Here is a 54,556-nt window from a genome sequence, read left to right on the forward strand (position 1 = left end):
CGGCATTGAAAGCACGACGCATCCAAAAGCACAAGGAATAGTTTTAAATAAAATAACGATATCACATATCACAGAATTCGGGAAAATGATTACGCACTAATTAGAACACTCAAAAGAAAGCCTCTAACAGGTAAGAATATCGAACCCTCACGCGCGTGATAAGAATCAAATAATCTTATCACTCCCTATGCAGATGCACAACATCGAAGTTAACTGTTTTGAAAGAACTGCGTGCCATCAAGGCGAAATTCGAGCCAAAATTGTTAATTTAATCATAAAAGGTACGTTGAGAACTATTGTATGCCTATTACTTGATTGCTTTCATGAGCAATGTTCTAAGTTTGGGCTTCATGCATGGATGGAGCTTCTTACCTCCGATCGCTGCGAAGAGTCGGCGCAGAGTGAGGGCGAGTTGTGAAAAAGTAGTGTCCTCACAAAAGAACAAATGACGTATGACGACGACGAAGAAACGTAATACAACGGGGGTAGGGGATGAACAAGTATTGTTCAAGTCAATCGTTCTGAAGCCGTTAGCAGTAAATTAAAAAAAAGGTCACGCTGCTAATCCTGTATACCACACCACACAAGATCTAATGCAGAGGTCTCCTCATTTAACTCGCGGGTTCGATGTCAAATGGGTCAGCTGGAGTGTTACCTAAAGCGAGAGGGAGCAGTTGACCGCGAATACCAGTTTAATTCCATGACTCATGAGATTGGCCGGTGGGCCTCACACACCGTGTGATAGGATTGGGGAGTTGGGATGGGAGGGGTTCTTGCTTTCGTTCCCTGCAAAGACCGGGGGGGGGGATTATGCAAGCGAGGCCATTGGGCAAGCGTAGTAGACCCATTTCCCCGGAGAAATATTAAATAAATGTGCCCGACTTGTGAAATGGTTAACCTTTCACACTTTCACTAGGCTCTTGTCCTTCTGTTCAGTCGCGATCGTTCAATGCGTCAACGGGTCGGGATAGACTTTGCGTCAAGTGGCCTTGTCAAGTGTTTTCTACACTGTGTACCAAGGATCCATTTTGGAGTTTGACTCAGGGAATCAGATATAACATTGGCCTGTTTACATACTGGAAGATATTACACAAATACCACTAATGAATAGTAAATACTTCACGATTTTCTCTTGATTCAATTTTGAAATTTACAAGTCAGGATGCGATGTCACTACTGTCTCAAAGTATGAAATTCCATTCCGTTCACTTACCCTTATATGAATCATATAATAATAACTTAACTTTAGAATTCATTCCTTTTTTGGTTCTCTAATTATGAGTCACCAGCAGAAATATGGAATAAGAAATGCCCTGCCTGTAACTGTTGTTATTACTTCACCTTGTCAAGGAAAGTCCATAAATTGTGAATTGGAACCGCCCATGTTTTGGAAATAAAGCTACATACCCATTAGGCTGGCATAAATGACCTCAAGAGCATGGACTGTGTATGAATGGAAATATTTAAGGAGGATTGATGGCCTGGTGAAATAGGGCGAAGATGTGGAATCTTGTTATAATGTAGTATTTAGATCCGGCTTAACACTTGAATTATAAAAATACAACAGTTGCAACAGAGACATGATTTAATCAGTCCGCATGCAACTTTCACCGAATAAGTTGAAGAGTAAATACGTTAGTGAGTTTTTAGGGAGAGTTTCATATTAAGATGTTCATTCATGCGCGTTCGCCTTGTAATCCGAGATCAGTAGCACAACATTCCCACTGAGCCGTGACGACGCTCTAATGCGAATAATTGTTATTAAATGGCGCACTAAAGAAAATTAAATGAAAAAAATAATTCGTATATTATAAATGCGTATCAATTATTTAGATAATTGTAGATCTTATATTACGTAGTTTGATTCCAAGGGCTTGTTGCCTGCAGCTCCTCCCAAGCTTTGTGATTTGGGAGGAATCAATGTTATTGTTACAATTAGCACTGAAAACTATGGGGGCAGATATGAGGAAGTATGTCTAATATTAAATTTTATTCTAAATTTGAGTAATGGGCAATGAGCGACTTGCAAAATAATTTTAAAATAATCATGGGGTACGGTAGTAACTATTTAAAGAGATTTAAATCAATATTAAAGAGCTTCACTGCCTGACGATTCTAAATTCAAGGCGAATCACTGTCATTCCTATTTCACAAATACCACCAAACATTTAAAAATGTCCACTGCATCAAATTTAATCGGAATTCAAATGACATGCTAGTAGATGCTCATCGATAAATTTAACAAGTGACATCAGGAAAAAGTAATTAAAAACGGAGAAAAAATTCAAACGATGTCAAGGCATTCCTATTAATCTGCAACAACGCTCGTATGCGAAATCATCATGCAATGATGCACTCATGAAAAGTAAGTCGAAAAAATATACACTTTTGAATAATAAGGTTAGACAAAAGAGATATGTTGACGTAATATTGCCTGGGTTACGTAAAATTGTTAGACAGCCTTTGTGGACAAATTATCTCAAATACTAAATGTTATCTAAATTAATATCAAAGAGCTAATTCACCTTCCGATTCTTACCTATGATGAATCATTCTTGTTTTACGTATACCACTGGAAATGTTTGAGGTTGGAAACTTTTCAAACTTGTCGACTCTTAATTAGGAAAAACCCTAACCTCAATGCCTAAAAGCTTCCACCTTGTAACCCGAGATGAATTTCCTATTTAGCCACGACAAAGACGTTCTTATGCAAAGAATGTTTATGGACTTCAAATGCATTCATGGAAACTAAACCGAAATGAATGACACAATAAATGACAATAAAAGACAATTAATGCGCATTACTTTAAAAAATCATTGATGACGTAAAATCATCTGGATTACCTAAAATTATGAGGAGGCGATTTTAGCGGGGAGAGACTAAAGTGTCTCTTATACTAAATTGAATCTAAATTCGAGGAACAGGCTAACAGCACCTCAAAGAATACTTAATTAAGTATTCTTGGATGTACGATGGTAATTATTAGATAAATAGGATTTCAATCGATATCAATGAATAACCTTGCCTTACGATTCTTAATCAAGGTGAATTTGAGGTATCATTTCTATTTTAAAAATATTGCTGTTATCTAATTAATATCTCCTTGGTAAATTTGATTGAAATGCAAATGACCGGCTAAGACGTTCACCTAATACTTTAACGAATTATGCCAGTAAATTTTTTTAAGTAGATGGTGTGAAAAGAATGTCAGTAATATTTTAATGTACGAATGAAAGTAAGTTATTAGGAAGAAATTAACTCAATCTCTATTTGCTTCCATCTTGCTCCGAAAGATATCTTGAGCTTTAAAAATAAATTTATATAAATTATGTCAGTAAGTTATTAGGACGGAATAAACAATTTATATAACCATCCTATTAACCGCGATAAGGTCACACCATCAATCAATAGTTTTTATAAATTGATGCAATCAGGTAATTCGAGTAGTAGAATTCGAGTAATAGACTTGTAGCGACTCGCAGAATAATTTAAAAGTAAGTAAGTAAGGATTCAACGTGAATTAATACCATTCTTATTAATCAAATACCACTTAACACTTACACGTGTCCACTACGTGAAATTTAATCGAAATTCTAACGACAGGCTAATAGACGTTCATCAAGAAATTACACAAGTGATGTCAGCAAAAATGCTGTAGTTATTAGGAAGATATTATTAAATTCTCTATGTGATTCTGTCTTGTAGATCATCCCTAGATCATCCATCCTATTTATCCGCGACAACCGCATTCCCCTGCGAATCTCGCGGATAGTCGTTTGGAATAATGCACTCGTGAAAAGTCAAAAAAATATTTTTTGAAATGCGAATTGACCGCATGCCCAGATTGTGGACATGCTGACGTAATATTTCCTTAAGTACGTAAATTTATAAGAGTGATTTTATCAGAGAGAAGAAATAACATCCACTAATCCAATACTATATGCAATCTAAACTCGATTATCGTTCTTACTACCAGTGGTATAGCATAGAAGTAATCTGAGGGAGTACGTAACTAAGTCGTCTTTATTAATTAGCTTCCGAATGAAAACCGAAGAGCTAAATCACCTTCCGATTCTTACCTAAAGTGAATCATTCTTATTTTACTAATGGCACTGGAAACTGTTGGAGTAATATTTTTATGCGTAGTAATACGTAATACGAAACTAATTTATTAAAAATTGAGATGATTTCACCTAATGTCTAAGGGCTTCCGTCTCGTAACCCAATAGGGTTTACGTGCCAAAACACTTGAACCACGACGACGCCGCTCCTATGCGAAGAATGGTTATGGGAATGGGCCACTCATGAAATGTACATCTGTGCCTTTTGAACTCGGAAAATTGATAAAATCCTTAGTTATCTACATATCACCCTGAATATGAAACGTTACCTACTTACCACGATTTCCACCAGCTCTCGATTTCGAACTCCTTGGCTGGGTTATTCCGTGGTCTTCCTACTATCACGACTTCCTCCCATCGAGTCAGAAGATTGAGTTCTTTCCGATCCATCCCGTTTGGAATTTCTCCCCAGTTCCTCATTCACCCCTTGAATTCCCTGGAACAAATTTCAAGAGTATCATCATCAGAGAAAACGAAAAGCAAGTTTCGAGTGGATTAGGGAAATAAATACCAGAACAGCTATAACTAAAAAAAGGATGTTTAGGTCTCAGTTCACGACTTCTTAGTTCGGCATTGAAAGCACGACGCATCCAAAAGCACAAGGAATAGTTTTAAATAAAATAACGATATCACATATCACAGAATTCGGGAAAATGATTACGCACTAATTAGAACACTCAAAAGAAAGCCTCTAACAGGTAAGAATATCGAACCCTCACGCGCGTGATAAGAATCAAATAATCTTATCACTCCCTATGCAGATGCACAACATCGAAGTTAACTGTTTTGAAAGAACTGCGTGCCATCAAGGCGAAATTCGAGCCAAAATTGTTAATTTAATCATAAAAGGTACGTTGAGAACTATTGTATGCCTATTACTTGATTGCTTTCATGAGCAATGTTCTAAGTTTGGGCTTCATGCATGGATGGAGCTTCTTACCTCCGATCGCTGCGAAGAGTCGGCGCAGAGTGAGGGCGAGTTGTGAAAAAGTAGTGTCCTCACAAAAGAACAAATGACGTATGACGACGACGAAGAAACGTAATACAACGGGGGTAGGGGATGAACAAGTATTGTTCAAGTCAATCGTTCTGAAGCCGTTAGCAGTAAATTAAAAAAAAGGTCACGCTGCTAATCCTGTATACCACACCACACAAGATCTAATGCAGAGGTCTCCTCATTTAACTCGCGGGTTCGATGTCAAATGGGTCAGCTGGAGTGTTACCTAAAGCGAGAGGGAGCAGTTGACCGCGAATACCAGTTTAATTCCATGACTCATGAGATTGGCCGGTGGGCCTCACACACCGTGTGATAGGATTGGGGAGTTGGGATGGGAGGGGTTCTTGCTTTCGTTCCCTGCAAAGACCGGGGGGGGGGGATTATGCAAGCGAGGCCATTGGGCAAGCGTAGTAGACCCATTTCCCCGGAGAAATATTAAATAAATGTGCCCGACTTGTGAAATGGTTAACCTTTCACACTTTCACTAGGCTCTTGTCCTTCTGTTCAGTCGCGATCGTTCAATGCGTCAACGGGTCGGGATAGACTTTGCGTCAAGTGGCCTTGTCAAGTGTTTTCTACACTGTGTACCAAGGATCCATTTTGGAGTTTGACTCAGGGAATCAGATATAACATTGGCCTGTTTACATACTGGAAGATATTACACAAATACCACTAATGAATAGTAAATACTTCACGATTTTCTCTTGATTCAATTTTGAAATTTACAAGTCAGGATGCGATGTCACTACTGTCTCAAAGTATGAAATTCCATTCCGTTCACTTACCCTTATATGAATCATATAATAATAACTTAACTTTAGAATTCATTCCTTTTTTGGTTCTCTAATTATGAGTCACCAGCAGAAATATGGAATAAGAAATGCCCTGCCTGTAACTGTTGTTATTACTTCACCTTGTCAAGGAAAGTCCATAAATTGTGAATTGGAACCGCCCATGTTTTGGAAATAAAGCTACATACCCATTAGGCTGGCATAAATGACCTCAAGAGCATGGACTGTGTATGAATGGAAATATTTAAGGAGGATTGATGGCCTGGTGAAATAGGGCGAAAGATGTGGAATCTTGTTATAATGTAGTATTTAGATCCGGCTTAACACTTGAATTATAAAAATACAACAGTTGCAACAGAGACATGATTTAATCAGTCCGCATGCAACTTTCACCGAATAAGTTGAAGAGTAAATACGTTAGTGAGTTTTTAGGGAGAGTTTCATATTAAGATGTTCATTCATGCGCGTTCACCTTGTAATCCGAGATCAGTAGCACAACATTCCCACTGAGCCGTGACGACGCTCTAATGCGAATAATTGTTATTAAATGGCGCACTAAAGAAAATTAAATGAAAAAAATAATTCGTATATTATAAATGCGTATCAATTATTTAGATAATTGTAGATCTTATATTACGTAGTTTGATTCCAAGGGCTTGTTGCCTGCAGCTCCTCCCAAGCTTTGTGATTTGGGAGGAATCAATGTTATTGTTACAATTAGCACTGAAAACTATGGGGGCAGATATGAGGAAGTATGTCTAATATTAAATTTTATTCTAAATTTGAGTAATGGGCAATGAGCGACTTGCAAAATAATTTTAAAATAATCATGGGGTACGGTAGTAACTATTTAAAGAGATTTAAATCAATATTAAAGAGCTTCACTGCCTGACGATTCTAAATTCAAGGCGAATCACTGTCATTCCTATTTCACAAATACCACCAAACATTTAAAAATGTCCACTGCATCAAATTTAATCGGAATTCAAATGACATGCTAGTAGATGCTCATCGATAAATTTAACAAGTGACATCAGGAAAAAGTAATTAAAAACGGAGAAAAAATTCAAACGATGTCAAGGCATTCCTATTAATCTGCAACAACGCTCGTATGCGAAATCATCATGCAATGATGCACTCATGAAAAGTAAGTCGAAAAAATATACACTTTTGAATAATAAGGTTAGACAAAAGAGATATGTTGACGTAATATTGCCTGGGTTACGTAAAATTGTTAGACAGCCTTTGTGGACAAATTATCTCAAATACTAAATGTTATCTAAATTAATATCAAAGAGCTAATTCACCTTCCGATTCTTACCTATGATGAATCATTCTTGTTTTACGTATACCACTGGAAATGTTTGAGGTTGGAAACTTTTCAAACTTGTCGACTCTTAATTAGGAAAAACCCTAACCTCAATGCCTAAAAGCTTCCACCTTGTAACCCGAGATGAATTTCCTATTTAGCCACGACAAAGACGTTCTTATGCAAAGAATGTTTATGGACTTCAAATGCATTCATGGAAACTAAACCGAAATGAATGACACAATAAATGACAATAAAAGACAATTAATGCGCATTACTTTAAAAAATCATTGATGACGTAAAATCATCTGGATTACCTAAAATTATGAGGAGGCGATTTTAGCGGGGAGAGACTAAAGTGTCTCTTATACTAAATTGAATCTAAATTCGAGGAACAGGCTAACAGCACCTCAAAGAATACTTAATTAAGTATTCTTGGGATGTACGATGGTAATTATTAGATAAATAGGATTTCAATCGATATCAATGAATAACCTTGCCTTACGATTCTTAATCAAGGTGAATTTGAGGTATCATTTCTATTTTAAAAATATTGCTGTTATCTAATTAATATCTCCTTGGTAAATTTGATTGAAATGCAAATGACCGGCTAAGACGTTCACCTAATACTTTAACGAATTATGCCAGTAAATTTTTTTAAGTAGATGGTGTGAAAAGAATGTCAGTAATATTTTAATGTACGAATGAAAGTAAGTTATTAGGAAGAAATTAACTCAATCTCTATTTGCTTCCATCTTGCTCCGAAAGATATCTTGAGCTTTAAAAATAAATTTATATAAATTATGTCAGTAAGTTATTAGGACGGAATAAACAATTTATATAACCATCCTATTAACCGCGATAAGGTCACACCATCAATCAATAGTTTTTATAAATTGATGCAATCAGGTAATTCGAGTAGTAGAATTCGAGTAATAGACTTGTAGCGACTCGCAGAATAATTTAAAAGTAAGTAAGTAAGGATTCAACGTGAATTAATACCATTCTTATTAATCAAATACCACTTAACACTTACACGTGTCCACTACGTGAAATTTAATCGAAATTCTAACGACAGGCTAATAGACGTTCATCAAGAAATTACACAAGTGATGTCAGCAAAAATGCTGTAGTTATTAGGAAGATATTATTAAATTCTCTATGTGATTCTGTCTTGTAGATCATCCCTAGATCATCCATCCTATTTATCCGCGACAACCGCATTCCCCTGCGAATCTCGCGGATAGTCGTTTGGAATAATGCACTCGTGAAAAGTCAAAAAAATATTTTTTGAAATGCGAATTGACCGCATGCCCAGATTGTGGACATGCTGACGTAATATTTCCTTAAGTACGTAAATTTATAAGAGTGATTTTATCAGAGAGAAGAAATAACATCCACTAATCCAATACTATATGCAATCTAAACTCGATTATCGTTCTTACTACCAGTGGTATAGCATAGAAGTAATCTGAGGGAGTACGTAACTAAGTCGTCTTTATTAATTAGCTTCCGAATGAAAACCGAAGAGCTAAATCACCTTCCGATTCTTACCTAAAGTGAATCATTCTTATTTTACTAATGGCACTGGAAACTGTTGGAGTAATATTTTTATGCGTAGTAATACGTAATACGAAACTAATTTATTAAAAATTGAGATGATTTCACCTAATGTCTAAGGGCTTCCGTCTCGTAACCCAATAGGGTTTACGTGCCAAAACACTTGAACCACGACGACGCCGCTCCTATGCGAAGAATGGTTATGGGAATGGGCCACTCATGAAATGTACATCTGTGCCTTTTGAACTCGGAAAATTGATAAAATCCTTAGTTATCTACATATCACCCTGAATATGAAACGTTACCTACTTACCACGATTTCCACCAGCTCTCGATTTCGAACTCCTTGGCTGGGTTATTCCGTGGTCTTCCTACTATCACGACTTCTTCCCATCGAGTCAGAAGATTGAGTTCTTTCCGATCCATCCCGTTTGGAATTTCTCCCCAGTTCCTCATTCACCCCTTGAATTCCCTGGAACAAATTTCAAGAGTATCATCATCAGAGAAAACGAAAAGCAAGTTTCGAGTGGATTAGGGAAATAAATACCAGAACAGCTATAACTAAAAAAAGGATGTTTAGGTCTCAGTTCACGACTTCTTAGTTCGGCATTGAAAGCACGACGCATCCAAAAGCACAAGGAATAGTTTTAAATAAAATAACGATATCACATATCACAGAATTCGGGAAAATGATTACGCACTAATTAGAACACTCAAAAGAAAGCCTCTAACAGGTAAGAATATCGAACCCTCACGCGCGTGATAAGAATCAAATAATCTTATCACTCCCTATGCAGATGCACAACATCGAAGTTAACTGTTTTGAAAGAACTGCGTGCCATCAAGGCGAAATTCGAGCCAAAATTGTTAATTTAATCATAAAAGGTACGTTGAGAACTATTGTATGCCTATTACTTGATTGCTTTCATGAGCAATGTTCTAAGTTTGGGCTTCTTGCATGGATGGAGCTTCTTACCTCCGATCGCTGCGAAGAGTCGGCGCAGAGTGAGGGCGAGTTGTGAAAAAGTAGTGTCCTCACAAAAGAACAAATGACGTATGACGACGACGAAGAAACGTAATACAACGGGGGTAGGGGATGAACAAGTATTGTTCAAGTCAATCGTTCTGAAGCCGTTAGCAGTAAATTAAAAAAAAGGTCACGCTGCTAATCCTGTATACCACACCACACAAGATCTAATGCAGAGGTCTCCTCATTTAACTCGCGGGTTCGATGTCAAATGGGTCAGCTGGAGTGTTACCTAAAGCGAGAGGGAGCAGTTGACCGCGAATACCAGTTTAATTCCATGACTCATGAGATTGGCCGGTGGGCCTCACACACCGTGTGATAGGATTGGGGAGTTGGGATGGGAGGGGTTCTTGCTTTCGTTCCCTGCAAAGACCGGGGGGGGGGATTATGCAAGCGAGGCCATTGGGCAAGCGTAGTAGACCCATTTCCCCGGAGAAATATTAAATAAATGTGCCCGACTTGTGAAATGGTTAACCTTTCACACTTTCACTAGGCTCTTGTCCTTCTGTTCAGTCGCGATCGTTCAATGCGTCAACGGGTCGGGATAGACTTTGCGTCAAGTGGCCTTGTCAAGTGTTTTCTACACTGTGTACCAAGGAGCCATTTTGGAGTTTGACTCAGGGAATCAGATATAACATTGGCCTGTTTACATACTGGAAGATATTACACAAATACCACTAATGAATAGTAAATACTTCACGATTTTCTCTTGATTCAATTTTGAAATTTACAAGTCAGGATGCGATGTCACTACTGTCTCAAAGTATGAAATTCCATTCCGTTCACTTACCCTTATATGAATCATATAATAATAACTTAACTTTAGAATTCATTCCTTTTTTGGTTCTCTAATTATGAGTCACCAGCAGAAATATGGAATAAGAAATGCCCTGCCTGTAACTGTTGTTATTACTTCACCTTGTCAAGGAAAGTCCATAAATTGTGAATTGGAACCGCCCATGTTTTGGAAATAAAGCTACATACCCATTAGGCTGGCATAAATGACCTCAAGAGCATGGACTGTGTATGAATGGAAATATTTAAGGAGGATTGATGGCCTGGTGAAATAGGGCGAAAGATGTGGAATCTTGTTATAATGTAGTATTTAGATCCGGCTTAACACTTGAATTATAAAAATACAACAGTTGCAACAGAGACATGATTTAATCAGTCCGCATGCAACTTTCACCGAATAAGTTGAAGAGTAAATACGTTAGTGAGTTTTTAGGGAGAGTTTCATATTAAGATGTTCATTCATGCGCGTTCACCTTGTAATCCGAGATCAGTAGCACAACATTCCCACTGAGCCGTGACGACGCTCTAATGCGAATAATTGTTATTAAATGGCGCACTAAAGAAAATTAAATGAAAAAAATAATTCGTATATTATAAATGCGTATCAATTATTTAGATAATTGTAGATCTTATATTACGTAGTTTGATTCCAAGGGCTTGTTGCCTGCAGCTCCTCCCAAGCTTTGTGATTTGGGAGGAATCAATGTTATTGTTACAATTAGCACTGAAAACTATGGGGGCAGATATGAGGAAGTATGTCTAATATTAAATTTTATTCTAAATTTGAGTAATGGGCAATGAGCGACTTGCAAAATAATTTTAAAATAATCATGGGGTACGGTAGTAACTATTTAAAGAGATTTAAATCAATATTAAAGAGCTTCACTGCCTGACGATTCTAAATTCAAGGCGAATCACTGTCATTCCTATTTCACAAATACCACCAAACATTTAAAAATGTCCACTGCATCAAATTTAATCGGAATTCAAATGACATGCTAGTAGATGCTCATCGATAAATTTAACAAGTGACATCAGGAAAAAGTAATTAAAAACGGAGAAAAAATTCAAACGATGTCAAGGCATTCCTATTAATCTGCAACAACGCTCGTATGCGAAATCATCATGCAATGATGCACTCATGAAAAGTAAGTCGAAAAAATATACACTTTTGAATAATAAGGTTAGACAAAAGAGATATGTTGACGTAATATTGCCTGGGTTACGTAAAATTGTTAGACAGCCTTTGTGGACAAATTATCTCAAATACTAAATGTTATCTAAATTAATATCAAAGAGCTAATTCACCTTCCGATTCTTACCTATGATGAATCATTCTTGTTTTACGTATACCACTGGAAATGTTTGAGGTTGGAAACTTTTCAAACTTGTCGACTCTTAATTAGGAAAAACCCTAACCTCAATGCCTAAAAGCTTCCACCTTGTAACCCGAGATGAATTTCCTATTTAGCCACGACAAAGACGTTCTTATGCAAAGAATGTTTATGGACTTCAAATGCATTCATGGAAACTAAACCGAAATGAATGACACAATAAATGACAATAAAAGACAATTAATGCGCATTACTTTAAAAAATCATTGATGACGTAAAATCATCTGGATTACCTAAAATTATGAGGAGGCGATTTTAGCGGGGAGAGACTAAAGTGTCTCTTATACTAAATTGAATCTAAATTCGAGGAACAGGCTAACAGCACCTCAAAGAATACTTAATTAAGTATTCTTGGGATGTACGATGGTAATTATTAGATAAATAGGATTTCAATCGATATCAATGAATAACCTTGCCTTACGATTCTTAATCAAGGTGAATTTGAGGTATCATTTCTATTTTAAAAATATTGCTGTTATCTAATTAATATCTCCTTGGTAAATTTGATTGAAATGCAAATGACCGGCTAAGACGTTCACCTAATACTTTAACGAATTATGCCAGTAAATTTTTTTAAGTAGATGGTGTGAAAAGAATGTCAGTAATATTTTAATGTACGAATGAAAGTAAGTTATTAGGAAGAAATTAACTCAATCTCTATTTGCTTCCATCTTGCTCCGAAAGATATCTTGAGCTTTAAAAATAAATTTATATAAATTATGTCAGTAAGTTATTAGGACGGAATAAACAATTTATATAACCATCCTATTAACCGCGATAAGGTCACACCATCAATCAATAGTTTTTATAAATTGATGCAATCAGGTAATTCGAGTAGTAGAATTCGAGTAATAGACTTGTAGCGACTCGCAGAATAATTTAAAAGTAAGTAAGTAAGGATTCAACGTGAATTAATACCATTCTTATTAATCAAATACCACTTAACACTTACACGTGTCCACTACGTGAAATTTAATCGAAATTCTAACGACAGGCTAATAGACGTTCATCAAGAAATTACACAAGTGATGTCAGCAAAAATGCTGTAGTTATTAGGAAGATATTATTAAATTCTCTATGTGATTCTGTCTTGTAGATCATCCCTAGATCATCCATCCTATTTATCCGCGACAACCGCATTCCCCTGCGAATCTCGCGGATAGTCGTTTGGAATAATGCACTCGTGAAAAGTCAAAAAAATATTTTTTGAAATGCGAATTGACCGCATGCCCAGATTGTGGACATGCTGACGTAATATTTCCTTAAGTACGTAAATTTATAAGAGTGATTTTATCAGAGAGAAGAAATAACATCCACTAATCCAATACTATATGCAATCTAAACTCGATTATCGTTCTTACTACCAGTGGTATAGCATAGAAGTAATCTGAGGGAGTACGTAACTAAGTCGTCTTTATTAATTAGCTTCCGAATGAAAACCGAAGAGCTAAATCACCTTCCGATTCTTACCTAAAGTGAATCATTCTTATTTTACTAATGGCACTGGAAACTGTTGGAGTAATATTTTTATGCGTAGTAATACGTAATACGAAACTAATTTATTAAAAATTGAGATGATTTCACCTAATGTCTAAGGGCTTCCGTCTCGTAACCCAATAGGGTTTACGTGCCAAAACACTTGAACCACGACGACGCCGCTCCTATGCGAAGAATGGTTATGGGAATGGGCCACTCATGAAATGTACATCTGTGCCTTTTGAACTCGGAAAATTGATAAAATCCTTAGTTATCTACATATCACCCTGAATATGAAACGTTACCTACTTACCACGATTTCCACCAGCTCTCGATTTCGAACTCCTTGGCTGGGTTATTCCGTGGTCTTCCTACTATCACGACTTCTTCCCATCGAGTCAGAAGATTGAGTTCTTTCCGATCCATCCCGTTTGGAATTTCTCCCCAGTTCCTCATTCACCCCTTGAATTCCCTGGAACAAATTTCAAGAGTATCATCATCAGAGAAAACGAAAAGCAAGTTTCGAGTGGATTAGGGAAATAAATACCAGAACAGCTATAACTAAAAAAAGGATGTTTAGGTCTCAGTTCACGACTTCTTAGTTCGGCATTGAAAGCACGACGCATCCAAAAGCACAAGGAATAGTTTTAAATAAAATAACGATATCACATATCACAGAATTCGGGAAAATGATTACGCACTAATTAGAACACTCAAAAGAAAGCCTCTAACAGGTAAGAATATCGAACCCTCACGCGCGTGATAAGAATCAAATAATCTTATCACTCCCTATGCAGATGCACAACATCGAAGTTAACTGTTTTGAAAGAACTGCGTGCCATCAAGGCGAAATTCGAGCCAAAATTGTTAATTTAATCATAAAAGGTACGTTGAGAACTATTGTATGCCTATTACTTGATTGCTTTCATGAGCAATGTTCTAAGTTTGGGCTTCTTGCATGGATGGAGCTTCTTACCTCCGATCGCTGCGAAGAGTCGGCGCAGAGTGAGGGCGAGTTGTGAAAAAGTAGTGTCCTCACAAAAGAACAAATGACGTATGACGACGACGAAGAAACGTAATACAACGGGGGTAGGGGATGAACAAGTATTGTTCAAGTCAATCGTTCTGAAGCCGTTAGCAGTAAATTAAAAAAAAGGTCACGCTGCTAATCCTGTATACCACACCACACAAGATCTAATGCAGAGGTCTCCTCATTTAACTCGCGGGTTCGATGTCAAATGGGTCAGCTGGAGTGTTACCTAAAGCGAGAGGGAGCAGTTGACCGCGAATACCAGTTTAATTCCATGACTCATGAGATTGGCCGGTGGGCCTCACACACCGTGTGATAGGATTGGGGAGTTGGGATGGGAGGGGTTCTTGCTTTCGTTCCCTGCAAAGACCGGGGGGGGATTATGCAAGCGAGGCCATTGGGCAAGCGTAGTAGACCCATTTCCCCGGAGAAATATTAAATAAATGTGCCCGACTTGTGAAATGGTTAACCTTTCACACTTTCACTAGGCTCTTGTCCTTCTGTTCAGTCGCGATCGTTCAATGCGTCAACGGGTCGGGATAGACTTTGCGTCAAGTGGCCTTGTCAAGTGTTTTCTACACTGTGTACCAAGGAGCCATTTTGGAGTTTGACTCAGGGAATCAGATATAACATTGGCCTGTTTACATACTGGAAGATATTACACAAATACCACTAATGAATAGTAAATACTTCACGATTTTCTCTTGATTCAATTTTGAAATTTACAAGTCAGGATGCGATGTCACTACTGTCTCAAAGTATGAAATTCCATTCCGTTCACTTACCCTTATATGAATCATATAATAATAACTTAACTTTAGAATTCATTCCTTTTTTGGTTCTCTAATTATGAGTCACCAGCAGAAATATGGAATAAGAAATGCCCTGCCTGTAACTGTTGTTATTACTTCACCTTGTCAAGGAAAGTCCATAAATTGTGAATTGGAACCGCCCATGTTTTGGAAATAAAGCTACATACCCATTAGGCTGGCATAAATGACCTCAAGAGCATGGACTGTGTATGAATGGAAATATTTAAGGAGGATTGATGGCCTGGTGAAATAGGGCGAAAGATGTGGAATCTTGTTATAATGTAGTATTTAGATCCGGCTTAACACTTGAATTATAAAAATACAACAGTTGCAACAGAGACATGATTTAATCAGTCCGCATGCAACTTTCACCGAATAAGTTGAAGAGTAAATACGTTAGTGAGTTTTTAGGGAGAGTTTCATATTAAGATGTTCATTCATGCGCGTTCACCTTGTAATCCGAGATCAGTAGCACAACATTCCCACTGAGCCGTGACGAGGCTCTAATGCGAATAATTGTTATTAAATGGCGCACTAAAGAAAATTAAATGAAAAAAATAATTCGTATATTATAAATGCGTATCAATTATTTAGATAATTGTAGATCTTATATTACGTAGTTTGATTCCAAGGGCTTGTTGCCTGCAGCTCCTCCCAAGCTTTGTGATTTGGGAGGAATCAATGTTATTGTTACAATTAGCACTGAAAACTATGGGGGCAGATATGAGGAAGTATGTCTAATATTAAATTTTATTCTAAATTTGAGTAATGGGCAATGAGCGACTTGCAAAATAATTTTAAAATAATCATGGGGTACGGTAGTAACTATTTAAAGAGATTTAAATCAATATTAAAGAGCTTCACTGCCTGACGATTCTAAATTCAAGGCGAATCACTGTCATTCCTATTTCACAAATACCACCAAACATTTAAAAATGTCCACTGCATCAAATTTAATCGGAATTCAAATGACATGCTAGTAGATGCTCATCGATAAATTTAACAAGTGACATCAGGAAAAAGTAATTAAAAACGGAGAAAAAATTCAAACGATGTCAAGGCACTCCCATGTTTTCACCCAAGATGAATTCCATATCATTCCTATTAATCTGCAACAACGCTCGTATGCGAAATCATCATGCAATGATGCACTCATGAAAAGTAAGTCGAAAAAATATACACTTTTGAATAATAAGGTTAGACAAAAGAGATATGTTGACGTAATATTGCCTGGGTTACGTAAAATTGTTAGACAGCCTTTGTGGACAAATTATCTCAAATACTAAATGTTATCTAAATTAATATCAAAGAGCTAATTCACCTTCCGATTCTTACCTATGATGAATCATTCTTGTTTTACGTATACCACTGGAAATGTTTGAGGTTGGAAACTTTTCAAACTTGTCGACTCTTAATTAGGAAAAACCCTAACCTCAATGCCTAAAAGCTTCCACCTTGTAACCCGAGATGAATTTCCTATTTAGCCACGACAAAGACGTTCTTATGCAAAGAATGTTTATGGACTTCAAATGCATTCATGGAAACTAAACCGAAATGAATGACACAATAAATGACAATAAAAGACAATTAATGCGCATTACTTTAAAAAATCATTGATGACGTAAAATCATCTGGATTACCTAAAATTATGAGGAGGCGATTTTAGCGGGGAGAGACTAAAGTGTCTCTTATACTAAATTGAATCTAAATTCGAGGAACAGGCTAACAGCACCTCAAAGAATACTTAATTAAGTATTCTTGGGATGTACGATGGTAATTATTAGATAAATAGGATTTCAATCGATATCAATGAATAACCTTGCCTTACGATTCTTAATCAAGGTGAATTTGAGGTATCATTTCTATTTTAAAAATATTGCTGTTATCTAATTAATATCTCCTTGGTAAATTTGATTGAAATGCAAATGACCGGCTAAGACGTTCACCTAATACTTTAACGAATTATGCCAGTAAATTTTTTTAAGTAGATGGTGTGAAAAGAATGTCAGTAATATTTTAATGTACGAATGAAAGTAAGTTATTAGGAAGAAATTAACTCAATCTCTATTTGCTTCCATCTTGCTCCGAAAGATATCTTGAGCTTTAAAAATAAATTTATATAAATTATGTCAGTAAGTTATTAGGACGGAATAAACAATTTATATAACCATCCTATTAACCGCGATAAGGTCACACCATCAATCAATAGTTTTTATAAATTGATGCAATCAGGTAATTCGAGTAGTAGAATTCGAGTAATAGACTTGTAGCGACTCGCAGAATAATTTAAAAGTAAGTAAGTAAGGATTCAACGTGAATTAATACCATTCTTATTAATCAAATACCACTTAACACTTACACGTGTCCACTACGTGAAATTTAATCGAAATTCTAACGACAGGCTAATAGACGTTCATCAAGAAATTACACAAGTGATGTCAGCAAAAATGCTGTAGTTATTAGGAAGATATTATTAAATTCTCTATGTGATTCTGTCTTGTAGATCATCCCTAGATCATCCATCCTATTTATCCGCGACAACCGCATTCCCCTGCGAATCTCGCGGATAGTCGTTTGGAATAATGCACTCGTGAAAAGTCAAAAAAATATTTTTTGAAATGCGAATTGACCGCATGCCCAGATTGTGGACATGCTGACGTAATATTTCCTTAAGTACGTAAATTTATAAGAGTGATTTTATCAGAGAGAAGAAATAACATCCACTAATCCAATACTATATGCAATCTAAACTCGATTATCGTTCTTACTACCAGTGGTATAGCATAGAAGTAATCTGAGGGAGTACGTAACTAAGTCGTCTTTATTAATTAGCTTCCGAATGAAAACCGAAGAGCTAAATCACCTTCCGATTCTTACCTAAAGTGAATCATTCTTATTTTACTAATGGCACTGGAAACTGTTGGAGTAATATTTTTATGCGTAGTAATACGTAATACGAAACTAATTTATTAAAAATTGAGATGATTTCACCTAATGTCTAAGGGCTTCCGTCTCGTAACCCAATAGGGTTTACGTGCCAAAACACTTGAACCACGACGACGCCGCTCCTATGCGAAGAATGGTTATGGGAATGGGCCACTCATGAAATGTACATCTGTGCCTTTTGAACTCGGAAAATTGATAAAATCCTTAGTTATCTACATATCACCCTGAATATGAAACGTTACCTACTTACCACGATTTCCACCAGCTCTCGATTTCGAACTCCTTGGCTGGGTTATTCCGTGGTCTTCCTACTATCACGACTTCTTCCCATCGAGTCAGAAGATTGAGTTCTTTCCGATCCATCCCGTTTGGAATTTCTCCCCAGTTCCTCATTCACCCCTTGAATTCCCTGGAACAAATTTCAAGAGTATCATCATCAGAGAAAACGAAAAGCAAGTTTCGAGTGGATTAGGGAAATAAATACCAGAACAGCTATAACTAAAAAAAGGATGTTTAGGTCTCAGTTCACGACTTCTTAGTTCGGCATTGAAAGCACGACGCATCCAAAAGCACAAGGAATAGTTTTAAATAAAATAACGATATCACATATCACAGAATTCGGGAAAATGATTACGCACTAATTAGAACACTCAAAAGAAAGCCTCTAACAGGTAAGAATATCGAACCCTCACGCGCGTGATAAGAATCAAATAATCTTATCACTCCCTATGCAGATGCACAACATCGAAGTTAACTGTTTTGAAAGAACTGCGTGCCATCAAGGCGAAATTCGAGCCAAAATTGTTAATTTAATCATAAAAGGTACGTTGAGAACTATTGTATGCCTATTACTTGATTGCTTTCATGAGCAATGTTCTAAGTTTGGGCTTCTTGCATGGATGGAGCTTCTTACCTCCGATCGCTGCGAAGAGTCGGCGCAGAGTGAGGGCGAGTTGTGAAAAAGTAGTGTCCTCACAAAAGAACAAATGACGTATGACGACGACGAAGAAACGTAATACAACGGGGGTAGGGGATGAACAAGTATTGTTCAAGTCAATCGTTCTGAAGCCGTTAGCAGTAAATTAAAAAAAAGGTCACGCTGCTAATCCTGTATACCACACCACACAAGATCTAATGCAGAGGTCTCCTCATTTAACTCGCGGGTTCGATGTCAAATGGGTCAGCTGGAGTGTTACCTAAAGCGAGAGGGAGCAGTTGACCGCGAATACCAGTTTAATTCCATGACTCATGAGATTGGCCGGTGGGCCTCACACACCGTGTGATAGGATTGGGGAGTTGGGATGGGAGGGGTTCTTGCTTTCGTTCCCTGCAAAGACCGGGGGGGGGGGGGATTATGCAAGCGAGGCCATTGGGCAAGCGTAGAAGGCCAATTACTCCGGAAAAATATTAAAGTTGTTTATCTGCTGCAAAATGAGACGTCCAGGAATCAGTACCTGATCAACTACTAATTTTAACCAAGAAATGACCACTTAAAGAAATCAATTCATTAGACAGGTATTAATAGCTACCAAAACTTGGTTTGATACCACAAATGGCATAGGTTTACATGGGAGGCTACTCAGAAATGGATTGATTAGATTGTCAATTTGTTATTGAGAAACAGAAAAATACATTTAAAATTGTTCACAGGAGTGGATCTGATAACAATTTGGTAACAGAGTAGTATTTTGCATCTGATTGAATCAGTACAATGAGGGAGGGGATTAAGGCAGCAGAAAAAATTGTAACTGAAGGAAAGAAGCTGGGAACTATCGAGAAGAATTGGGGATATATAAAAATGGGAATATATCTTCTGCCACCTGCATGGGAAAGGACAGGGGTATGAGAAAAGGACAAGAAAGCCAAAGGACAAGAAAGACAAAGGATTATGGACTGAATGATTAGAAAGATAGAAATGTGGAAAAATGTTAGGAAGTAAGAAAGGAAAATTGTAACAAACAATCAAAGCTAAGTCAAGAATGTATGAGTTGGGTCACAAAATATCAGGTAGTTGAAAGGAATACAGAGCTTTCATAAGGAAATTAAACAAGCAACATCATGATAAAAAATGGTGTACATAGAATAGTTTATTTCAAGGCTTAACTGATTAAATGGACCAAAGAACATGGAGGAAATTTTATTTATTTATTTAGCCTAAGTCCGAAAACAACACTCTGGCCTTCACATCGGACTATTAACAAAGAATAACAATGGAGACGATTACAAACACCCAAGCCCTAGGTGAAGGAAACCCACCCAGGCAAGAATCGAACCCATGACCCATGGATTTGCAGACGAGGTGTTACCCCGCTGCCACCAAGGCCAAGGGAGTAATGTCCTCGTTTTTTTAACAAAAAAAGGCCATGGGGGTTGAAAACATTCCTCTTTTACTTTTAAAAATTTAAATAGTGCAGGAAGAAGATTTTTTAAAAACTATTTATTGGCATTTACGAAGGATGAATTTGGCCAGAAGAATTTGTTAAATCAGTGTTAGTCCCTATTCCAGAAAGGGAAAAGGCTATAAATATACGTTTTGTATTCATCGCAATAAGTCTGATTTTGCTTGCAGCTTAAAGTAGTTTTTATGGTCTCAGTCATAGCATTTATGAGGCAGGTTTGGCTGGAAGACAAATTGATATGGATAATATCCCAAAAAAGTAGCAGATGTACAAAAAGACTATTGAACAATGAAGTTTGATTTCACACACCAAAGGATTTACTCATTTCAAAACTATCTATTAACATATTACTTTAGGTGAGAAATCAGCAGGGGTCATCAACCATTGACTAAAGAAGAGAGCAAATGAGTATAAAGGCTATGAACAGTTTGAATCAGGAACTTGGAAGAGTATGTGTGACACCATGTCAGTAATGAGGTATCAAGTGAACACGAGCTATATGATCAGGAGTGAGGATGTATTTTAATGCACCTTGTACTTTTATAAAGCATTCAATCAAGTAAACTGGGTACACACATAAATGAAGGTAGGAGTATACTAGAAGGATTCACATCTTATCTGGTACCCATACATTTCCTGAAATGCAAAGAAGAATAAAGTAAACAAAGTCATATGGAGAGAAAAGGTGGAAGGGATGAAGCCAGCGATGGCCAATATAGCCGAATCTTTTCAATATTTAGGTGTAGTAAGTTGTGCACACATCATGGGAGGGCTGATGAAGTAAATGGGGAACCCATCAATCATGTGTGTGGATATTCAAATATTAGTTAGCCAGTCTACCAACAGGAAACAATTATTTATTATCACAGCACAGAATCAGTGTTATTTTATGGTGAGAATTAATCTTCAGGAAATGACAGTAATGAGAATCTGTAGAAATAGGATGATTAAAATGAACATTCAAGGACAAAAATTGGAAGCTCATCTATTTTGGAATTCATTTCAAAGAGGGGGGCAGAGCAGCAAAGAAAGAGAAAAAACTTACGTATGGTGGGGAGTGGGTTGGGTGTAAAATGGGTGAGAGTTGATGACAGGCATACTAATGAAATAATTAAATAAAATACTAGTTTTGTCTATCTCATTGTCGAGTATGCCTGGACCAAAGATATCTTCCTCTACATCATGTTTCTCTTCTGTCTAACTTTCTTGGTCTAAGTTCTCAATTATACTTTTTTTACATATATTATAGACCAACAAACTTAGACATAGAAAAGTAACAAGATGTAGAGGAAGATATCTTAAGTCCAGGGATACTCAACAATGAGATAGAAAGGGCATACAGGGAGATGAAACTAAATAAGGCCGTGGGGGTGGATGACATTCCTGCTGAACTACTGAAATGTTTAGGAAAATGAGGGAGGAAGACTCTATATGGGCTTATTTGTAGTATTTATGAGGAAGTAATCTGGCCAGAAGACTTTGTGAGATCAATTTTAATTCTTATTCCGAAAAAGGTAAAGATTACATCTTGTGAGGACTACAGGACAATAAGTTTGATATCCCATGCAGCTTAAGTTGTTCTCAGGATCATAACCAAAAGGATCGAGTAGGGCAAAGAGGCTTTTACAAGGAGGAGGGAGTTGATAACAGGGACGTTGATTAGGAATATTAAGAAAAGACTCGTAAAAACTTTGATAAGGAGCGTGTGTGTGCAGAGGAGGAGACATGTACGGCACGAAAACTTGATCATTGAAGCAGGAGGATAGAATATACAATAGATAGGAGGCTTTTGAAATATGGGTGTGGGGAAGAATGGGAAAGGTGAAATATACAGACAAGAAAACAAATGAGAAAGTACTTGTTATGGTGAGCAAAGATCTTGTTGGGAGAAATCCTATAAAGGCAGGAAAGTGGATGAAGGGGGTATTGACCGGCAGTGAGATGTTGAAGACTGGGGGAGAATGTTAACCAAACAAGGAAAGGGAAGCAGGATAGGGATGTTGGACAGGATGAAGGAAGGAGAAAAGTACTCATAGATGAAGAGGGACATGGTGTAGAGTAGGATACTGGATTTTGTATTTTGTTAGGAATCACAAAATATTTATTTAGTAGCTGTGGCCATCCAAAAACCAACCTTAACCGGTAGATTACCTAATAATAATAATACTTCCAATTTAGTCATTTTTTAACACCAAATTTGCATAATATCTCACGTCCGGAGACTTGGTTCTCTTTCCTCAGGAATGTTCGCACCCCGTGTGCCTATCTAAAAGAGTAAAATATATTTTTCCAAATTATTCTCTAATGTAATCGCCATTGCTTCTTAATTTTCAATTACTTGTGTAGTCTCCTTCATGCTTGCTCATTGGATATTTTCTTTCAAATTCAAATAAAATTTTTTGAGCACCAGTTCTTTGTGGGAAACCAAAAGCAGCTTAGGATAGAAGGGGTGATCATAAAAACACATGCTTCTGCTCTTAGCTGGAATGAAACATAAGGATCAGGTTTGGGAAATCTTGCCAGTTTTTAGCAATGCCTATTATACGACATTGTCAAGAATCATGACAAATTCTGTTGTGCATTTTATCATTCCGTTATACTAAAATGTCTCCTGCGGGTAATCTTATAATTAGCGGTAAAAGAAAGAGTGGGGAAGATTATATTACTGACGTTTTACACGAAAGGTGATTGCAATAAGATTACCAATCAATTTATTGATGATAAATATCCATTTAGTTATTTACCTCTTGTGGAGTTGTTTTGGATGTTAGTTCTTAATTGGTAAGATTCTATATTGACTCTCGAATGAATGAGAGCCTTAAAGATATATGAACTAAATACAGTCATGATTCAGATTAATCTTGCTTGCAGGAATCATGTGGTGGGGAGCGAATAGCTCTCTTTTGTAGTTGCAAAATTTGTTTAAATTGTGGGGAATGACCCCAATTACTCCGGAGAAATATTAAATAAATGTGCCCTAATCATGAAATGAATAACCTTTTCACACTTTCACTTGACTCTTGTCCTTCTGTAGAGTGGCAACCTTGTGTCAAATGGCCTTGTCGAATGTTTTCTACACTGTGTACCAAGAACCATTTTGGCCTTTGACTTAGGGAATAAGATATAACATTGGCCTGTTTACATAATGGAAGATATTACACAAATACCACTAATGAATAGTAAATGCTACAGGATTTCCTCTTGATTCAATTTTGAAATTTACAAAAGTCGGGATGCGATGTCACTACTGTCTCAAAGTATGAAATTCCATTCCGTTCACTTACCCTTATATGAATCATATAATAATAATTTAACTTAAGAATTCATGCCTTTTTTGGTTCTCTGATTATAAGTCACCAGCAGAAATATGGAATAAGAAATGCCCTGCCTGTAACTGTTGTTATTACTTCACCTTGTCAAGGAAAGTCCATAAATTGTGAATTGGAACCGCCCATGTTTTGAAAATAAAGCTACATACCCATTAGGCTGGCATAAATGACCTCAAGAGCATGGACTGTGTATGAATGAATATATTTAAGGAGGATTGATGGCCTGGTGAAAATGGAAGATAAATGCAGAATCCTTAACACTTTAATTATAAAAATACGAAAGTAACTGTTTTAGACTGGGGCATGATTTAATCAGTGAAATGATAATTAAAATACCTGTCACTAAAATAATAACCTGCCTGAACAGATATGCCTGAACATTACCCAAGAGGTTGGTGTTAAACCAAATTAAAAAGTAATTTTGACTATGAAATGACCACTCTGAGGAATCAACCGATTCTGCAGAAGACAGAGATTAATAATTTCCAAATCTTGCTTTGACACCACAAATGGCATGGATGTACAATGAAGGTAACTCGGAACTGGATCATTTAGATTATAAGCTTTATATTGAGAAACAGTGAGATAATTTCACACAATTTCCTAGCAGTTACATGCAGACTCTGATCACAATTTAGTAATTATGAAAAGTAATATTTCACTTCTGATTCAAAAATTCAAGGCAAGGAAGGTAATGTAGTAAATGGATTGGTAAAGCATTTACTGGATTGATGAAAACAGGAAATCAGGCAGCAGAAGAAAGCATGAGTGAGGAAAGAACCTGAGAACTATCAAGACAAAATGGGAATTTATACAGCCTACAGCAAAGGTATAGGAACTGGTAGGTGGAATAGAACAAGAAATCAATGGATTATGGACAAGATAATTAAAAAGGTAGAAAACTGGAATAAAACTAGGAAGTAAAATGGGAAAATTGTAATCTAAGATAAGTCAAAAATATGAGTTGAACCACACAAGATCATTAAGAGGGGAAAATAATACAGAGGAGCTTTTATGAGTATGATAAAGAAATTAAACCAGCAAGATCATGATGACATAGTGTATGACACGTATAGAATACTTGATTTCTAGGCTGAATTGATGGAAAGACAGAAAGAATATTCAGAAAATTGGAAACAAAGAAGGCCATGTGGTTTGACAACATTCCTGTGGAACTATCAAAGAGTTAATTAAAGTGCAAGAAGTAGAGCTTTTCTTAACCATTTCTTGGAATTTATGAAGGATGAATTTGCCAAGAAGACTTTGTTAAATCGGCATCAATTGCTCTTCCAAAAAGGGGAAAGGCTATAAATATATGTAAGGAATACAGGGCAATTAGGTCCGATTAGAAATGCACCCTGTAAGTTTTGTTATGGGCTAGCCAAAGCATATATTATGAGGCAGTTTTCATCAGAAGACTGTTAAATTGAAGTGGATATCATCCCAAAAACCTGAAGCAGTACAAAAAGACAGGGAGGTTTATTTCACCCTCAATTGCATTTACTCATTTAAAAATTATCTACTGACACATTACTTAATTTTAGAGATTAGTCGGGGTCATCAACAACGACATAGAAAAGAGAACAACTACGTATAAGGACAATGATCATATTGATTCAAGAACTGGGAAGGTTATGTTTGATTTAATGAGGTGCCAAGTAAAAAGTATAGTCATAGACAGAGATGATGTATTTTTATGCACCTAATACATTACAGTGCACAAGGCATTCCAGCAAGTTAACTGGATAGAATTATGAATGGAGATTGAAGTACACTAGAGGAATTAACATCTTATCTGCTAGCCATATATTTCCTAGAAAGCACAGGAGAAAGAAGTGTATATGGATGATGAAGAGAAAAGGGGGAAGTTGAGGGAGTCAGAGTGGCCAATATAGCCTGATCTTTTCAATTTTATTGAGTAATGAGCATGTCATGGGAGGGCTGATGTCAAAGTGAGCAGGGAACTCCTCAATCAGATTTGTGGATGATCTAGTTTTAGCTAGCCAGGCTGCCATCAGGCAACAATTATTTCTTAACACCATACAGCACAGAATCAGGGTTCATTTATGGTAAGAATTAATCTTAAGGAATTCACAGCAATGACATGTAGAAATACGATGACTGAAATAACCAGTAGTGTTGATGGACCGAAATTGGGAGCTCACCAATTTTTGAAGTAATTTGGAAGAGGTAGGCAGAGTAGTATGGACAGAGAAAGAATTACATAAGGTTACAATACATTTTGGATACATTTTCAAATAAACATCAGCTGACAGGCACATTAATGAAAGAATCAAAGAAAATACTAGATAAAGTTTTGCCCACTTCAACGTCTCAGAAAATTGTTCGTTTGAGCAAGAGGATAGATTGAATGTCAATTGGATGCTTTTGCTGCAGAGATGAAAGAATATAAAAATGGGCAGAAAAAATTATACATACTCAAATTATACATATAACATGGTCATTTACATGCAATACTCATCTGTCTATAATGCAGTCATCAAAACAGTCTTCTTTGGGAATGTAAATTATTTGGTAGACTGTTTACATAAATTTGGAAAAGTAATGGCCCTTGAACAGTGCCTTGTGGAACTCCTGCTAAAATGCTCGCCACTTTGGAAAATGTATCCCCCAATTTTACTTTTTGAGTTCTGCCTCTAAGAATATTTTTTATCCATTGTTTTACCCTCAAGTCCAATGGTAACGAATCCAGCTTTAACAATAATTTATCGTGAGGCACTCGGTCGAAACCTGCCAAAAAATCAACTATTTTTGCATCAACATCTTTAAAAATATATTTTCCGACATTATTTACTAGTGTACACATCATTGCTATTTTATTTTCAATGACTTGAGTAGTCTTCTTCATGCTCATTTGATATATTTTTCAAATTTTTAATCAAGGATTAAAAATTTTAAACAAAATATCCAATAATCAAGGATTAAAAATTTTAATACAAAATATCCAACATTAATACTCATGAACGCTAAGCTTTAAACAATGTTACATGTATACAATTATATAAGGGATAAAATGACATGAAATATCTTACACAAGCAAAATGTACTATTGCTGATGTTAAAAATTTTCCTGTGAAAAAATTCATTAAATGCCATATTTTTTCCAAAGAAGATATCATGCAATCAATTCACGCGCCTAGTTGCTCTGTTCCATACTGAGTCCAAGAGATATTTGGCTCAAACTTTCATTTAACATGGTGGTTCCCTTTTGGTTTCATCTTGGCTCATTTTAGGCATATTCCACAAACTAACTCTGAAGGCAAGAGACAAATTAAGATGGCAAAAATCACTTCATTATATGTTTAGCAACAAATTTAAGTCAAGCAAAGAATACAATAGAATTAAGTAGTCCACAGCCAAAGGGACAAAGATGGAATGCCACTAAGCAAATTACATCACTCAAAATCAAACAACATGAAAAGCAACATACTGGCCCCATTTATCATTGCGCTGGCAACCAGATTACATCTGAACGTCTCATTTATGGCCGAGGGTTAATGGAGCTGGTGTGTGGTACAAGATACGACAATTTTCAGCGTATCACTTCACTGCAGATGCAATGCCCTTCCAAGCAGCTTGAGTTATCCCAAGCCTGGATATCAGAGAAATGTGACCATTTAAAGGAAAAAGACCAATTTATGATGGAAAGGCACCACTGGCACTAATGGCAGCCACACATGCTGTGTCTGTGCTTCCAGAGTATTCCAACAAAACTGTACAAACTGGTGCATGCCATAGATAAAAGAAAGTGTTTTTAAGTATGTTTTGGATGTAAGAAGAACGGTATGGTAAAGAACATAGGCTAACAAGCTTAGACATAGAAAAGGAATATGATGTAGATGAACATACAGCCTGTAGCTTAGGTCCATGCATACTAGACAATGTTATAGAAAGGACATTAGGGGGGATGAAATCAAATAAGGCCGTGTGAGTAGACAGCATTTCTGTGGAACTACCAAAAGGTTTACAAAAATGTGGTAGGAAGAGACAATGTATGGACTGATTCATAGTATCTGAGAGGAAGGAATATGGCCAGAATGTTATATGAGATCAGCATTGGTTCCTGTTTCATAAAAGGTAAAGGCTAAATCATGTGAGGATTGCATGACAATAAGTTTGCTTTCACGTGACACTAAAGTTGTTCTCAGGATCTTATGAAAAAGGATTACAATCAATATCAAAGTGCTACTTTACCTAACAGTTCTTACTTCAAGCTGAACTATCATTGTATAGAAATACCATTAAATATTACCTCCAACCGCTGCGAAGAGTCGGCGCAGAGTGAGGGGGAGGGGGGATTGCGCAGCGAGGCCATTGGACAAGGGCAGTAGACCAATTACTCCGGAGATAAATTAAATAAATGTGCCCTACTCATTAAACGAAAAACCTTTTCACACTTTCACTTTGCTCTTGTCCTTTTGTACAGTCGCGATAGGTCAATGCGTCGACGGGTCAGGGTCGGCTCCAAAATTATTCAAATCTTTGCGTCATGTGGCCTCTTGAGTGTTAAATTCACACAACATGAAATAAAAAAGTAGTTTCACTGAAACAGCTCTCGCGGACGGACCGATCTAGTCACAGCGACGGCGCTGCGCATACTTATGCAAGTGGCGTGAGCCTGACGTACGACCGGCCAAATAAAGCCCCGCAGCCAAATTCCCGTTACTTTTGAGGTCCCCCTCGTGTGATTCTTTATTAACAAATCCCACTGGTGAATGAAAAATGGCCCTCGTGTATAATTCAATCGAAATTCGAATGATAGTCTTGCAGACATGAAAAACAACAAATAGTACGATTTTCACCTGAAGGTTAATTAACTAATACCAAACAAACACCACTGAAAACTAACGATTATCCGCTTCCTAAAATTAATCGGATTTCGAATGACCAGCTAATAGACGTTCTCCAAATAATTGAACGCGTAATGTCAGTAAATTATAAAGAAGAAATTCTATAGATGTTTTAGCGCATTCGTCCTGTAATGCAAGAGCAATTGCACATCCATTGCATTATACCGCGACAACTATATTCCCATGGGGAGAATGGTTTTGGAATGATTTACGAATTGGATGTAAATTTAAAAACTCATCCTTTTTAGAATTGAGCATTAATTAAGATAATTGCTGAGGTCAAGTTACCTAGAGTACTTAAAGTGATGTTGAGGGGATATAAGAATGTGCCTCATATTTTAAAAGTAATCTTAGTTCGAATAATTTGCTAATAAGACCTCGCATAATCATTTGAAAAGTAATTGGAGGAATCAGGGGCGTATTAACCCCATTTGCCGCCCTACGCTATATATGGTCAATGTCTGCCGCCCCCTTAAGGAACTAATTTTCACAATTCAGAGCTTGTGTTTAAATAATGCGAACCAAATTCAATGTGTCCACAAGGTCCTCGCGCCTAGCAACTAGCAAAAAAAGCAATAGCGTGATCATTCGCAGGACAATGACTAATGTAAACACAGGATTCTCGCTCCTGGCGGCATAAGGTGGAACCTTTTTCTAAAATAGAAACGCGCGGGATTTTGAATCAATATGTTCGGATTAAAAAATTGAAAAAACCGATGAAATAAAAATTCCCGGACTTATGTCGCCCCCCTTGAAGCTGACGACCTACGCCAAGGCATAGTTTACTGACTTCCTCCCAGGTAAATACGCCCCTGGGAGGAAGTCAGTAAATAATTATTAAAAAGGATTTCAATCAATATGAAAGAGCTATTTCACCTTTGGATTCCTTCCTTCAAGGCGTATTAAGTATCATTGTTATTTAACCAATACCACTTGACGCTGACAAAATTTCGTTCGAGAATAGGCGTTTACCAAAATTTAAACTAGCAATGTCCGTAAGTAAATTAGAAGGTAATAAAGAACAAATTCACTAAATGCCTAAGAGCTTAGGTTGTAAAAGTTTTTAAAAATATTTAATTAATAACAACTACCGGAACTCGACAAATGTCACTTATGAAAAATTGATTCGAAATTCAAATGACTGCCTAATAGAGTTTAACGAAACTATGTAACGTCAGTAAATAGGTTAGTGGTAATTAAAGAAATGCACCAAATGTGTAAGTGCTTCAGCCTTGTAACCCAGGACGAAATACATCCCAGTCAAGGCGAATGATTTTTAAACTCTTGCCTTGAAATGCACATTAGCGGATGACTGTGTTAAAAGTTACTGTTGCGGCATCTCCCGCAGTTTCTTTGGAACATATCATTCCTATTCAGCTGCGACAGCAACGCCCCTATTCAAAAAATAGTTGTGGAATAATGCACTCATGGGAAGTATATGCCAATAGTAATATATTAGTAAAATCCAAATCGTATGTTGGAAATGCTAGTTAATTAATTTAGATAACTGTTTTCATAAGTAATTGTCGACTAAGAATGCGTTAAAATATGAGACAGCGATTTTTGGGGGAGTTCGAATGGAAGTTCACCGACTATATTGACGAATAATGTCAGAAATTAGTTACAACATTCGGCCGTCTGAAAAGTTTCCGATCTATCAATGATGCAACACATTTTTTCGAAAATGTTTGAGGGTGGAAACTTTTCAAACTTGTCGACTCTTAATTAGGAAAAACCCTAACATCAATGCCTAAAAGCTTCCACCTTGTAACCCAGGATGAATTTCCTATTTAGCCACGACAAAGACGTTCTTATGCAAAGACTGCTTATGGACTTCAAATGCATTCCTGGAAACTAAATCGAAATAAATGACACAATAAATGACAATAAATGACACAATAAATGACAATAAATGACAATAAAAGACACTTAATGCGCATTGTTTAACAAAGATCATTGATGACGTAAAATCATCTGGATTACCTAAAATTATGAGGAGGCGATTTTAGCGGGGAGAGACCAAAGTGTCTCTTATACTAAATTGAATCTAAATTCGAGGAACAGGCTAACAGCACCTCAAAGAATAATTAATTAAGTATTCTTGGGATGTACGATGGTAATTATTAGATAAATAGGATTTCAATCGATCTCCAAAGTTAACCATGCCTTACGATTCTTAATCAAGGTGAATTCAAAGTATCATTCCTATTTTTAAAATATTGCTGTTATCTAATTAATATCTCCTTGGTAAATTTGATTGAAATGCAAATGACCGGCTAAGACGTTCGTCTAATACTTAAACGAATTATGCCAGTAAATATTTTTAAGTAGATGGTGTAAAAAGAATGTCAGTAATATTTATTGTACGAATGAAAAGTAAGTTATTAGGAAGAAATTAACTAAATCTCTATTTGCTTCCATCTTGCTCCCAAAGATGTCTTGAGCATTAAAAATAAATTTATATAAATTATGTCAGTAAGTTATTAGGACGGAATAAACAGATCATACAACCTTCCTATTAACCGCGAAAAGGTCCCACCATCAATCAATAGTTTTTATAACTTGATGCACTCAAGTAATTCGAGTAGTAGAATTCGAGTAATAGACTTGTAGCGACTCGCAGAATAATTGGGTGTACCTTAGTAATGTTTAAAAAGGATTCAACGTGAATTAATACCATTCTAAATAATCAAATACCACTTAATACTTACACGTGTCCGATACGTGAAATTTAATCGAAATTCTAACGACAGGCTAATAGACGTCCATCAAGAAATTACACAAGTGAAATCAGCAAAAATGCTATAGTTATTTGGAAGATATTCACAATACCTCTATGTGATTCTGTCTTGTAGCTCATCCCTAGATCTTTCATCCTATTTATCCGCGATAACCGCATTCCAATGCGAATGTCGCGGATAATCGTTTGGAATAATGCACGCGTGAAGAGTCGAAAAAATATTTTTTTAAAAATACGAATTGACCGCATGCTCCAGATTGTGGACATGCTGTCGTAATATTTCCTTAAGTACGTAAATTTATAAGAGTGATTTTATCAGAGAGAAGAAATAACATCCACTAATCTAATACTATATGCAATCTAAAGTCGATTAACGTGCTTACTACCACTAGAATAGCATAAAAGTAATCTAGGGGGGTACGTAACTAAGTCGTCTTTATTAATTAGCTTCCGAATGAAAACCGAAGAGCTAAATCACCTTCCGATTCTTACCTAAAGTGAATCATTCTTATTTTACTAATGGCACTGGAAACTGTTGGAGTAATATTTTTATGCGTAGTAATACGTAATACGAAACTAATTTATTAAAAATTGAGATGATTTCACCTAATGTCTAAGGGCTTCCGTCTCGTAACCCAATAGGGTTTACGTGCCAAAACACTTGAACCACGACGACGCCGCTCCTATGCGAAGAATGGTTATGGGAATGGGCCACTCATGGAATGTACATCTGTGCCTTTTGAACTCGGAAAATTGATAAAATCCTCAGTTATCTACATATCACCCTGAATATGAAACGTTACCTACTTACCACGATTTCCACCAGCTCTCGATTTCGAACTCCTTGGCTGGGTTATTCCGTGGTCTTCCTACTATCACGACTTCTTCCCATCGAGTCAGAAGATTGAGTTCTTTCCGATCCATCCCGTTTGGAATTTCTCCCCAGTTCCTCATTCACCCCTTGAATTCCCTGGAACAAATTTCAAGAGTATCATCATCAGAGAAAACGAAAAGCAAGTTTCGAGTGGATTAGGGAAATAAATACCAGAACAGCTATAACTAAAAAAAAGGATGTTTAGGTCTCAGTTCACGACTTCTTAGTTCGGCATTGAAAGCACGACGCATCCAAAAGCACAAGGAATAGTTTTAAATAAAATAACGATATTACATATCACAGAATTCGGGAAAATGATTACGCACTAATTAGAACACTCAAAAGAAAGCCTCTAACAGGTAAGAATATCGAACCCTCACGCGCGTGATAAGAATCAAATAATCTTATCACTCCCTATGCAGATGCACAACATCGAAGTTAACTGTTTTGAAAGAACTGCGTGCCATCAAGGCGAAATTCGAGCCAAAATTGTTAATTTAATCATAAAAGGTACGTTGAGAACTATTGTATGCCTATTACTTGATTGCTTTCATGAGCAATGTTCTAAGTTTGGGCTTCTTGCATGGATGGAGCTTCTTACCTCCGATCGCTGCGAAGAGTCGGCGCAGAGTGAGGGCGAGTTGTGAAAAAGTAGTGTCCTCACAAAAGAACAAATGACGTATGACGACGACGAAGAAACGTAATACAACGGGGGTAGGGGATGAACAAGTATTGTTCAAGTCAATCGTTCTGAAGCCGTTAGCAGTAAATTAAAAAAAAGGTCACGCTGCTAATCCTGTATACCACACCACACAAGATCTAATGCAGAGGTCTCCTCATTTAACTCGCGGGTTCGATGTCAAATGGGTCAGCTGGAGTGTTACCTAAAGCGAGAGGGAGCAGTTGACCGCGAATACCAGTTTAATTCCATGACTCATGAGATTGGCCGGTGGGCCTCACACACCGTGTGATAGGATTGGGGAGTTGGGATGGGAGGGGTTCTTGCTTTCGTTCCCTGCAAAGACCGGGGGGGGGGGGATTATGCAAGCGAGGCCATTGGGCAAGCGTAGTAGACCCATTTCCCCGGAGAAATATTAAATAAATGTGCCCGACTTGTGAAATGGTTAACCTTTCACACTTTCACTAGGCTCTTGTCCTTCTGTTCAGTCGCGATCGTTCAATGCGTCAACGGGTCGGGATAGACTTTGCGTCAAGTGGCCTTGTCAAGTGTTTTCTACACTGTGTACCAAGGATCCATTTTGGAGTTTGACTCAGGGAATCAGATATAACATTGGCCTGTTTACATACTGGAAGATATTACACAAATACCACTAATGAATAGTAAATACTTCACGATTTTCTCTTGATTCAATTTTGAAATTTACAAGTCAGGATGCGATGTCACTACTGTCTCAAAGTATGAAATTCCATTCCGTTCACTTACCCTTATATGAATCATATAATAATAACTTAACTTTAGAATTCATTCCTTTTTTGGTTCTCTAATTATGAGTCACCAGCAGAAATATGGAATAAGAAATGCCCTGCCTGTAACTGTTGTTATTACTTCACCTTGTCAAGGAAAGTCCATAAATTGTGAATTGGAACCGCCCATGTTTTGGAAATAAAGCTACATACCCATTAGGCTGGCATAAATGACCTCAAGAGCATGGACTGTGTATGAAAGGAAATATTTAAGGAGGATTGATGGCCTGGTGAAATAGGGCGAAAGATGTGGAATCTTGTTATAATGTAGTATTTAGATCCGGCTTAACACTTGAATTATAAAAATACAACAGTTGCAACAGAGACATGATTTAATCAGTCCGCATGCAACTTTCACCGAATAAGTTGAAGAGTAAATACGTTAGTGAGTTTTTAGGGAGAGTTTCATATTAAGATGTTCATTCATGCGCGTTCACCTTGTAATCCGAGATCAGTAGCACAACATTCCCACTGAGCCGTGACGAGGCTCTAATGCGAATAATTGTTATTAAATGGCGCACTAAAGAAAATTAAATGAAAAAAATAATTCGTATATTATAAATGCGTATCAATTATTTAGATAATTGTAGATCTTATATTACGTAGTTTGATTCCAAGGGCTTGTTGCCTGCAGCTCCTCCCAAGCTTTGTGATTTGGGAGGAATCAATGTTATTGTTACAATTAGCACTGAAAACTATGGGGGCAGATATGAGGAAGTATGTCTAATATTAAATTTTATTCTAAATTTGAGTAATGGGCAATGAGCGACTTGCAAAATAATTTTAAAATAATCATGGGGTACGGTAGTAACTATTTAAAGAGATTTAAATCAATATTAAAGAGCTTCACTGCCTGACGATTCTAAATTCAAGGCGAATCACTGTCATTCCTATTTCACAAATACCACCAAACATTTAAAAATGTCCACTGCATCAAATTTAATCGGAATTCAAATGACATGCTAGTAGATGCTCATCGATAAATTTAACAAGTGACATCAGGAAAAAGTAATTAAAAACGGAGAAAAAATTCAAACGATGTCAAGGCACTCCCATGTTTTCACCCAAGATGAATTCCATATCATTCCTATTAATCTGCAACAACGCTCGTATGCGAAATCATCATGCAATGATGCACTCATGAAAAGTAAGTCGAAAAAATATACACTTTTGAATAATAAGGTTAGACAAAAGAGATATGTTGACGTAATATTGCCTGGGTTACGTAAAATTGTTAGACAGCCTTTGTGGACAAATTATCTCAAATACTAAATGTTATCTAAATTAATATCAAAGAGCTAATTCACCTTCCGATTCTTACCTATGATGAATCATTCTTGTTTTACGTATACCACTGGAAATGTTTGAGGTTGGAAACTTTTCAAACTTGTCGACTCTTAATTAGGAAAAACCCTAACCTGAATGCCTAAAAGCTTCCACCTTGTAACCCGAGATGAATTTCCTATTTAGCCACGACAAAGACGTTCTTATGCAAAGAATGTTTATGGACTTCAAATGCATTCATGGAAACTAAACCGAAATGAATGACACAATAAATGACAATAAAAGACAATTAATGCGCATTACTTTAAAAAATCATTGATGACGTAAAATCATCTGGATTACCTAAAATTATGAGGAGGCGATTTTAGCGGGGAGAGACTAAAGTGTCTCTTATACTAAATTGAATCTAAATTCGAGGAACAGGCTAACAGCACCTCAAAGAATACTTAATTAAGTATTCTTGGGATGTACGATGGTAATTATTAGATAAATAGGATTTCAATCGATATCAATGAATAACCTTGCCTTACGATTCTTAATCAAGGTGAATTTGAGGTATCATTTCTATTTTAAAAATATTGCTGTTATCTAATTAATATCTCCTTGGTAAATTTGATTGAAATGCAAATGACCGGCTAAGACGTTCACCTAATACTTTAACGAATTATGCCAGTAAATTTTTTTAAGTAGATGGTGTGAAAAGAATGTCAGTAATATTTTAATGTACGAATGAAAGTAAGTTATTAGGAAGAAATTAACTCAATCTCTATTTGCTTCCATCTTGCTCCGAAAGATATCTTGAGCTTTAAAAATAAATTTATATAAATTATGTCAGTAAGTTATTAGGACGGAATAAACAATTTATATAACCATCCTATTAACCGCGATAAGGTCACACCATCAATCAATAGTTTTTATAAATTGATGCAATCAGGTAATTCGAGTAGTAGAATTCGAGTAATAGACTTGTAGCGACTCGCAGAATAATTTAAAAGTAAGTAAGTAAGGATTCAACGTGAATTAATACCATTCTTATTAATCAAATACCACTTAACACTTACACGTGTCCACTACGTGAAATTTAATCGAAATTCTAACGACAGGCTAATAGACGTTCATCAAGAAATTACACAAGTGATGTCAGCAAAAATGCTGTAGTTATTAGGAAGATATTATTAAATTCTCTATGTGATTCTGTCTTGTAGATCATCCCTAGATCATCCATCCTATTTATCCGCGACAACCGCATTCCCCTGCGAATCTCGCGGATAGTCGTTTGGAATAATGCACTCGTGAAAAGTCAAAAAAATATTTTTTGAAATGCGAATTGACCGCATGCCCAGATTGTGGACATGCTGACGTAATATTTCCTTAAGTACGTAAATTTATAAGAGTGATTTTATCAGAGAGAAGAAATAACATCCACTAATCCAATACTATATGCAATCTAAACTCGATTATCGTTCTTACTACCAGTGGTATAGCATAGAAGTAATCTGAGGGAGTACGTAACTAAGTCGTCTTTATTAATTAGCTTCCGAATGAAAACCGAAGAGCTAAATCACCTTCCGATTCTTACCTAAAGTGAATCATTCTTATTTTACTAATGGCACTGGAAACTGTTGGAGTAATATTTTTATGCGTAGTAATACGTAATACGAAACTAATTTATTAAAAATTGAGATGATTTCACCTAATGTCTAAGGGCTTCCGTCTCGTAACCCAATAGGGTTTACGTGCCAAAACACTTGAACCACGACGACGCCGCTCCTATGCGAAGAATGGTTATGGGAATGGGCCACTCATGAAATGTACATCTGTGCCTTTTGAACTCGGAAAATTGATAAAATCCTTAGTTATCTACATATCACCCTGAATATGAAACGTTACCTACTTACCACGATTTCCACCAGCTCTCGATTTCGAACTCCTTGGCTGGGTTATTCCGTGGTCTTCCTACTATCACGACTTCTTCCCATCGAGTCAGAAGATTGAGTTCTTTCCGATCCATCCCGTTTGGAATTTCTCCCCAGTTCCTCATTCACCCCTTGAATTCCCTGGAACAAATTTCAAGAGTATCATCATCAGAGAAAACGAAAAGCAAGTTTCGAGTGGATTAGGGAAATAAATACCAGAACAGCTATAACTAAAAAAAGGATGTTTAGGTCTCAGTTCACGACTTCTTAGTTCGGCATTGAAAGCACGACGCATCCAAAAGCACAAGGAATAGTTTTAAATAAAATAACGATATTACATATCACAGAATTCGGGAAAATGATTACGCACTAATTAGAACACTCAAAAGAAAGCCTCTAACAGGTAAGAATATCGAACCCTCACGCGCGTGATAAGAATCAAATAATCTTATCACTCCCTATGCAGATGCACAACATCGAAGTTAACTGTTTTGAAAGAACTGCGTGCCATCAAGGCGAAATTCGAGCCAAAATTGTTAATTTAATCATAAAAGGTACGTTGAGAACTATTGTATGCCTATTACTTGATTGCTTTCATGAGCAATGTTCTAAGTTTGGGCTTCTTGCATGGATGGAGCTTCTTACCTCCGATCGCTGCGAAGAGTCGGCGCAGAGTGAGGGCGAGTTGTGAAAAAGTAGTGTCCTCACAAAAGAACAAATGACGTATGACGACGACGAAGAAACGTAATACAACGGGGGTAGGGGATGAACAAGTATTGTTCAAGTCAATCGTTCTGAAGCCGTTAGCAGTAAATTAAAAAAAAGGTCACGCTGCTAATCCTGTATACCACACCACACAAGATCTAATGCAGAGGTCTCCTCATTTAACTCGCGGGTTCGATGTCAAATGGGTCAGCTGGAGTGTTACCTAAAGCGAGAGGGAGCAGTTGACCGCGAATACCAGTTTAATTCCATGACTCATGAGATTGGCCGGTGGGCCTCACACACCGTGTGATAGGATTGGGGAGTTGGGATGGGAGGGGTTCTTGCTTTCGTTCCCTGCAAAGACCGGGGGGGGGGGGATTATGCAAGCGAGGCCATTGGGCAAGCGTAGAAGGCCAATTACTCCGGAAAAATATTAAAGTTGTTTATCTGCTGCAAAATGAGACGTCCAGGAATCAGTACCTGATCAACTACTAATTTTAACCAAGAAATGACCACTTAAAGAAATCAATTCATTAGACAGGTATTAATAGCTACCAAAACTTGGTTTGATACCACAAATGGCATAGGTTTACATGGGAGGCTACTCAGAAATGGATTGATTAGATTGTCAATTTGTTATTGAGAAACAGAAAAATACATTTAAAATTGTTCACAGGAGTGGATCTGATAACAATTTGGTAACAGAGTAGTATTTTGCATCTGATTGAATCAGTACAATGAGGGAGGGGATTAAGGCAGCAGAAAAAATTGTAACTGAAGGAAAGAAGCTGGGAACTATCGAGAAGAATTGGGGATATATAAAAATGGGAATATATCTTCTGCCACCTGCATGGGAAAGGACAGGGGTATGAGAAAAGGACAAGAAAGCCAAAGGACAAGAAAGACAAAGGATTATGGACTGAATGATTAGAAAGATAGAAATGTGGAAAAATGTTAGGAAGTAAGAAAGGAAAATTGTAACAAACAATCAAAGCTAAGTCAAGAATGTATGAGTTGGGTCACAAAATATCAGGTAGTTGAAAGGAATACAGAGCTTTCATAAGGAAATTAAACAAGCAACATCATGATAAAAAATGGTGTACATAGAATAGTTTATTTCAAGGCTTAACTGATTAAATGGACCAAAGAACATGGAGGAAATTTTATTTATTTATTTAGCCTAAGTCCGAAAACAACACTCTGGCCTTCACATCGGACTATTAACAAAGAATAACAATGGAGACGATTACAAACACCCAAGCCCTAGGTGAAGGAAACCCACCCAGGCAAGAATCGAACCCATGACCCATGGATTTGCAGACGAGGTGTTACCCCGCTGCCACCAAGGCCAAGGGAGTAATGTCCTCGTTTTTTTAACAAAAAAAGGCCATGGGGGTTGAAAACATTCCTCTTTTACTTTTAAAAATTTAAATAGTGCAGGAAGAAGATTTTTTAAAAACTATTTATTGGCATTTACGAAGGATGAATTTGGCCAGAAGAATTTGTTAAATCAGTGTTAGTCCCTATTCCAGAAAGGGAAAAGGCTATAAATATACGTTTTGTATTCATCGCAATAAGTCTGATTTTGCTTGCAGCTTAAAGTAGTTTTTATGGTCTCAGTCATAGCATTTATGAGGCAGGTTTGGCTGGAAGACAAATTGATATGGATAATATCCCAAAAAAGTAGCAGATGTACAAAAAGACTATTGAACAATGAAGTTTGATTTCACACACCAAAGGATTTACTCATTTCAAAACTATCTATTAACATATTACTTTAGGTGAGAAATCAGCAGGGGTCATCAACCATTGACTAAAGAAGAGAGCAAATGAGTATAAAGGCTATGAACAGTTTGAATCAGGAACTTGGAAGAGTATGTGTGACACCATGTCAGTAATGAGGTATCAAGTGAACACGAGCTATATGATCAGGAGTGAGGATGTATTTTAATGCACCTTGTACTTTTATAAAGCATTCAATCAAGTAAACTGGGTACACACATAAATGAAGGTAGGAGTATACTAGAAGGATTCACATCTTATCTGGTACCCATACATTTCCTGAAATGCAAAGAAGAATAAAGTAAACAAAGTCATATGGAGAGAAAAGGTGGAAGGGATGAAGCCAGCGATGGCCAATATAGCCGAATCTTTTCAATATTTAGGTGTAGTAAGTTGTGCACATATCATGGGAGGGCTGATGAAGTAAATGGGGAACCCATCAATCATGTGTGTGGATATTCAAATATTAGTTAGCCAGTCTACCAACAGGAAACAATTATTTATTATCACAGCACAGAATCAGTGTTATTTTATGGTGAGAATTAATCTTCAGGAAATGACAGTAATGAGAATCTGTAGAAATAGGATGATTAAAATGAACATTCAAGGACAAAAATTGGAAGCTCATCTATTTTGGAATTCATTTCAAAGAGGGGGGCAGAGCAGCAAAGAAAGAGAAAAAACTTACGTATGGTGGGGAGTGGGTTGGGTGTAAAATGGGTGAGAGTTGATGACAGGCATACTAATGAAATAATTAAATAAAATACTAGTTTTGTCTATCTCATTGTCGAGTATGCCTGGACCAAAGATATCTTCCTCTACATCATGTTTCTCTTCTGTCTAACTTTCTTGGTCTAAGTTCTCAATTATACTTTTTTTACATATATTATAGACCAACAAACTTAGACATAGAAAAGTAACAAGATGTAGAGGAAGATATCTTAAGTCCAGGGATACTCAACAATGAGATAGAAAGGGCATACAGGGAGATGAAACTAAATAAGGCCGTGGGGGTGGATGACATTCCTGCTGAACTACTGAAATGTTTAGGAAAATGAGGGAGGAAGACTCTATATGGGCTTATTTGTAGTATTTATGAGGAAGTAATCTGGCCAGAAGACTTTGTGAGATCAATTTTAATTCTTATTCCGAAAAAGGTAAAGATTACATCTTGTGAGGACTACAGGACAATAAGTTTGATATCCCATGCAGCTTAAGTTGTTCTCAGGATCATAACCAAAAGGATCGAGTAGGGCAAAGAGGCTTTTACAAGGAGGAGGGAGTTGATAACAGGGACGTTGATTAGGAATATTAAGAAAAGACTCGTAAAAACTTTGATAAGGAGCGTGTGTGTGCAGAGGAGGAGACATGTACGGCACGAAAACTTGATCATTGAAGCAGGAGGATAGAATATACAATAGATAGGAGGCTTTTGAAATATGGGTGTGGGGAAGAATGGGAAAGGTGAAATATACAGACAAGAAAACAAATGAGAAAGTACTTGTTATGGTGAGCAAAGATCTTGTTGGGAGAAATCCTATAAAGGCAGGAAAGTGGATGAAGGGGGTATTGACCGGCAGTGAGATGTTGAAGACTGGGGGAGAATGTTAACCAAACAAGGAAAGGGAAGCAGGATAGGGATGTTGGACAGGATGAAGGAAGGAGAAAAGTACTCATAGATGAAGAGGGACATGGTGTAGAGTAGGATACTGGATTTTGTATTTTGTTAGGAATCACAAAATATTTATTTAGTAGCTGTGGCCATCCAAAAACCAACCTTAACCGGTAGATTACCTAATAATAATAATACTTCCAATTTAGTCATTTTTTAACACCAAATTTGCATAATATCTCACGTCCGGAGACTTGGTTCTCTTTCCTCAGGAATGTTCGCACCCCGTGTGCCTATCTAAAAGAGTAAAATATATTTTTCCAAATTATTCTCTAATGTAATCGCCATTGCTTCTTAATTTTCAATTACTTGTGTAGTCTCCTTCATGCTTGCTCATTGGATATTTTCTTTCAAATTCAAATAAAATTTTTTGAGCACCAGTTCTTTGTGGGAAACCAAAAGCAGCTTAGGATAGAAGGGGTGATCATAAAAACACATGCTTCTGCTCTTAGCTGGAATGAAACATAAGGATCAGGTTTGGGAAATCTTGCCAGTTTTTAGCAATGCCTATTATACGACATTGTCAAGAATCATGACAAATTCTGTTGTGCATTTTATCATTCCGTTATACTAAAATGTCTCCTGCGGGTAATCTTATAATTAGCGGTAAAAGAAAGAGTGGGGAAGATTATATTACTGACGTTTTACACGAAAGGTGATTGCAATAAGATTACCAATCAATTTATTGATGATAAATATCCATTTAGTTATTTACCTCTTGTGGAGTTGTTTTGGATGTTAGTTCTTAATTGGTAAGATTCTATATTGACTCTCGAATGAATGAGAGCCTTAAAGATATATGAACTAAATACAGTCATGATTCAGATTAATCTTGCTTGCAGGAATCATGTGGTGGGGAGCGAATAGCTCTCTTTTGTAGTTGCAAAATTTGTTTAAATTGTGGGGAATGACCCCAATTACTCCGGAGAAATATTAAATAAATGTGCCCTAATCATGAAATGAATAACCTTTTCACACTTTCACTTGACTCTTGTCCTTCTGTAGAGTGGCAACCTTGTGTCAAATGGCCTTGTCGAATGTTTTCTACACTGTGTACCAAGAACCATTTTGGCCTTTGACTTAGGGAATAAGATATAACATTGGCCTGTTTACATAATGGAAGATATTACACAAATACCACTAATGAATAGTAAATGCTACAGGATTTCCTCTTGATTCAATTTTGAAATTTACAAAAGTCGGGATGCGATGTCACTACTGTCTCAAAGTATGAAATTCCATTCCGTTCACTTACCCTTATATGAATCATATAATAATAATTTAACTTAAGAATTCATGCCTTTTTTGGTTCTCTGATTATAAGTCACCAGCAGAAATATGGAATAAGAAATGCCCTGCCTGTAACTGTTGTTATTACTTCACCTTGTCAAGGAAAGTCCATAAATTGTGAATTGGAACCGCCCATGTTTTGAAAATAAAGCTACATACCCATTAGGCTGGCATAAATGACCTCAAGAGCATGGACTGTGTATGAATGAATATATTTAAGGAGGATTGATGGCCTGGTGAAAATGGAAGATAAATGCAGAATCCTTAACACTTTAATTATAAAAATACGAAAGTAACTGTTTTAGACTGGGGCATGATTTAATCAGTGAAATGATAATTAAAATACCTGTCACTAAAATAATAACCTGCCTGAACAGATATGCCTGAACATTACCCAAGAGGTTGGTGTTAAACCAAATTAAAAAGTAATTTTGACTATGAAATGACCACTCTGAGGAATCAACCGATTCTGCAGAAGACAGAGATTAATAATTTCCAAATCTTGCTTTGACACCACAAATGGCATGGATGTACAATGAAGGTAACTCGGAACTGGATCATTTAGATTATAAGCTTTATATTGAGAAACAGTGAGATAATTTCACACAATTTCCTAGCAGTTACATGCAGACTCTGATCACAATTTAGTAATTATGAAAAGTAATATTTCACTTCTGATTCAAAAATTCAAGGCAAGGAAGGTAATGTAGTAAATGGATTGGTAAAGCATTTACTGGATTGATGAAAACAGGAAATCAGGCAGCAGAAGAAAGCATGAGTGAGGAAAGAACCTGAGAACTATCAAGACAAAATGGGAATTTATACAGCCTACAGCAAAGGTATAGGAACTGGTAGGTGGAATAGAACAAGAAATCAATGGATTATGGACAAGATAATTAAAAAGGTAGAAAACTGGAATAAAACTAGGAAGTAAAATGGGAAAATTGTAATCTAAGATAAGTCAAAAATATGAGTTGAACCACACAAGATCATTAAGAGGGGAAAATAATACAGAGGAGCTTTTATGAGTATGATAAAGAAATTAAACCAGCAAGATCATGATGACATAGTGTATGACACGTATAGAATACTTGATTTCTAGGCTGAATTGATGGAAAGACAGAAAGAATATTCAGAAAATTGGAAACAAAGAAGGCCATGTGGTTTGACAACATTCCTGTGGAACTATCAAAGAGTTAATTAAAGTGCAAGAAGTAGAGCTTTTCTTAACCATTTCTTGGAATTTATGAAGGATGAATTTGCCAAGAAGACTTTGTTAAATCGGCATCAATTGCTCTTCCAAAAAGGGGAAAGGCTATAAATATATGTAAGGAATACAGGGCAATTAGGTCCGATTAGAAATGCACCCTGTAAGTTTTGTTATGGGCTAGCCAAAGCATATATTATGAGGCAGTTTTCATCAGAAGACTGTTAAATTGAAGTGGATATCATCCCAAAAACCTGAAGCAGTACAAAAAGACAGGGAGATTTATTTCACCCTCAATTGCATTTACTCATTTAAAAATTATCTACTGACACATTACTTAATTTTAGAGATTAGTCGGGGTCATCAACAACGACATAGAAAAGAGAACAACTACGTATAAGGACAATGATCATATTGATTCAAGAACTGGGAAGGTTATGTTTGATTTAATGAGGTGCCAAGTAAAAAGTATAGTCATAGACAGAGATGATGTATTTTTATGCACCTAATACATTACAGTGCACAAGGCATTCCAGCAAGTTAACTGGATAGAATTATGAATGGAGATTGAAGTACACTAGAGGAATTAACATCTTATCTGCTAGCCATATATTTCCTAGAAAGCACAGGAGAAAGAAGTGTATATGGATGATGAAGAGAAAAGGGGGAAGTTGAGGGAGTCAGAGTGGCCAATATAGCCTGATCTTTTCAATTTTATTGAGTAATGAGCATGTCATGGGAGGGCTGATGTCAAAGTGAGCAGGGAACTCCTCAATCAGATTTGTGGATGATCTAGTTTTAGCTAGCCAGGCTGCCATCAGGCAACAATTATTTCTTAACACCATACAGCACAGAATCAGGGTTCATTTATGGTAAGAATTAATCTTAAGGAATTCACAGCAATGACATGTAGAAATACGATGACTGAAATAACCAGTAGTGTTGATGGACCGAAATTGGGAGCTCACCAATTTTTGAAGTAATTTGGAAGAGGTAGGCAGAGTAGTATGGACAGAGAAAGAATTACATAAGGTTACAATACATTTTGGATACATTTTCAAATAAACATCAGCTGACAGGCACATTAATGAAAGAATCAAAGAAAATACTAGATAAAGTTTTGCCCACTTCAACGTCTCAGAAAATTGTTCGTTTGAGCAAGAGGATAGATTGAATGTCAATTGGATGCTTTTGCTGCAGAGATGAAAGAATATAAAAATGGGCAGAAAAAATTATACATACTCAAATTATACATATAACATGGTCATTTACATGCAATACTCATCTGTCTATAATGCAGTCATCAAAACAGTCTTCTTTGGGAATGTAAATTATTTGGTAGACTGTTTACATAAAATTGGAAAAGTAATGGCCCTTGAACAGTGCCTTGTGGAACTCCTGCTAAAATGCTCGCCACTTTGGAAAATGTATCCCCCAATTTTACTTTTTGAGTTCTGCCTCTAAGAATATTTTTTATCCATTGTTTTACCCTCAAGTCCAATGGTAACGAATCTAACTTTAACAATAATTTATTGTGAGGCACTCGGTCGAAACCTGCCAAAAAATCAACTATTTTTGCATCAAAATCTTTCAAAAATATATTTTCCCGCATTATTTACTAATGTAAACATCATTGCTATTTTATTTTCAATGACTTGAGTAGTCTTCTTCATGCTCATTGGATATATTTTTCAAATTTTTAATCAAGGATTAAAAATTTTAAACAAAATATCCAATAATCAAGGATTAAAAATTTTAATACAAAATATCCAACATTAATACTCATGAACGCTAAGCTTTAAACAATGTTACATGTATACAATTATATAAGGGATAAAATGACATGAAATATCTTACACAAGCAAAATGTACTATTGCTGATGTTAAAAATTTTCCTGTGAAAAAATTCATTAAATGCCATATTTTTTCCAAAGAAGATATCATGCAATCAATTCACGCGCCTAGTTGCTCTGTTCCATACTGAGTCCAAGAGATATTTGGCTCAAACTTTCATTTAACATGGTGGTTCCCTTTTGGTTTCATCTTGGCTCATTTTAGGCATATTCCACAAACTAACTCTGAAGGCAAGAGACAAATTAAGATGGCAAAAATCACTTCATTATATGTTTAGCAACAAATTTAAGTCAAGCAAAGAATACAATAGAATTAAGTAGTCCACAGCCAAAGGGACAAAGATGGAATGCCACTAAGCAAATTACATCACTCAAAATCAAACAACATGAAAAGCAACATACTGGCCCCATTTATCATTGCGCTGGCAACCAGATTACATCTGAACGTCTCATTTATGGCCGAGGGTTAATGGAGCTGGTGTGTGGTACAAGATACGACAATTTTCAGCGTATCACTTCACTGCAGATGCAATGCCCTTCCAAGCAGCTTGAGTTATCCCAAGCCTGGATATCAGAGAAATGTGACCATTTAAAGGAAAAAGACCAATTTATGATGGAAAGGCACCACTGGCACTAATGGCAGCCACACATGCTGTGTCTGTGCTTCCAGAGTATTCCAACAAAACTGTACAAACTGGTGCATGCCATAGATAAAAGAAAGTGTTTTTAAGTATGTTTTGGATGTAAGAAGAACGGTATGGTAAAGAACATAGGCTAACAAGCTTAGACATAGAAAAGGAACATGATGTAGATGAACATACAGCCTGTAGCTTAGGTCCATGCATACTAGACAATGTTATAGAAAGGACATTAGGGGGGATGAAATCAAATAAGGCCGTGTGAGTAGACAGCATTTCTGTGGAACTACCAAAAGGTTTACAAAAATGTGGTAGGAAGAGACAATGTATGGACTGATTCATAGTATCTGAGAGGAAGGAATATGGCCAGAATGTTATATGAGATCAGCATTGGTTCCTGTTTCATAAAAGGTAAAGGCTAAATCATGTGAGGATTGCATGACAATAAGTTTGCTTTCACGTGACACTAAAGTTGTTCTCAGGATCTTATGAAAAAGGATTACAATCAATATCAAAGTGCTACTTTACCTAACAGTTCTTACTTCAAGCTGAACTATCATTGTATAGAAATACCATTAAATATTACCTCCAACCGCTGCGAAGAGTCGGCGCAGAGTGAGGGGGAGGGGGGATTGCGCAGCGAGGCCATTGGACAAGGGCAGTAGACCAATTACTCCGGAGATAAATTAAATAAATGTGCCCTACTCATTAAACGAAAAACCTTTTCACACTTTCACTTTGCTCTTGTCCTTTTGTACAGTCGCGATAGGTCAATGCGTCGACGGGTCGGGGTCGGCTTCAAAATTATTCAAATCTTTGCGTCATGTGGCCTCTCGAGTTAAATTCACACAACATGAAATAAAAAAGTAGTTTCACTGAAACAGCTCTCGCGGACGGACCGATCTAGTCACAGCGACGGCGCTGCGCATACTTACGCAAGTGGCAACGAATTGAGCCTGACGTACAACTGGCCAAATAAAGCCCCGCAGCCAAATTCCCGTTACTTTTGGGGTCCCCCTCGTGTGATTCTTTATTAACAAATCGCACTGGTGAATGAAAAATGTCCCTCATGTATAATTCAATCGAAATTCGAATGATAGTCTTGCAGACATGAAAAACAACAAATAGTACGATTTTTACCTATAGGTTAATTAGGTAATACCAAACAAAAACCACTGAAAACTAACGATTATCTGCTTCCTAAAATTAATCGGATTTCGAATGACCAGCTAATAGACGTTCTCCGAATAATTAAACGCGTGATGTCAGTAAGTTATAAAGAAGAAATTCTATAAATGTTTTAGCGCATTCGTCCTGTAATACAAGAGCAATTGCATATCCATTGCATTTTACCGCGACAACTACATTCACATGGGGAGAATGGTTTTGGAATGATTTACGAATTGGATTTAATTTAAAAACTTGTTTTTTAAAAATGAGCATTAATTAAGATAATTGCTGAGATCATGTTACCTAGAATACTTACAGTGATGTTGAGGGGATATAAGAATGTGCCTCATATTTTAAAAGTAATCTTAGTTCGAATAATTTGCTAATAAGACCTCGCATAATCATTTGAAAAGTAATTGGAGGAATCAGGGGCGTATTAACCCCATTTGCCGCCCTACGCTATATATGGTCAATGTCTGCCGCCCCCTTAAGGAACTAATTTTCACAATTCAGAGCTTGTGTTTAAATAATGCGAACCAAATTCAATGTGTCCACAAGGTCCTCGCGCCTAGCAACAGGAACAAGCAAAAAAAGCAATAGCGTGATCATTCGCAAGACAATGACTAATGTAAACACAGGATTCTCGCTCCTGGCGGCATAAGGTGGAACCTTTTTTCTAAAATAAAAAACGCGCGGGATTTTGAATCATTATGTTCGGATTAAAAAAAATTGAAAAAACCGATGAAATAAAAATTCCCGGACTTATGCCGCCCTCCCTGGGAGCTGACACCCTACGCCAAGGCGGAGTTCACTGACTTCCTCCCAGGTAAATACGCCCCTGGGAGGAAGTCAGTAAATAATTATTGAATAGGATATCAATCAATATGAAAGAGCTACTTCACCTTACGATTCCTTCCTTCAAAGCATATTAAGTACCATTTCTATTTAACCAAAACCAATTGACGCTGACAAAATTTCGTTCTAGAATAGGCGTTTACCGAAATTTAAACGAGTAATGTCCGTAAGTAAATTAGAAGGTAATAAGGAACAAATTCACTAAAAGTCTAAGAGCTTCGGTTATAGAAGTTTTTACAAATATTTCATTAACAACAACCACCGGAAATCGACAAATGTCCCTTATGTAAACTTGATTCGAAATTCGAATGACTGGCTAATAGAGTTTAACGAAACTATGTAACGTCAGTAAATAGGTTAGTGGTAATTAAAGAAATGCACCAAATGTGTAAGTGCTTCAGCCTTGTAACCCAGGACGAAATACATCCCAGTCAAGGCGAATGATTTTTAAACTCTTGCCTTGAAATGCACATTAGCGGATGACTGTGTTAAAAGTTACTGTTGCGGCATCTCCCGCAGTTTCTTTGGAACATATCATTCCTATTCAGCTGCGACAGCAACGCCCCTATACAAAAAATAGTTGTGGAATAATGCACTCATGGGAAGTATATGCCAATAGTAATATATCAGTAAAAACCAAATCGTATGTTGGAAATGCTAGTTAATTAATTTAGATAACTGTTTTCCCTAAGTATTTGCCGACTAAGAATGCGTTAAAATATGAGACAGCGATTTTTGGGGGAGTTCGAATGGAGGTTCACCGACTAATTTGACGAATAATGTCAGAAATTAGTTACAACATTCGGGCGTCTGAAAAGTTTCCCATCTATCAAAGATGCAACACATTTTTTCGGAAATGTTTGAGGTTGGAAACTTTTCAAACTTGTCGACTCTTAATTAGGAAAAACCCTAACCTCAATGCCTAAAAGCTTCCACCTTGTAACCCGAGATGAATTTCCTATTTAGCCACGACAAAGACGTTCTTATGCTAAGACTGTTTATGGACTTCAAATGCATTCATGGAAACTAAATCGAAATAAATGACGCAATAAATGAAAATAAAATACACTTAATGCGTATTGCTTTACTAAGATCATTGATGACGTAAAATCATCTGGATTACCTAAAATTATGAGGAAGCGATTTTAGCGGGGAGAGAACAAAGTGTCTATTGTACTAAATTGAATCCAAATTCGAGGAACAGGCTAACAGCGACTCAAAGAATAATTAATTAAGTATTCTTGGGATGTACGATAGTAATTATTAGATAAATAGGATTTCAATCGATATCAATGAATAACCTTGCCTTACGATTCTTACTCAAGGTGAATTCGTGGTATAATTCTTACTTTAAAAATAATATTAATTTGGTAAATTTGTTTTCTAAATAATATTAATTTGGTAAATTTGATTGAAATTCGAATGACCGGCTAAGACGTTCACCTAATACTTAAACGAATTATGCCAGTAAAAATTTTTAAGAAGATATGTCAGAAGAGTTATGTCAGTAAGTTATTACGACGAAATAAACAGATAATATAACCATCCTATTAACCGCGAAAAGGTCACACCATCAATCAATAGTTTTTATAAATTGACGCACTCTTGGAAAGTAAAGTGAAATAAATAATACATATTTTAGAAAAACGCATTGTTAACGATATTGTTGTTACATGGATTACACAAATTTATGAGACATTTTATGGGAAGATAATAATCTCGTACCTCTTTAGCTAAATGTAATGTGAATCCGAGTAATAGGCTTATAGCGACTCGCAGAATAATTAAAAAGTAATCATAAGGTGTACCTTAGTAATTATTAAAAAGGATTCAACGTGAATTAATATCATTCTTTTTTAACCAATACCACTTAACACTTACAAGTGTCCACTAGGTAAAATTTAATCGAAATTCTAACGACAGGCTGATAGACGTTCATCAAGAAATTACACAAGTGATGTCAGCAAAAATGCTGTAGTTATTAGGAAGATATTATTAAATTCTCTATGTGATTCTGTCTTGTAGATCATCCCTAGATCATCCATCCTATTTATCCGCGACAACCGCATTCCAATGCGAATCTCGCGGATAGTCGTTTGGAATAATGCACTCGTGAAAAGTCAAAAAAATATTTTTTTTTAAAATGCGAATTGACCGCATGCCCAGATTGTGGACATGCTGACGTAATATTTCCTTAAGTACGTAAATTTATAAGAGTGATTTTATCAGAGAGAAGAAATAATATCTACTAATCTAATACTATATAAAATCTGAACTCGATTAACGTGCTTACTACTAGTAGAATAGCATAGAAGTAATCCGAGGGAGTACGTAACTAAGTCGTCTTTATTAATTATGTTCCGAACGAAAACCGAAGAGCTAAGTCACCTTCCGATTCTTACCTAAAGTGAATCATACTTATTATACTTATGCCACTGGAAACTGTTGGAGTAATACTTATATGCAATATAGGTAATAAGTAATACGAAAATAAGTTTGTAAAAATTGAGAAGAATTCACCTAATATCTAAGGGCTTCCATCTCGTCACCCAATAGGGATAACATGCCAAAACACTTGAACCACGACGACGCCGCTCCTATGCGAAGAATGGTTATGGGAATGGGCCACTCATGGAATGTACATCTGTGCCTTTTGAACTCGGAAAATTGATAAAATCCTCAGTTATCTACATATCACCCTGAATATGAAACGTTACCTACTTACCACGATTTCCACCAGCTCTCGATTTCGAACTTCTTGGCTTGGTTATTCCGTGGTCTTCCTACTATCACGACTTCTTCCCATGGAGTCAGAAGATAAGGAGTTCTTTCCGATCCAACCCGTTTGGAATTTCTCCCCAGTTCCTCATTCACCCCTTGAATTCCCTGGAACAAATTTAAAAAAGATCATCATCAGGGAAATCGAAAATCAATTTTCGAGTGGATTAGGGAAATAAATACCAGGACAGCTAAAACAAAGAAAAGGATGTTTAGGACTCAGTTCACGACTTCTTAGTTCGGCATTGAAAGCACGACGCATCCTAAAACCCAAGGGACAGTTTTAAATAAAATAACGATATTACATTTCAAAGAATTTGGGACAATGATTACGCACTAATTAGAACACTCAACAGTTAGCCTCTAACAGGTAAGAATATCGAACCCTCACGCGTGTGGTAAGAATCAAATAATCTTATCACTCCCTATGCAGATGCACAAAATCGAAGTTAACTGTTTTGAAAGAACTGCGTGCTATCAACGCGAAATTCGAGCCAAAATTGTTAATTTAATCAAAAAACTTTCGTTGAGAACTATTGTATTCCTATTACTTGATTGCACTAATGAGCAGTGTTCTAAGTTTGGGCTTCATGCATGGATGGAGCTTCTTACCTCCGATCGCTGCGAAGAGTCGGCGCAGTGTGAGGGCGAGTTGTGAAAAAGTAGTGTCCTCACAAAAGAACAAATGACGTATGACGACGACGAATAAAGGTAATACAAGGGGGTGGGGGATGAACAAGTATTGTTCAAGTCAATCGTTCTGAAGCCGTTAGCAGTAAATTGAAAAGAGGTCACGGCTGCTAATCCTGTATACCACACCACACAAGATCTAATGCAGAGGTCTCCTCATTTAACTCGCGGGGTCGATGTCAAATGGGTCAGCTGGAGTGTTACCTAAAGCGAGAGGGAGCTGTTGACCGCGAATACCAGTTTAATTCCATGACTCAGGAGATTGGCCGGTGGGCCTCACACACCGTGTGATAGGATTGGGGAGTTGGGATGGGAGGGGTTCTTGCTTTCGTTCCCTGCAAAGACCGGGGGGGGGGGGATTATGCAAGCGAGGCCATTGGGCAAGCGTAGAAGGCCAATTACTCCGGAAAAATATTAAAGTTGTTTATCTGCTGCAAAATGAGACGTCCAGGAATCAGTACCTGATCAACTACTAATTTTAACCAAGAAATGACCACTTAAAGAAATCAATTCATTAGACAGGTATTAATAGCTACCAAAACTTGGTTTGATACCACAAATGGCATAGGTTTACATGGGAGGCTACTCAGAAATGGATTGATTAGATTGTCAATTTGTTATTGAGAAACAGAAAAATACATTTAAAATTGTTCACAGGAGTGGATCTGATAACAATTTGGTAACAGAGTAGTATTTTGCATCTGATTGAATCAGTACAATGAGGGAGGGGATTAAGGCAGCAGAAAAAATTGTAACTGAAGGAAAGAAGCTGGGAACTATCGAGAAGAATTGGGGATATATAAAAATGGGAATATATCTTCTGCCACCTGCATGGGAAAGGACAGGGGTATGAGAAAAGGACAAGAAAGCCAAAGGACAAGAAAGACAAAGGATTATGGACTGAATGATTAGAAAGATAGAAATGTGGAAAAATGTTAGGAAGTAAGAAAGGAAAATTGTAACAAACAATCAAAGCTAAGTCAAGAATGTATGAGTTGGGTCACAAAATATCAGGTAGTTGAAAGGAATACAGAGCTTTCATAAGGAAATTAAACAAGCAACATCATGATAAAAAATGGTGTACATAGAATAGTTTATTTCAAGGCTTAACTGATTAAATGGACCAAAGAACATGGAGGAAATTTTATTTATTTATTTAGCCTAAGTCCGAAAACAACACTCTGGCCTTCACATCGGACTATTAACAAAGAATAACAATGGAGACGATTACAAACACCCAAGCCATAGGTGAAGGAAACCCACCCAGGCAAGAATCGAACCCATGACCCATGGATTTGCAGACGAGGTGTTACCCCGCTGCCACCAAGGCCAAGGGAGTAATGTCCTCGTTTTTTTAACAAAAAAAGGCCATGGGGGTTGAAAACATTCCTCTTTTACTTTTAAAAATTTAAATAGTGCAGGAAGAAGATTTTTTAAAAACTATTTATTGGCATTTACGAAGGATGAATTTGGCCAGAAGAATTTGTTAAATCAGTGTTAGTCCCTATTCCAGAAAGGGAAAAGGCTATAAATATACGTTTTGTATTCATCGCAATAAGTCTGATTTTGCTTGCAGCTTAAAGTAGTTTTTATGGTCTCAGTCATAGCATTTATGAGGCAGGTTTGGCTGGAAGACAAATTGATATGGATAATATCCCAAAAAAGTAGCAGATGTACAAAAAGACTATTGAACAATGAAGTTTGATTTCACACACCAAAGGATTTACTCATTTCAAAACTATCTATTAACATATTACTTTAGGTGAGAAATCAGCAGGGGTCATCAACCATTGACTAAAGAAGAGAGCAAATGAGTATAAAGGCTATGAACAGTTTGAATCAGGAACTTGGAAGAGTATGTGTGACACCATGTCAGTAATGAGGTATCAAGTGAACACGAGCTATATGATCAGGAGTGAGGATGTATTTTAATGCACCTTGTACTTTTATAAAGCATTCAATCAAGTAAACTGGGTACACACATAAATGAAGGTAGGAGTATACTAGAAGGATTCACATCTTATCTGGTACCCATACATTTCCTGAAATGCAAAGAAGAATAAAGTAAACAAAGTCATATGGAGAGAAAAGGTGGAAGGGATGAAGCCAGCGATGGCCAATATAGCCGAATCTTTTCAATATTTAGGTGTAGTAAGTTGTGCACACATCATGGGAGGGCTGATGAAGTAAATGGGGAACCCATCAATCATGTGTGTGGATATTCAAATATTAGTTAGCCAGTCTACCAACAGGAAACAATTATTTATTATCACAGCACAGAATCAGTGTTATTTTATGGTGAGAATTAATCTTCAGGAAATGACAGTAATGAGAATCTGTAGAAATAGGATGATTAAAATGAACATTCAAGGACAAAAATTGGAAGCTCATCTATTTTGGAATTCATTTCAAAGAGGGGGGCAGAGCAGCAAAGAAAGAGAAAAAACTTACGTATGGTGGGGAGTGGGTTTGGTGTAAAATGGGTGAGAGTTGATGACAGGCATACTAATGAAATAATTAAATAAAATACTAGTTTTGTCTATCTCATTGTCGAGTATGCCTGGACCAAAGATATCTTCCTCTACATCATGTTTCTCTTCTGTCTAACTTTCTTGGTCTAAGTTCTCAATTATACTTTTTTTACATATATTATAGACCAACAAACTTAGACATAGAAAAGTAACAAGATGTAGAGGAAGATATCTTAAGTCCAGGGATACTCAACAATGAGATAGAAAGGGCATACAGGGAGATGAAAC

At 36.7% G+C, this 54,556-nt stretch overlaps 1 long non-coding RNA gene across 1 annotated transcript; it reads right to left on the bottom strand.

Moving 5' to 3' along the window:
* Positions 1-4,497: 4,497 nt before the first annotated feature.
* LOC139689883 (uncharacterized) lies at positions 4,498-37,216 on the bottom strand. Its single transcript, XR_011701441.1, has 6 exons — positions 37,140-37,216; positions 32,410-32,568; positions 18,510-18,668; positions 13,785-13,943; positions 9,093-9,251; positions 4,498-4,558 (listed from the first exon to the last, which is right to left on the bottom strand). It is a non-coding gene; the product is annotated as an uncharacterized lncRNA (long non-coding RNA).
* Between the last annotated feature and the right edge of the window lie 17,340 nt (positions 37,217-54,556).

The sequence above is a fragment of the Hetaerina americana genome, unplaced genomic scaffold (assembly GCF_022747635.1).
Source record: "Hetaerina americana unplaced genomic scaffold, ioHetAmer1.1.p SCAF_286, whole genome shotgun sequence".
NCBI lineage: Eukaryota > Metazoa > Arthropoda > Insecta > Odonata > Calopterygidae > Hetaerina > Hetaerina americana.